This window comes from Panicum virgatum, chromosome 9K, assembly GCF_016808335.1.
Source record: "Panicum virgatum strain AP13 chromosome 9K, P.virgatum_v5, whole genome shotgun sequence".
Taxonomy (NCBI): domain Eukaryota; kingdom Viridiplantae; phylum Streptophyta; class Magnoliopsida; order Poales; family Poaceae; genus Panicum; species Panicum virgatum.
In genome coordinates, this window is record NC_053144.1 from 13,800,184 (window position 1) to 13,870,863 (window position 70,680).

At 49.1% G+C, this 70,680-nt stretch overlaps 5 protein-coding genes across 7 annotated transcripts; 2 read left to right on the plus strand and 3 right to left on the minus strand.

Annotated features, from left to right (window-relative positions):
- Positions 1-318: 318 nt before the first annotated feature.
- On the minus strand, positions 319-5,087 carry LOC120650221 (myosin-binding protein 7-like). The gene is made up of 3 exons (XM_039927260.1): positions 3,588-5,087; positions 894-940; positions 319-798 (listed from the first exon to the last, which is right to left on the minus strand). Exons 1-3 carry the CDS (start codon positions 4,941-4,943, stop codon positions 705-707), a joined length of 1,497 nt encoding a protein of 498 aa, XP_039783194.1. The 5' UTR covers positions 4,944-5,087; the 3' UTR covers positions 319-704.
- A 7,031-nt stretch (positions 5,088-12,118) lies between these two features.
- On the minus strand, positions 12,119-15,572 carry LOC120650223 (elongation factor-like GTPase 1). Its single transcript, XM_039927261.1, has one exon. The coding sequence runs from the start codon at positions 15,473-15,475 to the stop codon at positions 12,350-12,352; it is 3,126 nt and encodes a 1,041-aa protein (XP_039783195.1). The 5' UTR covers positions 15,476-15,572; the 3' UTR covers positions 12,119-12,349.
- Positions 15,573-16,322: 750 nt separating this feature from the next.
- On the minus strand, positions 16,323-23,751 carry LOC120650224 (protein AMEIOTIC 1-like). 3 transcript variants are annotated; one of them, XM_039927264.1, is made up of 11 exons: positions 23,274-23,751; positions 22,293-22,367; positions 20,612-20,759; positions 20,419-20,495; positions 19,261-20,309; positions 19,056-19,122; positions 18,383-18,445; positions 18,098-18,160; positions 17,845-17,928; positions 17,120-17,740; positions 16,323-16,947 (listed from the first exon to the last, which is right to left on the minus strand). In XM_039927264.1, the coding sequence occupies exons 2-11, from the start codon at positions 22,335-22,337 to the stop codon at positions 16,813-16,815; spliced, it is 2,352 nt and encodes a 783-aa protein (XP_039783198.1). In that variant the 5' UTR covers positions 22,338-22,367; positions 23,274-23,751; the 3' UTR covers positions 16,323-16,812. The 3 variants fall into 3 exon arrangements, with proteins under 3 accessions (XP_039783198.1, XP_039783197.1, XP_039783196.1); XM_039927263.1 differs by having other exon boundaries at positions 20,612-20,765; XM_039927262.1 differs by having other exon boundaries at positions 20,612-20,768.
- Positions 23,752-42,454: 18,703 nt separating this feature from the next.
- Positions 42,455-43,874, plus strand: LOC120650225 (putative cyclin-dependent kinase F-2). Its single transcript, XM_039927266.1, has one exon. The coding sequence runs from the start codon at positions 42,488-42,490 to the stop codon at positions 43,694-43,696; it is 1,209 nt and encodes a 402-aa protein (XP_039783200.1). The 5' UTR covers positions 42,455-42,487; the 3' UTR covers positions 43,697-43,874.
- Positions 43,875-45,901: 2,027 nt separating this feature from the next.
- Positions 45,902-46,959, plus strand: LOC120648530. Its single transcript, XM_039925284.1, has one exon. The coding sequence runs from the start codon at positions 46,050-46,052 to the stop codon at positions 46,659-46,661; it is 612 nt and encodes a 203-aa protein (XP_039781218.1). The 5' UTR covers positions 45,902-46,049; the 3' UTR covers positions 46,662-46,959.
- The last annotated feature ends 23,721 nt before the right edge of the window (positions 46,960-70,680 follow it).

Here is a 70,680-nt window from a genome sequence, read left to right on the forward strand (position 1 = left end):
CAGGAATTTCACAAAAACTTCAACAAACAGAAAGGTCAGTTCAGTTCAGTTCAGTTCAGTTCACTGTAATAACAACAGATGCGCGTATACTCGACGAATTCAGATAGGTTGTTTCGGATATTTCAGTTGCGAACACCAGCTACCTTGCAAGCTGCGTACCTGTATCTGTATCGGTTTACACCTGCCATTTCAGTTATGAATGTTTCTAAGGGGCAGTCATTCAGACTAGGAACTTTTACACAAATCCAATTAACAGATCTCTCAGTCCATGCCAATAGCAACAAATATGTGCATGCAACCATAAACACACTTAGTATGTGCAGCAAGAACATTTTTCGCACAAGTTGGGACACAAATGTAAGCTAAAGTTCATCAGTGACAAAGAAGCGATCTCATCAATCTGGAAGCAAGCAACGCAACTAACCAACCACCACGGTGTATTTCAAGCGCACTATACAATCATTAAGCTTTTGCTGGTGACAAAGAAGCAAAAGCGTTTGTTTCGTGACCTGAAAATTGCAAGATCAACGCATATCCATCCTCATCACCCAAGACGGAAAAAAAATCACCCAATAAAAGAATCAAAACAATACAAGCTCCACCTGCCCTTCACTAAAAATGCAATCTGATGCCAAATTCCCAACCGACAGCTATTTATTTACATTGAACAGCCGCTGATGCACCTTTCAGCAGAATGGCAGATTTTACTTTGTTCTCGTGAGGGTTTTCTGGATCCGCGGGCACTTATCCAAGAGTAGGAGCAAGCCAACATTGTTACTTGATAAGCCAAAAGTATACCTATCAACCAAGTAGGAGGGCAGTCAATATCATCATGCTTTACAAATAAAACAAGCATACATATTATGAACTGTATTCCCGTTGAAGTCTCCTACCTGCTTTGTGGTAGCTTCTTTTTCTTGCCCAATAAAGTAAGGACCCACTGCAAAAAATGAAAAGAAATACTTAAGTTTGCAAATAGACTACTTAGGTGTTGTTTGGCTCCGGGACTTTTTTCAAAAGTCCCTATCACATCAAAAGGAATCTTACTATTTTATAGTATTAAATAAAATCTGTTTATAAATGTTTTTTGACAGCTGAGTGCTTTTTCGCGAGACGAATCTAATGAGCCTAATTAATCGATGATTGGCTACAGTGATGCTACAGTAACCATTCGCTAATCATAGATTAAGATACCTCATTAGATTCGTCTCGCAGTTTAGCCCCAGAGTTCTGCAGTTAGTTTTATAATTAACATTTATTTAATACTTCTAAATACTAAAAAGTTCCAGGGACTTAAAAAAAGTCCCTGGAACCAAACAACACCTTAGTTATCCTTTTGAACAGTAAAATCAGAGCAAGCATAAGGGAATGTCGGAATGATCACATCTACGTAGATTATAGATGTACAAAATAGCAATAAAATTAAGAACGTGGAACAGTACTACTTACAAGTAGCCAGTTTTTTTAGTATAATTCGGACTTTGCTGCCACTAGATTTGTTGGAGATTCATGTGTTAATTTATTGGATGGCAGTCACTTGGTTACATGTGACATGCTTAAGAAAACATAAGTAGCCCTTAAATATACCCCTTAGATATAGAAAGCAATCACAACAGGCCAACAGGGGTACCTACAGTCATGAGTAATACAACCATACATGGAAAGAACACTAAGGTACCCCGTACCCCCAGTACCCAACACACATGCACACTCTAAATTTCTCTTGCATTTTGGCATCCCAAAACATGAAGTGTTAGATATTTTTCTAACAGATGTTCAAGAGTGAACAGAATGGGGTCAATTACTTAAAGCCGAAAATCTGAATGTGTTATTATTTGGATAATCCCTAGACAAAAATTATGCTGCTACAATTTTCAATCACGCAAGCCCTGGTCAACAGGAGCTGCAGAAAGATATTCAAATTTATTTCTTGCTTGACCCAGTAATAGATGAACATCTACAGATGATCCACATTAAATATAGCACAAAACCACCCAAGCTTCAATTTCATGAGTTTTCTACAATTCAAATTTAACAAATAATGGTTCCCTCCTATTTGAACTCTTAGTGTCTCAAAACTTGGAAAACAGTTGCATGTAGCTAATCAGACCAAGCACACTTAATTAGTTACTAAAACAGAAACATTACCATCTTTATGGCTGACTATCACAATCATTAAGAACTAGGAAAGACTTATTACAGAGCATAAAAGATCCACTATATACTGCAACAGCTGCATTCTACAACAATCTTTTTTGATAATATACGCTTCATAGATATTACATAGCTGAAACCCTACTTGATCAAATGGATGAATCTACAAAAGATCAATAGACCCAATCAGCACAAAACAACCATAATTAAGATGTCAAACTATACCCTACATATAATCTACTTGATGAAGATACGTGGTACGGTTTGTCCTATCAGCAGTAAAGCGCATCATAAGGAGTGGCTTCGAGCCGTTTATTATCTGACAACATCCAGTAGACAAACAGAACAGGTAACCATGGCCATGAGCCCCACAAACATCCATAGGAACTAGGAAGAACGACAATGAACAACACCCAACCCACACACCCGCCAACCACAACACAACAAATTTCTCTTGTGCTGAATACCTTGTAACAGATGTTCAAAAGCGAGCAGAAATTCTATGGGCTTATTTAACAAAAACATCAAGATGCAAATTATGTGCAGCAATTATTTCAACAAAGTAAACCAGTCAGGCAGATAATCCAAATTTATCTCTTGATTGACCTACTAAAGAATGAATGAGCGAAGATGTTCCGCATCTCATATAGCACAACACTGCTACAACTTCAAGTCCATAAGTTTCCTACCACTTAAATTTAAGAGGTGAAAACCATATACAGGACATAATGGTTCTCTCCTATATTTGTTCCTATTAATAGAAACTAGGAAAACAGTTGCAAATGGACAAATCATGATGTACATAGTTAATTTGTTACTAAAACAGAAATGTTACTATATTTAGGGCCAGCTAGCAAAATCATTTAGATTTAAATGTTGGTCAGACCATTAGACAGAACCACTATATGCTGCATTGCAGCAGCAGCAGCAACAACATTAAACATAGTCAGATCTGATTTAATTCGCTTGAACCTCTTCTAGAAAATGCACATTGGTATTACATAGTGGCACCCTACTGGATGAAATTAACGAATCTAAAAATAATATGTTCACCAAATCAGCACAAAACCACCATAACTTAGATCTTACTCCCTCCATTTCATTATTTTTGTCCATGGCACACCATGCATACTAGCTACTAACCCAGAAAGTACGAGTCCCATGAAAAAAATCAATGTAAAATGACCATTCATACTGCTATTAAATAATATGATAGCCACCTCTTCTCAAGCATTTAATTAGGTGTGCATTGTGAAACGTATTCTCCTGACGCTGTGGACAAACATAGTGAAACGGAGGGAATAGTAGGCTATATACTATGTCTATGTGCAATCTAATTGATAAGACAAGGTCCTCCAGCAAAAGGCTGCTACATTTGTATGCAATTCACCACCATTCTACCAGTATCCCATCAACAGAAACAGGTATCGTACCTTAAATAAAGCAACCATGGAGAATGTCTTGACGAGTGTCGCCTTCTTATCCTCCGTGAACCTCCTTTCTACTATCCCCACCTTGCATTTTCCAGGCGACTGGTGTACACCTCGCCCCACACCAGCTCCTGATCCAGCTGGAGCTCCATCCTTGGCAAGCTGCTGTGCGATCTCACGGAGAAGCACAAGCTGCGCCTTCTCAGTGCGCATAGCCACAAGGGCCTGCCTCATTGATTCCCGGTCAGCCTCCAGTGCTTCCAGCCTCATATAAAGCTTCTTAATGTCTGGTTCCACCACCTCATCCTGGTAATTCTCCGGGACTCTGGCTATAGGCGCAGACACACCTTGATGTACCTTGTCAATCGTGTACACCCTATCGCTGCCGCTTGCACTGCCAACACCATCAGTCTCACTCGTTTCCTCCCCACCACCAAATCCAGCAGTTGGAGAGTCCGGCAGCTCCTCATCCTCATTGTAGAGTTGGCTCCTTTCTTCCACAGCATCTTCAGGTAACATCTCGTTAGCATAAAAACCACCCTGCTCTAGCCCAGCCAACTCCGGCAAGGCATCATCTGTGTAAAGCTGGGTGCCTTCCTCCTCCTCCAGGACCGATTCAACCAGGTGAGTTTCCTGATCGTGCTCAAGGCGGCAGATCCGGCGCTCCAGATCAAGGGCAACGGCGCCCTCTCCCCCCTGCCCGTCCTCGTAGTAGTACACCCCGTCGTGGCAGCGGAGCTCGGGGTAATAGCCCCCGTAGCCGTCCTCGCCCTCGAGCAGTAGGAGGTCCTCTTCCTCCTCCTCGGCGTTCTGGGCGACGAGTTCCTCGCCCTCCGGTAGCGGGATGCCCAGGTGGAGGAACTGGAGGCGGTACTCGCGGAGCCTGGCGCGCAGCCTCACCAGCCGGCGCGCGCGCTGGGCCAGGAGCGCGCGGAGCTGGTCAATCTCGGCGGCGTCGAGCGCCATCTTCTCGTCGGCGAAGCGTCGGAACTGGCGGAGCTCCATCTGGACCTCGGCCTTCTCGCGCTGCAGGCGGAGCATCATGGCCATGGTCTCGCTGGCGGCGCTGGCCGCGGCGAGTCGCTCCTCCTCGACCTCGGCCCGCAGCGCCGACGCCGTGGACTGCGCGGCCGCCACCGCCTCCCGCAACGCCGCGCACTCCTCCGCCGCGTCGACCCGCGCCGCCGCGGACTCCCCCTCGCCGCCCTCGCCCCCGCCCTCCCCCTTCTCCGCGCCCAGCTTCCGCTTCACGGACCGCCGCCACGGCACGGCCGGCGCGGCGGGGGAGGAGCAGCACGGGCAGCGCCCCCCGGCGGCCGGCGACGGCGGGTCGGGGTCCTGGTCGTGGTCGTCGTCCATGGCGGCGGCCGGTGGCGACGGGGAGCCAAGGGTTCGGGGGGTCAATCAGAGCGCGGCGCGGCGGAGACGGCGAGCTTTGTTTGGATTTGGGGGGAGGGAGTTGGAAGGAATTGGTGCGCCGGGGCGAGTTGGGGGGTGGTGATTTGTTGGGCGGTTCGTCCACCTCTTTTCCCCTTCACAAGGTGAGGCCCCACCAGCTGCAAAGTGGGGTCGAGAGGAGACAACAAAGCGTGCGGCTCCCGGCTCCATAGGCGGATTAGATATTTCGCTCTCATAATTTTGCTCACTTTTATCCATTGCTGTACCAGAATTTTTTTTCTCGATTCTAAGAGATCGAAGTACTGAGCTTAACCTAAGATTTGGCAAAAAATATTATAATTATTGAGCTAAAAATTACGAGATTTTTAAAAAAAAATCTAAGTTGAGTTGTTGCTACTTCTAGTTCTGTGGACGGATGGATGATGTGCGTGACTGTTATTTTTTCCCTCTACACGCGGTGGTGTTCTTGAGATTTTTTTGGAATTCCAAAGGCTAGCCGCAGTCCATCCACCTTGCGTCCGCAGTTCAGGACAATCTTTGAAAGCGTTCTTGAGGTATTCTGCGAGCAAGGAGCTGCGGCTTTTGAAAGTCCAAGTTTCGCCCTGCCTTTGGTTTAGCGGCAAACAACGTGGACTTGTTCTAATAAGCCGATTGGGGCTGAGTCAAGAAACGGATGTTCCATGTGGACAAAGGATTTGATTTATTTCTCGCAAAAAGAATAATTTGATTTATTCCTCGCTGGGATGAAAGTGATATATTCGCGATACGTTTCGAAAAAACAGCCTTGTAAAAAAAGAAAAAGAAGAAGAAGAAGGTTTCGAAAGAAAAGAAGGGATGGCTAATTAACAAGTACTGATTCCTTTCTATTTTCACACCAACTAAAGAGCAAAGAATTTATACAAATCGCATCTTTTGTTAAAAATCTGTACAAATACTCGTACCCAACAAATTTTACCCGCAAAATAGGCTACCGTTTCAACATGGATTCCGAATCGAATAAATGAAATCATTAACTGTAGCAATCAACCAGCGTCAATGCCTCAACGGGGATGTTCGTGTTCCAGTGAGTAACGATTGTACGAAGCGACGGGGCAAATCAGCAGCTCAGCTGTCAGGTTTTGAATTCTCCGCAGCGGCAACCGTTGAGCCCAGCACGTTTACGGTGAGGATGGAATGGGATGGGAGAGAATCACGAGCCGGTCGCGACGTGTCCTCTCAGCTTCTTTTCCGTTTCCGTACTCGTTCCCCTTCCTGCGGCATCTTCTCCTTCCAAGCTGTGTGGGTCAGTCGTGCAGGTGCAGCACGTACACTCTAGACAGTTTTAGGTTGTTTGGTTTGAGGGGCTAAATTTTAGTCCATATCAAATAAAAAAATCTTAATATTTAGAAGTATTAAATAAAAATTAATTATAAAATTAACTGTAGAATCCTAGGGCTAAACTGCGAGACGAATCTAATGAGGTATATTAATTCATGATTAGTGAAAGGTTACTGTAGCATCATTATAATAAATTATGAATTAATTAGACTCATTAGATTCGTCTCGCGAATTAGCACTCAGCTGTTAAAAAATTATAAATAAATTTTATTTGATACTCCAAAATAGTAAAATTCTTTTTAATGTGATATAGACTTAAAAAAGTTCCTAGAAACAAACAATGCCTTAGCTCCACGGAACGGTTAGTCACATCCTCGATCCTCATCCCCTTCTCTGATCCAACAGGGGCATGGTCTGACTTGGACGGCGTCATCTGGAGTCAGGACACTTGCTTGACAGTTGGCTGATTATAATCCAACACTTGCAGGTCCGCGACCATGGAATGGGAAGAACTGACGAAGAGAAGCACGCGATCTTGTCAGCTAGCTGTCTGTGCCTGATCTGAGGCCCTGGGATGGGAAGATGCTGCTGGCTTGGGGCAAAGGAGTCTCAAACCGTGACGCTCCCAAAAGGCAAATATTCAAGCGTGCCGTGGTCTTCGTCATCATCAGCATCATGGCCTGTTGAGGTTGCATTTTGTTTTGTTCGGTGTCGTTTACATTCCTCGTGCTTGTAACATTTCGCTCATGAAATAGCTCGTTCAGGCCTAGACAAGGACCGGATCGGCCAATCATATGGTTTGATCCCCCTCCCACACTTTGCAACACGTCTCGTGGGTCGCGATTCCGCTGTCCCAATGGGTGAATAAAGAATGAGCAGAGCATGAGTCAAAAAAAAAAAAAAAAAGATCAGCACATTACTTACAAGTGGACGCGGACACGCAGTAGCTTGTGGCGAGGCGGCAACGACCCGGTCCGTGTACCCGCGTGGCACAGCGAGCCACGACCACGAGTCCGCGACGTCGCAAGATTCGCTTCCAGTCTTCTGATCCTCTCAACTAAAACGGACAAAGGGATCGCGCAGGTGCAGCCATGCAGGCAGCCATCATCGATCCAGCAGCGATAGGCTAATGGAAAACTCATCTCCTTGTCCCGGCTCAAAAACGAGAGAAATAAAGAAAGAAAAAACTCCTCCGCTTCCTCCTCGCCGAAAAATCGATCGGGATTCTGGACCAAACTCCTTCGGTCGCCATTGCCCAGAAACGACCCAGTCGAGAAGGATGGAAAAGACCACCGCTGGTCCAAGCTGTTGGGCCACGTGCTGCCTGAATAAGAACATGAACGTGCTGCTAGTGCTGCGGCTGCTAGCTGCTGGAGCGAGAGGGAAACGACCCATGCTGCATTGCTGCTGCCTTTTCTGCCCTGTTTGAACGGGTCCGTTAAACTTTAGTACATCGTTGTACTCATATACATACTAAAATTTTTAAATCTCAACTGAAGTGTTGTCCATCACATTAGCACTTACGTTTATAAAAACTAGTATTAGCGAAAGGGCGTGTAGTCTAGTTTAGTAGTTACAAGAGCCTCGGTAGCATCTCAGGTCCTGATTTCGACTCCTCATGTGAGCGAATATTCTAAAATTTAACAGCGTTGTGCATTTAGTGGTCGACGACGTTCCCGTCGATAGCGAGATGTCTGTGGTGACTTAGTCAATCTTGAGAATTTATCGACTCAGTCTTCGAAAAATGCACATATGATAGGATTTGTGTACGTGTATTCATAAGGATGTGAGTGTACATGTATTGTGAATGTCTGTGTTGTACTGTATAATCTAAAAATAAAATATATTAGTATAAAAAATTAACATTTTCATCAATTAGCAGTTGGTTCCAGCATAAATGAAATCAACCAACCAGACCGTGCGCGCCACGGACACCAACCTCCTCAGGTCCGAGAAAGGCACCGGATTCGGAACCCACCGGCGGTTCCGCGTATTCCCGTCGACAGTACTGCTGCTGCATCTGACCTGAGAGAAAAAATCCGGCGCTGCCCGGCCATTCTTCTTCTTGGTGGGGCACGCTGGATCTGCGAGCCTTCCTGCCCAGCCATTGTTGCGTCCCGCGACCCAGCTGATCGCCATGGGCATGGTGCAGAACTGCAGATCGATCGAGTGGACGTCACTAATTACATTCGAACGAGTTCGAAAAGAGATTCGTGCAGACAAACGGCAACGGGGGCGTATCGCGCATTGGCCCGTAGCGCGCGGGACGTGGACGCGCTCGGGGCATTTGGAGGGAGCCAGGAAGACGGCAGCTCCATGCGGACAGAAAGGGCTCGATCCGTTGCTCGCGAGCACATCAAAAATTAAACGATCTCCGCGGCATGCTTCTGACGAACAGCGACGCGACCGCAACAGGTTAAACGGGCAGCAGCAACTCACCACCCCCCGTTTTGCGAAATGTAAGGTGCACGTACCCGTTCTCCCTGCAAATTCCATCCGCAGACGCTCTGTCAGGGGGAAAAAAAACTGTCCGCAGGCTGCCGTTTCGACATCTCTCCCGAATCAACCAAAATTCAAATAATTAATACGGAGTAGGAGCTACTAGTGAATCGTGTTACTAGTATTCGGCTGAATTAAATCTCCTGCGGCTCTGGAGAAAGAAAAGTCCAGCAAGCATAAGCAAGGGGCAGCAGGTGTCAGGGTTTCATATTTCCCCGAAACAGTTGAGGCCTGCACGATCGAGCAGTTACTGTTACGGGGACGGCAGATAGGAGAGATCACGAGGGGTGGACCGTGTCCTTTCCATCTTCTGCTCCGTGCGCCCCCATTTCCTTCCATTCCAAGTCATGTGGATCAGTAGTACTGCACGTACCCTGTTCCGGGTCCACGGAACACGCAATCGCCTGGATCGTCCTCGTCTTCTTTAATCTAATCGTGGACGGTTATTAGTGCCTTGAACACGTGTACTTGCATTGCTTGCTTTGGGCCTTTGGGTACCTGATTAATCACGAGGATGCAAACACGCACAGTTTTGTACTTCTGGTGGCAGTCGAACCCTACTAGCCACCAACATTGACTGATGGTAATTGCTCCCCAGAGGTCCAGGACAAGCAAACAACTATCCACTAAATTACGTGAAAAAAAAGGCAAAAAGCGGCTGAATTATGTCATCGGGTCCTGTTTGGTTCCTAGCACAACTTGTGCCAGGAAACTTTGACTGTTAATTACTGGTACTAAATGAAGACAGTTTGCAAAACTAACACCACAACTCTTGTCCTATGAACCTTGAAGAATTTAATTAGACTTTTGACCGCGTAATTAGAGGATGGTACTGTAGCATCACTGTAGCCAATCATCAATTAATTACTATCATTAGATTCGTCGCGAAAAGTTACACTCATCCCTAAAATTCTTTTGCAAATAGACTTCATTTAATACTCTATGTATGCGATATTCTTTTTCCGAGAAAAGTGCGAACGATCCAAACGCCAAACACAAAGACAGTCGAATCCAAAAACCGATCGGCGCATCCCTGACAAAAGAGGCGCTGATTCAGAGAGGAACCGGACGCCAACTCGGCCCTATTTAGTTCGCGAAAATATTTGGGTTTTGATATTGTAGCACTTTCGTTGTTATTTAATAAATAATGTCTAATCATGAACTAATTAGACTTAAAAAATTCATCTCATGCTAATCAGTTAGACTATGTAATTACTTATTTTTTTAACTGTATTTAATGCTCCATGCATGTATCTGAACATTCGATGTGATGATACTGTAGAAATTTTTTTGGAGCCTGCGATATGTTTCGGGAGACGGGACTGTATGAGCGTGGGGCAGCCATCAGGCGGGCGGGTTCGAAGTCTCTGCAACCGCGACCGTTCAGCGCCTCTGATCTAACCGCGATAACCATGGACGACATCTGATCTGATTTCTGAATTCTGATCCTCTCTGGGCAGGATAGGAGTCAGGACCGGTTAGCACCTTTGTCCGGCACAATGCGCACATGTTTGTTGCTACTACTACTACTTGTTAGGTGTGTCCCAACTCGGGGAAGAAACACATGGGGCATTCGAGGCCCCAGACCCAGATAAAATACTCTCTTCTACTCTAATACTACTCTCTACTAATCTTCAAATCGAGCTCACGTGCTCGCCAACTGATCACAAATCAGTCAACGACACCACGCTCAAAAGTCAAAACGCCCAAAACGGGCGGCAGCTTTTCGGGCCCTCCTTTTCACCCCCATAACGGGAAAGAAAAACGCCGACGCGCATTCGGTGCAACGACTCCCTGATCGATCCCTAGTCGGTCTTTCGGTTCATGCGTGGATGGCAGGATGATGTCTGCGGTTTTTGCGCAAATGTGGCTGACAAAACACATGGTTTTGACCTGCTGGCTACTGGCTAATGCTCCGTTCCAACTTTGAATCTACCGGTTTTTTTTAAAATAAGGATTAACCCGGATATATACAGGATTGACCGGGATGAAGGGGGGGGGGGGGGGGGGGGGGGGTAGTCGAGGCACTACCGATCGAAGAACCGGAGCCATTTCTTTCAAAAAAGAACCGGAGCCATGCTCTCCCGACTTCCGGTATTGGGAGACAAAAAGAGCAGGGCTGTCGCCAAGGTCGGCGACGCACGTCTCGTTGTTGGTCTGCGACTCGGCGTGGCCCAACCCCTGCTGCCGGAACAAGAACATGCTGCTGCTGGAATGCTAAGGTTAGGCAGCAGCCAAACCTGTCAGTCTGATCAACATATTTCAGTACCTGATATGAGACAGTCCAAGTGCAAACTTGATCACGTTTGCTTTTCAAAAACTTGATCACGTTTTATGTGTGTCCTAAACTCATCGAATCACGTATTTATATCGCACATGACTTTCTCAAAGATCACCCAAACCTCTGTATTCCAATTTGGTTTCTGCAAGCATAAACCAGTGAATGCTTCATGTGGCATTTAGTAGCCATGAAAAGTTGTAAAAGGTACCAAACGGCCCTCTTAATAAAAAATGTGCTCAGGTCGCGAAAAAAAGTACCGGCCGGCAGCATGGGAGTCTAGGAGATGGAACAGAACAAGGTTCATACTTCGGAATGGTAGCGAACCTGAGTGGATAACGTACGTTTGGATCCAGCATCGGCTGCTTTCCTGTCATTATCTTTTTCCTGGAATAATTTGATTAGGTGCAACTGATTTCGAGAACTGCAATAACTTGGTACTCCGGTTCTGCACAGACATAACTGATTTCATTTCAACAAGCATACAAAAGATGGATTCCCCAGCCAGTGTTAATATGTATCAAAGCTAAATAAATCCAAGAAGGAAAGCATCGTCAATATTTTTGACTTTCCATAAGAGGTTAATACACCCGTCACTATAAATTTATAATACATGCTAACTGGGAAATTTTGTAACAACGCTCCCTCAAGAACGCAAAATGGTACTGCCAGAAGACAGCTTGCTACTGTGAACATAACCTCTCACTTTCTCAGTGCATACTACATACAGAACAAACAAAGAAGTGTTCTACATAAACATTTTTATGATAAAAGTAATGAGTAAAGTGTAAAGATACTGTTACCATTGCACCAAATACCCACAGTATTCAAGGTTAATGTAGAGATAAATCAATTTCCTCCCATGACAAAAGGCTACGGAGTACACTATAACCTATACTATTCATTGTATTGCAAGATACCTGGGCTAGAAAAAAGTACCTTATCAAAACGAGATATTTTGGTAGATGGTCACTGCTTTCCTTCAAGGAAAGGCGCAAAAATAGCAAACAACACCGTGATGTTTCTAATACGATAGAACAAGTTTTTATGAGACAGATTTCATAATATTTCATAGACAAGAAAGGCGTCATTCAATAAGTAATGGCTAATACTTAAAAAGAAAACACCAATGCCCCACGTGTCTCACTCTCAACTCTCAAACAACAATGCCGAGTAAGGAAAACTATATGACCACATAGAACTTCGATTATATATTTCAGTACAGCAGGACAAAATCTTGGACAGCAACCTATGTGTACCACCAAAAACACAGCTATACTTTTTTAGCAAGGGTCCGCTGTTTTGTGCCATGCTCCACAACTTTCTCTTCGACATGCAGTCCTTTCCTTCGCCTAACAGAATTCATAAGCCTTTTAGCCAAGTTTGGCACAATGCTTGAACCATCTCCATGTTCTTCAAGCTCATCCTGTGTCTTCGGGACAAATAAGGGGTCCTCTGCAATAGTTTCCCAGTGGCTAAGAACAAGCAGAGCACTAGCTGCACCTGCAGTTGAACTCCTAAGTTCATTTGAAAATCCGACGCTCTCAGCAACTGGCAAGTAAGCGTGCACTGTGAACAATGAGGTTCCTTCATGCATCTCATCATTCAGAATCATTGCTCGCCTCTTATTAAGAACTGCATATGATGGATAATTTTGATCTATTGGCGCGGTCAATTCACAGAAGTACAACGCCTCAACAAGCCGTGGCTTGTTCTGAAGAACAGCTGCTCGGCATGCTTCTTTAACTGCAGTGATTACTTGACCGCTGAAAATGTTGTATTGAACAGAGTGATTAGCAGCATCAGAGCCGTCAGCAAATATGTAAGGCTCAACAATAAACGCCAGACCCCACATAGGTTCATCACATAAAGGCCCAGCATTTGCGGCAATCTGGAAACCTGAGACAATGCTGTTCCTTAGTGCCATAGACTCTAGATGCAATGATTCAGGAGTATCTACTGCTGATTCACCGTTGTCAAGATTGCTGTTAGCTTTGGCATCAGATTCCTTCACAAACCCCAATCTCTCGGAGACATGAGATCTACCGTTCACGAGTATACCTTGCCTTCCATCTTGGATGGTTATCACAGCATCACTTGATTTTGCATCAGGCGAGATAAGGAGATTTGGACCAACCTGCCAAGGACCTAGTGACCAGATTCTTTCAAGGTATCCAAGCCATGTCTTTCTATACCTGTCAAGTTTTTCTTTATCCACTTTCCCAGAAATTGCTTCTAAATCACTGTCTATGGCATCGATCATACGCTGCCTAAGCATCGCAGCAGAATCACCATCATCTTGAGAAAGCCTTGGATCCAAGACACCATCTCTTTTTGCTGTTTTCCCCTCAATTATTTGACTAAGCAATTGTTCACTTTCCTCAAGGACCTTAGTTAGAGCATTGGGAAGCCTCAAGACCTGAACTCGCACAGTGCATCTCCCATTTGGAGTAGTCCTCTCAGCAAATTCCTGTGGGGCCTTCAACCTCTCAAATAAACCAACACCTTCTCCTTCAATTGTCTCTTTGAAGGAAACTAGGGGGTCTGAGACCTCCAATTTAACCTTTGCAAATCTTTCCTCCAAATCCTTTATGCACCGCTCTAAATGTATCTCACCTGCGGCAGAAAGGACATGCTCACCCCTCTGTGTAACAGTATACTCCACAAATGGGTCTGCCCGGTTAAGAAGCTTGAGCCCTTTAACAAGAGCTCCCAGATCAGCTGGATTCGAAGGCTCAATTGCAACCTTGAGCATCGGAGAGGCCTGGAACATCATACTTGAGATGGGCCAGCAACTCTTTGTGGATGACAATGTGGCGCTCTTCAATATATGCTGCCCAAGGCCCTGGATTGCGACAACATTCCCAGCACCCACACTGGCAACTGGCTTCAGGCCCTGTCCAAGCATCTCATACAAGTATTGCAGCTCCACCTCCTGCACATGCTTCTGCAATGCCTCCCCTTTCACTGGATCATACAATGGCGATAGCACAAAGACCTTCTGACCAGCACGAAGGATCCCACTGAAGACCCTTGCAAATGCCATAAAGCACTCCTCTGATTCAATGTCACCATGGTGGTTCAACAGTTCCCCATTCACTCCCTTCAGTGGCAACATCTTATATGGCACAGTAAACATTTTTGACACATAAACTACAATCGGCGCATCTATGCTCACATCACAGGCCTCGACACACCTCCGCACCCTCTCTGCCTCTGCAACAACCTCAGGGCAACCAGCAGCATCTTCTGGTGTAACTTCCCTCTTTGGCATAAGACGTGCAACCCTGACCCCTTGAGCAGCAACAGGGTCCGGTGTGCACTCCACCACCATATCCATCACAGCATCTGCCAGCGGCAGCCACCGGCTCATCATGGACTGTAGCACCGCCTTTGGATCTTTGTTCTTCAGCTCCCGTTCAGGAATTTTCAATTGGAAGTTCTCTACCAATTTCTTCACCCCCTTACTCTCGCCACCATCCTTCAGCACCAGCTCATACATCTTCCACAGGGCACTCAACACAAACTCCACGAACATTGGCTGTGGGTCTGCGCTCTTGATGGCTTTCTTACCCACAACCTTCCCCGTCTTCTTATCAAGATATCTCGGGCCCCACAATCCTCTCAGGAAAGCGGACGGGTTGACTCCGACCTTTCTGGCGTAGAGCTCGGCGAACTGTTGGGGGCGGAAGCCCCAGCCATCGAGTGCGCAGGCGAAGACGACATTGCCCTTGAGGGGCTGGAACGCGTCCTCATTGTCATCGTCGTCTTCGAAGTCCTCTGGAAGATCGTCAGTGGAGGAGGAGCTGGTGGAGGGGTTGTCCTCGATGGCGGAGAGGAGGGAGAAGTAGGAGTGCGAGCGCAGCGCTGAGTAGATGGAGTTGACGTCGGAGATGATACGGTGGAGGCGCGCATACGCCTCGTCGGGGGTGAGGCTGAGCTCGGTGATGAGGCGGTCGATCTTGTTGAGCACGAGGCAGGGCTGGAGGCGCTCGATGAAGGCCTGGCGCAGCGCGGCATGCGTCTGGATGTGCACCCCCTCGACGGCGTCGACGAGGATGAGCGCCGAGTCGGAGAGGCGCGCGGCGGAGGAGACCTCGGAGCAGAAGTCGATGTGGCCCGGGGAGTCGATGAGGCTGACGCGGTGCCCAGTCCGGGAGCGGAGCGCGACGGCGGCGGACTTCATGGTGATGGCCCGGCGCTGCTCCTCGTCGAGGTAGTCCATGAAGCGGAGCCGGCCGGCGAGCTTCGGGTGGAGGAGCCCGTCCCCGCAGGACGCCACCAGGTGGTCCGCCAGCGTGGTCTTGCCGTGGTCCACGTGCGCGAGGATGCACGTGTTGCGGATGCGGCGCGGGTCCTCCGCCACCGCCGCCTCGTCGGCCCTCTCCGCCGCCGCCATGGCCGCGGTGGTTAGGGTTTGGGCTTGGGGAGTTTTGGGTGGGGAAGGTAGACGGCGAATGTTCCGGGCGGAGGAGAAATTTTGGAGGAAAAGGCTTGGGCCGGCCGTCCCTTCGAAAATTAGAGAAGGTTTTGGGCCGGCTGGGACCGTCCTTTTGCTTTTCTGTTTTCTCCGTTTCGCTGCGTAGCGGTCAAGAAAGCTATTTGCACCGTTTGATCCTGCCGTCGAAATAGACGAAGCGAAAACCACGCTGGATTTGTGGCTAGAAAGTCCGGCGCAGAAACTTGGCACCCACGTGTCCTTAACAAAAAAAAAATACAAAACAGAAACTTGGCACCTACGAAAGTCTTTTTAATTACTCCCCCTTCCAAAATATAGATCGTTTTGGTATTTTTAGATTCATAGTATTTATTATGCATCATGATATAACATATGTCTAGGTACATAGCAAAATATATGAATATAAAAAAGTCAAAACGACCTACATTTTGGAACGGAGGGAATAGTTCTCTTGCCAATTTCAGCTCGTTCTCTCAAGTTGAATATGTTTAGTGTTTTTTTTTTTGTGAATTGTGATGAGACAGTAGTAGTGCCTAACTGCCTATGAGAGTCATGACCACTTGGGAAGCTTCATCAATAGCGATATCAGAAGCTACAAACTTAGATATCGGTACCCAAAGTGAACATCAGAATCCATGTAGCTAATTGCATTTTAGTTTTATTTTAGTATAAAATAGCCAAAATCGTTCCCTGAGGAGGCACGAGTTCTGCATAGGGTTCCTGCCAGAGCCCAGAGGCCGTGACCGTATCTGCACTGCACAGATCATAAAAAGGAACACCACCGATATATATGTGCAACACTAAATTACCAAACAGATATGTGGTTCAACGAGGCATGGATTTTATGCCACACAAGAGTAACCGGATAGTCTATATATAAAACTATATAACATGTGCCCTATGGAGCCAGCAAAATTGACACATTCTACTCCAAACGTGTCATGCACCAATGACAGGGCAAACGACTATACGCAGCTGATAGCTAAAGGGATTAATCCAATGCGAGTACTAGCAACCCACCAGAAGAGAATCTTCGACGACACAAAAATTAACTAGGGACTGACCAAACCAGCAAACCTCAGATGGCTATGAACTACGCAACAAAAATTTCTCAAGCGATTTCCTACCCTTCTTCCTCCTCTTTTTTTTTTTTGCTTTTTTTTTTCTGTATTTGCGTGCTGCCTCTTCCTTATCTGTGCACCGAGGACGAGTAAAAGCCGAAGACTGCTTGCGGATGTGGAGGACTAGGGAGGAGATGGAGTTGAGGTAGGAGCAGCTTAGCAGTAGGAGGGAGTAGCCAGGGCCAGTTCGGTGCCCACCACACTGATCCCGCCGGCGTCTGCATTGAACAGGGCCCTCTTCCCCTCCAGCAGGCTGGCGCCGCAGGCCCCGGGCGACGAGGGCGGGGTGTCCTGCACAGGCAATGATCAATTGAACATGGATCAGATCGCAGGTGCCTTGATCTGTTAACTACCAGTGCTTACAGGCAACAATCGAACAGCAAGAACTAACCATCTGTCAGAGAATGATGATGCGGAATGCAGAGTAAGAAGCAGAGGAAGCAGTGCAAGCAAGTGGACTCACCACATGAAGTCGAGTCAAGCCGGAGAAGTGCAGCAGCTTTTGAGGACTGAACCCGGCAGCGGCGGCGGCGGCAGTGCCGAACAGCTTTTGCGGCTGCAGGGGCGACCTCGGGCTGGGCAGGGACAGCTGCAGCTTGGCCGCTGCGGCGGCGGCGTTGGTGGACGACGCAGAGGGCGGCGTGGAGAAGAGGGCGCCGAGCATCAGGTGCTCGTCCCGGCCCGCCCACGCCGTCGCCGCCGCCACCTCAACTGCCGGGGCTCGCGACGACCGCGGGAGCCCCGGCCCGGCGCTACTGGGGCAGCTGGTGCCGCGACGGATCCCTGGGCCGGGCGTGGCGGCGGCCGGGCAGCTGCTGCTGACGCCCCCGCTGATGGTCGTGCCGGACGCCATGCTGGGCCACAGGAACGTGCCCTGTGGCTTGCAGATGCGGAAGCTGCTCTTCCTCGCCGACCTGTCCGGGACGCCTTGGATGACGGTGCCGTCGGCCCGCGGGGTCATCTGGTCACCGGAAGCGAGGTACACTGCTGCTGTGCGGGGAGCAGCTTCTTGATCCTCATCGCAGGGAGCCAGTCCCAGCTGATGAGCTGTTTCTTCCGTCTTCAGCGCCATCACAACGTGATCCTGCACCATCCAGTTGACACTCATGGATCAGGATAATGACAAATATATTTGCACAGGCTTGGCACAATCAACAAACAGAGTACATTGCCGTGCAAAGAAGGTACCTTGAAAGAAAGGAAGGAGCTGGAGAGATAGGTAATCTGCGCCTCTAACTTATCATTCTTGTCAGCTATATGCTCGTACTTGTCCTTAAATTAGACAAAGTGAGTCAGTAACTGTATTAAGAGCGGCACAGAGCTATCAGAGCAGAATGTGCAAAGAACTGGACCTAAAAGCATTCAGGCTTAATTAGAAATAAAAGTGCAATACATGTTACAGGTGAAGAAGATAATGTCATGGCTGAATGCATGAATGTACCTTGAAGGATAACATCTCCTTCTTCAGCTCATCATTCATCTTAACCACATTACCACAGATATCCTGAAATAAAGCAAGATCATTTCTGTAAATGCAGCAAGCAAAGCTAGCAAAGTCACTGCATCCATGAAGTATTCCAGGCATCTATTGAAAGTCCAAAACAGGTTCAAAAATGGGGATCACTAAAGACAATTAGCAGGCATGGTGTCTCAGTTTTAATTTGTTTGAATTAACTGCCAGATTTCTTTTTCAAGCAAAGAAAGTTTGCAGCATGCATGTACTTACCTTCAAAGAGAACATCTGCTTCTCTAGCTTTTCTTTAGCCCTCACAACACTCTGGTACTTCTCCTGACAAACAAATTTAATAACTTCCATCAGTACATTCAAAATGGGCATGCGAAAACAAGTTTTTGTTAGTTCCTCAATAGAACAAGTGCGTGAGTAAAAAAAGAACCAGAGAAAGTGCAGTTTCAAGTTTTCATGCTCTCCAGATCATGGACATCAGTACATCCTGGCTTCAGAGACTGGAAAAGTACTTGATAGCAACCATATCGAAACATCGGAATCTGATTCTGAACCAATACTAGCAATACTTCAAAAAAGAAAAAAGAAAAGAAAACTCCCATTAATGGACGAAAATGTTATCCATGCGAAGTCAGCTTGCAGAACCAAACATACAGAAACTTGGCAAAGCTGTAAATGCTTTTTTTCGCGAACGTGCCTGAGCACATATTTCATTAAGAGGCAAAGCTGTGAATGCTTATGTTCCCTTTTCCAGATGAAGACGAAAATGCATATCCATATAGTTCAGAAACTTGCACATTAATGTAATTAAAATATCCTGCTCAGTTCTAAATCAGAAGAAACAGCAAAATGGCATCTTTTTAGAAAAATAAAGGGGACAACAATACAAGTGAGGATTGATTTGAGAGGATAACCGAGCTGATCTTCTGCATACCTTCAATGAACTGTAAGCTCTTTCTGCATCAAAGTTCCCATCCTTGCCCACTAGCTGCTCCATTTGCCTTCACACACCACCACAAAGTTAAACTTGGCATAAAACGGGGAAGAAATCCCACGCTCTGTAAGAACTTAAACAACAATGGTGTCGCAACGAAAATACAGACTGCAGACAGAGAGAAAAGGTGCAGAAAAGGAGAGACCTTTTTACGCCATTGACCTCCTCGGTGAGCTCCTCAACCTGCCTCTTGACAATTAGGTCGCCGGCAACGAGGGAGACGTCATCACCCGGCTTCCATCCGGGTGGCGGCACCCAGTATGGATCAGACACACCGGCCTGTCGCCGCACCTCAGCAAGCTCGGCCGGCTCGAGCCAGTACTCCATGGCACCGTCCGCGTTGTGACGGCGACGGAATCGGTGAGCGCTGCCTTCTGGCACCCGGCCGGCCATGTGCTTGAGCAAGTGGTCAAGGAGGCCGGTGTCGCCGATGTGCTTACGGGCTTCCTCCCGCAGCACATGCCGCATCACCGGCGCGCCGGAACGAGCACCGCGGGAGCGCATGATGTCGAGCAGGCTCCTCTCTGCTGAGGCGTAGCGCTCGGTTGACCATCGGTCCTTGCCGTGCCGAGGGTCGCCGTCCTTGGACTCCACGGTGCGCTTCTTCGCCTTCTTTGAACTTTTTTTGCTGCCACCCTGAACCTTGCGATTCGTCTTGCCCTCGTCTTTGTACTTCTCCTTGCTGCTTCCTTCTGCCTCCCGTTTCCTCTTACAGTTTCTTTCGCTCCTCGTAACTTCCCGCGTGGCTGGACGCTGCTGCTCCTCTCCGATGCTGAACTCTGTCTCGGAACCATCGATGCCAGCCTCCTTGGGAGCTTCATCACGATGCCGACCAATGTACCTGACACGGCGCCTCATGCCCCACCCGGCGCCATCGCACTTCAAGGTGGTGAGCAGGCAGGAGTCGGCCGCCGGTGGCGCGGGCGGCGGTGGAAGCGGCGCCTCCTGCTGGCACGTGGCGAAGTCGTAGAGAAAGGGCTTGACGAGCCAGAAGCTATCCTGGTGCACCTCGCCCTCGAGCTCCTCCTCGGTCACCCGGCGGCGCAAGATGCGCGCGGCATGGTTGCTGCTCATGACGAAGCGCTCGTCGAGCTCCGGCCCAGCGGCAAACGCCGGGTAGGAGGAGAAGAAGCTTCGCAGCGACTGGAGGGACGGGAATTTCACCGTAACGTCCAGGCTCGTGCACTCGCTCACCTACACGCACAGATATCAGGTGATCAGAAACAAAACCAAATCAAACATGCCAAACTAACAGATCAAGAAATCGAGAACAACAGATGAATCGCAGAAAGAAAAGCCTCACCTTTACCACCCGTATGGATTTCAGATGGATTGGGGATTTAGGGGGCAACTTATCGTGGTCGATCTCGTAAAAGGCTCCTGATGAAACCAGATCAATTCACAAAAGTGTCAGGTCAGTGTGCCCTGAAAAATAATGGGTGGGCTGAGTGTGCAGTGGCACTTGCACCATGTGTCCCCGGGCCGGCCGTGCTCACCAGCGTGGTAGGTGGGGGTATCGTAGAAGGTCAGGCTCTGTTTGCTCAAGGGCGACCCGGGTTGGATCCTGGAGTCGTGGTTGGCACCATCCTTGCCATTTCTGTTGCAGTGACTACTGGTCTTCTTCTTGAAGTAGTACTTGCTGACCTGCGGCTTCTTGTGATGTGCAATGCATGGTCACATATACAACATGTGAGACGTGTATGATTCGTGGGGAGAGAAAATGGAAAACCGAAATGGGCTTTGGGAGCGACAGCAATAATCAACATCTTTAACACTACAGCAGACCACCAGAAATAAAAAGTACTACCCCCCCCCCCCCCCCCCCTCTTTCCATATGTCAACCTGACAAATTGAGTCTACCTTTTTGCATGCAAAGGTTTGTTGGTCCAGTTATATATCTGTACACACACCAAAAAAGAATGTACGTATCTAGAGAATTAGCAAAGTAAACTTGAAATGTTTATGAGCTGGCAAGTGAATTTACTGACACAGTGGCAAATTGTGCAACTATCTGGTAGTTTATTCAGGAACAATGATTATTATGAAATTGTGCTAATTGCATGACTGGATTGAAGCCAACTAATATATAACTCTAATCCATTAAACCATGAAAGTAACTAGTGACAAGATCGAGATCAAGGTCACATACCAATTTATAGCTTTATCTGCTCACGACAGTTGTTCAGAGAATATGCATTGTAATTTCCATTTGTTGGTAATTGTAACAGTGCTGATGTACTTGTAGAATATCAAGTGATCAATTGCACAAAGGACTCGCACAAAAATGCAGATGCATTGCCCATTGACCAACCAGACCATAAGATTGTAAAAAGTACTGTATTGGTCGTTTTGGCAAATCTAAATACATAGATTTTATTATATATCTAAAGTAGTGTATATCTAGGTGCATAGTGAAAACTATGTATTTAAATTTTCCAAAACGACTTAAATTTGGAATGAGCGGTAATATATAAGCCCAACACATCCGTGGTGTTTTAGCACTTTGTAACCATTTAATTTGGCACTTTGTAGCGTACTTATCTGCACGATTTTCTTTTAGTTTTAGCAACTATGTATCCTCATCAGCTACAAAGTGCACGGGCATAATTAAACAAACTACTACTAGTAGGTGTTCCATAGTATAAATCAACATAATTTCTAACTCCCTCACAAAAATACCACGCAGTCCTACGAAGTTAATACATCATACATTAAACCTGCTTCTATAAATGAGCTCACAAGATTTAAAAAGGCTCATGGAGAACCTAGCTGGTTGAGCACTTATTTTGGCAACCTAGAGCATGATTGCACCTCTCTTTAATGAACAAGATCACTCTACCAAGCTGGTTAACCAAGCAACTCTGCAGTTGGGAATTCAGAAAACTACAACTGACGATGACACATTAACACCGTATTATCTACCGCGTACCTTGCAAGAGCATCAAAGCATAAATCAACCGCATCCCAATTACACATCCGGCCAAATCACCCAAAAAGAAAGCTAAAGCAGCACATAGAAACGCACAACATCCTATCAGTGTAAGTGACTGGAGCAGATGATCAGTGGAAAGACAAACAGATCATCAGCATCCAGATAACAGAAGGCAGGCAAAAAGCAATCGGACTGGCAAAAGGCCAAAAACCTCTGAGTACAGCGACCGTACTGGCCCGACGTACCGGAGAGTTCTGCAGATGGGCCGCCTGCACCGTCTCAGCGTCCATCTGCGTCCCCGGCCGTCAGAGCTTCGTTTCCTGCAAAAAGCAAAAGCCAAAACAACCCATCGATCAAATCAGCACACACGAAGCAAGCATTCCAGAACTAGCTGATCATGGCGGACATGAAACCTTGTATTTGATCGAGATCAGAAGAATTGTGCGAAACCGAGAGCACCCCCCCCCCCCCCCCCCCCCCCCCGGCGCATAGAAATTAAATGAACTAACACGCAAACACCGCATTCTACCTTTTCCCTACCAAAACTGGTGGGATCTAGAGGCAGGCAAAAATATCAGAAGACGCTAGGTTTCCGACAGCACATAAAAAAGACAGGCAAAATCAACGAGTTGCCAAACTGAGTTCGAACAGAGAGAGAGAGAGAGAGAGAGAGAGAGAGAGAGAGAGAGAGCGCCTCGTCTAGCAGCAGCGCGTGTGATGCTGGGTAGCTAGTACGAACCTGCAGACTGCATCTGCTGCGACTGCGAGCCGCACCCGCACGGATCAAAAGCAAGCGCGGCGGTCTCGCAAAGCAGCGACAGGAAAGAGATCGGAAAGGAAAAACTAGCTGCTTGCGATCGAACCACCAAGCTTTTAGGCAGTGCTAGGCAATCGCAAAGCGCGGTACGAAGTGGTTCGACTGCGCGGCCGCCTCCTGCCTGCAGCCTCTCTCGGGCAAAAACCAAACGAACACAACCACCACCCAAGAGACGATCAGGTAGCAGAAAAACGGCAAAAGGAATCCCGACGGGTTCGCAGCAACCAGCGCAACCAGCTCGCGCGCCCCGAGATGGAAACGAAACAGATGGGAGAACATGGCCCAGACCAAAACGAAGATCGATGAGATCAGATCAACACGCAGACACACAGCACAGAAACGCGCCGCTAAAAGAGATCGCAGAAGGCAGAACACCATGCATGCGTGCGTGATCAGGCGGGCCACTCACCTGTAGTATTTTCCTTGCTGCTTTTCTGCAGGTGATGCTTAATTAATCAACCCCTTATGCTCGCTGCTGCCTACTACGGGGTCGGGACGGGATCCGAACTAAGCAAATTAGGCCGAAATGTGGCGAGGGATTAGATAAGAGGGAGGAGGAATTAAATCAAATTGGGTGCTAAAATCTTCGGAAACTAGTGCTTTTTCGGATCCATCGGCGAGGGGATCGATCCCAAAAGCAGGGAGCTTTGGGGAGGCGAGCTAGTTCGTCGCTGGGGCTTGGGATTGCGGCGTGGTAGAGATCGGGAGGTGGGGCTAGGGTTTCTCGCTGGTTAGCAGTGGTCGATCGGCGCTCGGCTTCCTCCCCCCGGCCTCACCTCGCCGGTCACCACGCCTCGTCCCGGGATTAAATAGTGGCGTGGGGGAGAATCCTTTCAAGAGAGAGGGGAGTGGGGGGTGGAGGCGTGGAGCAGCAGGCCCCGGCAGCGCGTGTGACGCCGTTGCAGAGGGGAAAATCTAGCACACTTGATATAGGCCATGTTTAGATCTTTACCTGTAAATTCCGTAAATGTAAAAAAAAACATCACATCGAATATTTTGACACATGTATGGAGTAATAAATTAAATTTATTTACAAAACTTTTTGCATAGATGGGCTGTAAATCGCGAGACGAATCTAATGAACCTACTTAATCCATGATTTGCAACAGTGATGCTACTGTAACCATCCGCTAATTATGGATTAATCGTAAATTAATTAGCATCATTAGATTCGTCTCGCGATTTACAATCTATTTGTGCAAAAAATTTTGTAAATAGAATTCATTTAGTTAAATTAGTAAAATTTCATCGCAAAATTTTTTTGCGTTCGAACTAAATACGACAGCAGTGCTCCTGCTGTTTACTTCAAAAAATAAAATCTAGCACACCTGCCGGCCTCTGCCGCAGCAGCAGGCAGCCTGACGTAACGGCCGGCCCGGGCTGGCGCTGACGGGCAGAGGTAGCCTGCCGCGAGTGTGAAAAGCGGATGATAGGTGGGCCGTGGCGGATCTGGGACCCACCCGTCTGGCAGGGAGACCGGGTCGACCGCTCGGTGGCTCGACGCGACGCTCGATGCCGTGCGGCGCGGGCGGGCGGCGGCGCGGCCACCGTGACGGCGCGCTACGTGCGGGGGGGGGGGGGGGGGGGGGGGGGTTTGGCCGGCCCCGGTGGGCGTGCGCCGCGAGAGGGAGGGCGCGCGGGCGAGAGCTCGTGGGCCCGCGCTGTCGGCGCGAGCGGGGAGCGCGCGATGCTGCGATGGGCCGCCCGCGGAACATCTGGGCGGTTTTTTTATTTTTTTATTTTTTATTTTCGTTTTTTACAAAAATATATTTTCGTTTTCAAAATTTACAGAAATATACCCCGACCTGGTCGCTCCGCTACAGGGCGGCAGAGGCTTTTCTGCAAAAATTGTCGCGGAAAATTTGCGCTGAAGTCCCTAAGGACCGGTCGCCCGACAGCGGGGCGGCCGGCCCCCAGGCCGCGCGGCAGCGGGGCGGCAGGCCCCCGGCCCGTAGTCGTATATGGTGCATGTCTCCGTGCACGCGTCATCGTCTGCCTCCGCACCGCATCTATCTCCATCGGTCGCCGTCATCGTCGAGTCATTTTCTCCCTGCATGGCCAGTCGTAAGTGGCCATTTGACGTTGGACCCGGATGACGAGACTATCGGGCCCCGTTGCCCCTTGCTCGGATGGATCGATTTCATCACGTCGCAGACGATGACCCGTGCACGGAGACATGCACTGTAACAATCCTAAAATTAGAATTCAAATAAACAAATTTTCTTACACATGGCCCCCACATGTCAGTCTCTCTCCCTCCTCTCCCATACTTCTCCCTGTGCGCACGTTCGCAGTAATGGCGCCGATGCCTCCCGAAGCCGTTGCGTGGCCGTCGAGGAACGTCGCCGCGTGCTCGGCCGTCGGTGGCGTCGCCAAGTCGACCACGCCCCTCTCCCGAGCTCGCCACCTGCCTCACTTCTCTCTGCGCCTCGCCTCGCTCTCCTTCTCCTTCCTCTGCTCACCATGGACAGCGTCTGAGCAGTTCATGCTCGCCGGCCCGATTCGCGAGCTCCGCTCCACGAATTCCAAATCCATTTCACCCGAAGCTCCTACACCTCTCTAGCGACCTTCCCAACCCCTCCAATCCTAGCCACGACCCCTGCTTCGCCGGAAATCGGAGGTTCCCCGGCCGCCAGCCATTAGAGCCGCTCGGAGCTCTGGTCGCCGTCGAACTCCCTCGTCCGATCATCGTTTTCGTTTCTTGACGGCTCAAATCGACCCTAGGTGAGCCACTGGTGCTCAGGCCCTCCACGTTCCCTCGTGTTCGCTTGATTTCCACGCTCGTTCCATGCCTTGCCGCCGCCGGCCGGGGTGCTTCGCCGCTGCCGTACGCCGCGGGGATCCCTCGCGCCACCACGTGCCATGCTAGCGTGCGCACTGAGGCCGCCTAGCTCCACTGATGCTTGCACTGCCTCGCGCCACCGCCGCTTGGCCCCGCCGCCGCCTGGAACGGCGAGCGCCGCCGTCGCCGCGGGCCCTAGCCCCCTGCGTCGCGCGCCGCGCGCCATGGCACGCGCCTGGCCAGAACCGCCCCCTCCCCTGTTTTGTCCCACTGACCAGTGGGGCCCACTGGTCAGGGGGGAGTTAAGGATTTCTTTTATTTTGTTTATTTATTTCGGCTGTGATTTGTAAAGTCCATATAAATTCAAAGAAAAATGCAAAAAATATGAAATAAATTTTGTTGGATTTGTTAGAGCAAGATCTATAGAGGAAAAATATCCACAGTGGCAAAATGACCTTTTTACCCCTGCAATAATTTAGATTGTGTTTAGTTTTGCTTAATTAATTTCTATAGATCTGTTAATCTAAAAATTATGAAATTTTTGCAGTAGCTTACTTTAAACATGAGTGATCCACCATAAAATTTTCATATTCATAGGACTTAGTTTAGTATATGAATATAATATGTAACCAAACTTAATTATGTGTATAGGTATAATAATATTTATTTTACATATAGATTTTATACAAATTATAAGAGGCAAATAATAATGTCCTTACTAGTCATATTTTATTTTATAGCAAACCATGCTCTAATTGATAATTTGGCCTCTAATTGTTCCTAGCACTTAGGATTAAAGTTATTTATCACCATACTTGCATCCTTTTATGTAAATTGTTAATTTGTTTAATGTTTATCATCTAATGGCAAAGTCATGTTGGCATTTACTCATTGCCTCATATGCATGACATTTACTCATTGTTTCATATGCATGCATATAGAATCCGCGACCGAGGAAGTCGTATACGAGGTGATCGCGGAGCCGCAGGAGCAGACGGAGCCAGCCCCGCAGGCGTTTCGTGACGACCCGGCCCAAGGCCCAGTGGACACTAGCTCTGAGCAGCAGCCTACAGGCAAGCCCCGGTGCACGTCCTTTTATTTCGAATTATCACACCTATGATTATGTTTCAACTACTACCTGTGCATTAGGTTTAGGTTTTGTTGGAACCCTAGTTGCATGATCCATAGGTTTCCTCGGATTATACTAGTATATAGAAGATGATAGAAATGCTACGCTTAATAGAATTCGGTCGAAGTCGAGTGATTTGGGCCACTCGAGAGATGTAGGGGATTTAGTTTTTCTGAATATATGGATTATGGAATTAGGTAAGAAAGGAAAAGTAATTGGAGACCGAACGGGGGAAAGGTTAGCCCCGCCTGTGTCGGTTAAGGACCGTTCGTTGCCTGGCCCTGTGATCGAGTTTGAATTGTACTAACCGCATGCCGGGAGTAGGAGGTAGTCGAAACCGGTAATCCGAGTACTGCCTTGTTTCGAAAGTACAGAACTTCTACCCACCCCTTAGGGCGAGTCGAGTGGCCGCGGAGAAATGGGATGTTTAAGTTTACTTTTGGTGGTCTCTCGTAGGGCTCGGCTGACTATATGCAGGTGGGGCGGTTCTGTAGTTCGAGGTGGGGAGGGGAATGGTTGGCATGTATAGTCCGACGGGGCAAATACATGCCGTGTTGGTTAGGTCCACCTTGCAAGGTTAAATCGGATCGATCCGCCGTACGTCGCATCTCGGATATGAGCACCTTGATCACGGCACCACATCGTAGTGATGCTATATAGATTTTAAGTGATGAGTAGTAGGGTCTACCAGGAATTATTACTCCATGTTGTTATGATTGCTTAGCAGGTGCAAATAATAGTTAATGATTTATGAATATAGAATTTGGAGCTAAAAGAGGGAAAATAAGGACTCGTTTCTAGAGCTTTTTCTGCAAAAATAACCAACAGCCAAAAGCCTTGCATGTCTAGTTATGTGGGCTAAGTTATACCCACTGGTCGGGTAAGTCTTGCGGAGTATTAGTATACTCAGGGTTGTGGCTCAAACTATTTCAGGTCAGTATGAGGTAGACTTCTGCCCTTGTTGTGCTAAGTTCATCCAGCTTGGCACGGATGGTTGGGAGGTGGCCGGACCAGATGCTTAGTCATTGCTAGTTTTCAAATCACACACCCGTGGGCTGAGTGTGTGATTTGTTACAGTGCTTCGTGTATTATAGTCGTCAGGTTTCCTATATCGGACTTTGTTTTAAAATAAAGTTACTCTTGTATATTGTTATGTAATGAAACCAGGTTTGTAGAACTTAATGCACTATACTCGATATTGTAATCCTATTTTTATGTAACCGTCATGTTTGTACTGCCTGCGCTCACCTTCGCGTGGGACTACTAGTGTTTGTTTCGATCGGAATGTCGGTTTCGAAAGGACTGTCAAATTAAACTGTTAAGCCAAATGTGACTGATGTGTTCAAATGATGGCCATTTAGCTTAATTTGAGTTTTAATTTGGCGGTTCTGTCACAGCTGGTATTAGAGCCGAAATACACCAGGGGTGGTATGGATGTGACTATTTTCTAGGTTTTCAAAATTAAAAAGGATTTCTGGGTTATAAAGAAAATCGTTTCAGTCGCGCTTTGCGATTAAATCCGTATTAAGCCCTATATAGTACTTGGTTATTTATAAATAGGTGGCAATATTTATATTCACTAACTTCCAGCACATTCTTTCTGTTAAACCTTAATTTCTTGCACAACCCTTACTTAATATTGTAACGACGCACCTACGCTGAGGTAAGCAAGGTGAGCATTCTTGGTAGTCCTTAGAATAGCCCACGTGTTTCATACGTGCGCGGGTCCCGTATGATGAGCATACGAGGAGGTGATAAGGCTCCATTCAAATGAGCCTGTCGCTATCTGCCGCCTGATATGGAGCGCGGACTTCCCACCGTGTGATTGTGAGCACGACCATTTCGTAAGGCAATGTTACGAGATGTAAATCTGTCATGCGATTGGTTATGACCGTGTACCTTGGGACACGTTTACCCTTGGGCGTCCTGTAAGGCGATTTGTACGGGAAGTGAATACGTTGCCTCGGTAACGTATGCAGCGCTGTCCATGCAGCGTTAAACGCATGGGCGCCATCTCTATAGGGGATGGTGATGTATGTGTGAATATGTGGGCAACTGCATATGCGTTACCCATGTGGCGTAGGACACATGGGGGCCGTTCGTGTGTGCTGGCACGAAGGGTCCAGTCGTGGATATATGCATATATCTGTATATCATGTGATTTCTACAGGTACACTAACAAACGAACTCGTAAGTTAAGGCATGTAGAAGTCGATTATATAATTGAGAGTGTATGTTGCCACCGAAAGACCACGTATATTGCCCTATTATTGTCGGCAAATTTTTGTTGGAAGGGTGACGTAGGACGATCATGCATAATACCATTCATTGCATTATAAGAGTGGGTTAGCGAGTTATACAAAAGTTGTAGAGTATTTTGATAGCCACTCGCTTGCAAAAATTGTGAATTTTTGGACGTATAGTTGGGGGAAGTATTGTCAAATCTATATCGCGAAGATTTGTGATTTTGAGACTTAATTGGGGCCTATTTTGTATTCACTAGATGATGCAAAAAAATTGGTTGTACCTCCTTCATGCATGATCCAGTTATTCCTTTTACAATTGTGGGGCAGAAAAGTGGTGATACAAATATTGAGTTATTTAATCGGTGTTCTAAATTCAGCATTTTTCATGAATTGAATATTAGTTGCTATCATGATTATTTAATTTAATCAGATATTGGAACTAATCGATTCATGATTAATTGCAGAATGCCGAACACTGATAATGATTCCTCTGCGCCCAATGGTGCTAATGCGCTGCCACCGCCTCCCAATTTGGTTGAGGCAATCGCGGCCATGTTGACTGGACGCGATGAACAGACGGAACTGCTCCGTCAGCTCGTTCATCAGGGTGCTGCACCGCGGCATGGAAATCACAATCATCACCAGCCGCCTGGCCCTGGGTATCAGGAGTTCTTGGGCACTCAGCCACCGCTTTTCCATAAGGCGGATGAGCCACTGGAAGCTGACAGTTGGCTCCGGACCATTGAGTCCAAGTTCACTCTATATCAGTATGATGACAATGACAAGGCATCATTTACAGCTCAGCAGCTCAGAGGTCCTGCACGTACGTGGTGGGATAATCACGTAGCTATGTTCCCTGCTGGCACTCGGTTTTCTTGGGATGAGTTCAAGGAAGCTTTCAGGGCACATCATATCCCTGCAGGGGTGATTCGCAGGAAGCTTAATGAGTTCTTGGCTCTGAAACAGGGCAATAATACTGTGACGCAATACGCTCAATCTTTCAACACCTTGTCTCAATATGCTAGATATCATGTGGAAACAGATGAAAAGAAACAAGCATGCTTCAGGCAGGGGCTTAGCAGCAAGCTCCAGGAACGCTTGGTTATGTTCAAATTCAACACTTTTAGTGAGTTGGTCAATGGGGCTATCACTCAAGAGGACGCTCGTATAGCTCACCAAGCAGAGAAAAAGAGGAAGGCACAAATGGGTGGATCTTCTAGTCAGGCTAGTCAGAGGTTTCGTCTGATTCAGGCCGGACCCCCTCGTGCACCTTATCAGCATCGGCCGGTGTACCGACCAGTACAGTATCAGGCCACATATCGGCCTCCACAACAGCAGTCGGGTTATCGGCCAACACAGAACCAGTCGGGATATAGACCACCTCAGTACCCACAACCTCAAGGGGTAGCCAGATCTCCGGTGCCTCAGCAGAATGTGCAGAAGATGGGGTTGCAGCCGCAGGGTGTACGCCCTAATTTTCCTCCCTGTTACAACTGTGGTCAAGTTGGTCATTTTGCACGTGAATGCCCTATGCCACCTAAACAAGTTCAGGGTTCTAATCAGCACAACCAGAAGCCGAGAGTGGCTCATTTCAAGCCAGGACGCGTGCATTATACCACTCAAGAGGATGTTCCTGAGGGAGCTCAAGTGATGGCGGGTATGTTTTCAGTTAACAATCTCCCTGTTACTGTATTATTTGATTCTAGTGCCTCACACACTTTCATTAGCAATGAATGTGCCAGTAGACTTGGGTTGGAAGTGGAAAATATATCAAGGCCGTACAATATTCATTCACCCGGGGGCATTTAATTACCAATCAAATTGTTAGCCAAGTGCCCTTGCTGTTTCAGGGAAAGGTTTTTGCCACACAGCTTATAGTGTTACCAACTCAGAAAATAGATATTATTCTTGGCATGAATTGGATGGGGGTTCATGGAGTCATTCTGGACACTCTTTCTCAGTCTGTGCACATTAATTCTCCTCTGCATGGTTCTATGATTTTGAATCTGATGGACCATATACCTTCGACACCCACAGTGAATCAGGTTGAGGCCAAAAGTCTGGCTGAAATACCAGTGGTGTGTGAATACCCGGATGTTTTTCCGCATGACTTACCAGGCATGCCACCTGACCGTAAGATAGAGTTTGCCATTGAATTGCAACCGGGAACAGCACCAATTGCCAGAAGACCTTATCGTATGCCACCCAATGAGTTAGCAGAATTAAAGAAGCAATTACAGGAGTTGCTTGATAAGGGTTATATCCGTTCTAGCACTTCACCTTGGGGTTGTCCAGCGCTTTTTGTTAAGAAGAAAGATCAAAGCCTCGGGTTGTGTGTGGACTATCGGCCTTTAAATGCTGTCACTATCAAAAACAAATATCCACTCCCCCGAATTGATATTTTGTTTGATCAGTTAGTCGGGGCCAAGGTATTCTCAAAAATTGATCTTCGATCGAGCTATCATCAAATAAAAATTAGGCTCGAAGATATCCCAAAGACAGCTTTCTCCACACGATATGGGCTTTATGAATATCTCGTTATGTCATTTGGATTGACGAATGCCCCGGCTCATTTCATGTATCTCATGAACTCGGTGTTTATGCCCGAGTTAGATAAGTTTGTCGTGGTTTTCATTGACGACATTCTTATATACTCCAAGAATGAAGAAGAACATGCTGAGCATCTTCGCATTGTTCTCCAGCGTCTTCAGGAACACAAGTTGTATGCCAAATTCACCAAGTGTGAGTTTTGGCTAAAGGAGGTTCCATTCCTGGGTCATGTCATATCAGAAGATGGAATTTCTGTTGATCCCAGTAAAATCCAAGATGTTTTGAATTGGGAAGCACCTACATCTGTTCCGGAAATTCGGAGTTTTCTTGGGCTAGCAGGGTATTACCGGCGGTTTGTTCCGGATTTTTCAAAAATTGCTAAGCCCATGACTGAGTTGCTCAAGAAAGGGGTGAAATTTAATTGGAACGATAAATGTGATCAGGCTTTTCTGACCTTGAGGAAACTATTGACATCTGCCCCTGTTTTATCCCAACCTGATATTACTCGACCCTTTGATGTATATTGTGATGCATCGGGTACGGGTTTAGGTTGTGTCCTCATGCAAGACCGTCGAGTAATTGCTTATGCTTCCAGAGCACTCCGGCGACATGAGGAAAATTATGCCACTCATGATTTAGAACTAGCAGCAGTGGTTCATGCTTTGAAGATCTGGCGTCATTATCTTCTGGGCAATCCTGTTCACATATATACGGACCATAAAAGTCTCAAGTATATTTTCACCCAGAATGAGCTAAATCTACGCCAAAGGCGATGGTTGGAATTGATTAAAGATTATGGTTTGGAGATTCACTATCACCCGGGTAAGGCCAATGTGGTTGCAGATGCTTTAAGCCGCAAGGCTCAGTGCAACTGCCTGTCTATTGTGCCTTTCAACGAAACCCTTTGTTATGAACTGGAAAAGTTAAACTTGGGGATCATCACACATGGCAGTCTTAATAATTTGGTCCTTTCACCTACTCTTCGAGATCGGATTATTTCTGCTCAAGAACATAATGTCGGGATGGAAAAGATTCGCCAAAGACTTGCGGAAAATGACCCGGGGGTGAAGTGTTTTCATTTAGATGAGGCTGGAATTCTATGGTTCAAGGATCGTTTGGTGGTACCTAAAGATTTAGAGCTCCGAAAACAAATCCTTGATGAAGCTCATCTCTCTAGGTATTCTATCCACCCGGGCAGCAATAAAATGTATCAAGATTTGAAGCAGCGATTTTGGTGGACAAGAATGAAGCGGGAAATTGCCAAATATGTGTCTGAGTGTGACATTTGTAAAAGAGTTAAAGTGAGCCACTTGAGATCAGCTGGTCTTCTTCAACCGCTGACTATTCCATCAGGAAAATGGGAAGATATTAGTATGGATTTAATTGTTGGACTTCCCAAGACTTCTAAAGGATATGATTCTATTTGGGTTATTGTGGACCGTCTGACGAAGTCAGCTCATTTCCTTCCCGTAAAAACCATCTATAGGGCACAACATTATGCTGAGCTATATATCAGTCGTATCCTGAGTTTGCATGGAGTACCCAAGACTATCATTTCTGACCGTGGTACCCAATTCGTTGCACGTTTTTGGGAACACTTCCATGCAGCCCTTGGTACTCAACTCATTCGCAGTTCGGCTTATCATCCTCAGACCGATGGTCAGACGGAAAGAATAAATCAGATTCTCGAAGATATGCTTAGAGCCTGTGCACTCACCTATAGTCATAAATGGGATGAGTGTCTACCTTTAGCTGAATTTTCATACAATAACAGCTATCAGGAAAGCATCAAAATGGCTCCTTTTGAGGCATTATATGGGCGAAGGTGTAGAACTCCATTGAATTTGTCAGAAGCTGGTGAGAGAAATGTATTCGGCCCTGATATGGTCAGTGAGGCGGAAGAACAAGTCCGGGTTATACAGGAGAACTTGAAAATAGCCCAATCCCGGCAGAAAAGCTATGCGGACAAGAAACGTCAAGCGATTTCGTTCCAAGTGGGAGATCATGTATATTTACGGGTATCTCCAATGAGAGGAGTCCAACGGTTCGGTGTGAAGGGAAAGCTTGCCCCTCGTTTTGTTGGGCCTTTTCCTATCATTGAACAATGTGGGCCAGTAGCATATCGCCTGGAACTTCCTGCCCAATTATCCGCAGTTCATAATATATTCCATGTCTCCCAGCTCAGGAAATGCCTCCGTGTTCCAAACAAAATAATGGACATAGAGAAGTTACAAGTGGAGCCCGATCTTGTCTATCCAGAGCATCCAGTTAAAATTGTTGATCACAAGACTCGGGTCACTCGAAATCAAACCAGCAATTTCTATAAGGTACAATGGAGTAATCACTCAGAGCGAGAAGCTACCTGGGAAACGGAGGAATTTGTTCAATCCAAATGTCCTGAGTTGCTCCAATTATGCCAAGGTATATGATTTTCCGACTTCCTTTCAATTCGGCACTTTTCTCCTAAATCTCGGGACGAGATTTCTTTTAGGGGGAAGGATTGTAACAATCCTAAAATTAGAATTCAAATAAACAAATTTTCTTACACGTGGCCCCCACATGTCAGTCTCTCTCCCTCCTCTCCCATACTTCTCCCTGTGCGCACGTTCGCAGTAATGGCGCCGATGCCTCCCGAAGCCGTTGCGTGGCCGTCGAGGAACGTCGCCGCGTGCTCGGCCGTCGGTGGCGTCGCCAAGTCGACCACGCCCCTCTCCCGAGCTCGCCACCAGCCTCACTTCTCTCTGCGCCTCGCCTCGCTCTCCTTCTCCTTCCTCTGCTCACCATGGACAGCGTCTGAGCAGTTCATGCTCGCCGGCCCGATTCGCGAGCTCCGCTCCACGAATTCCAAATCCATTTCACCCGAAGCTCCTACACCTCTCTAGCGACCTTCCCAACCCCTCCAATACTAGCCACGACCCCTGCTTCGCCGGAAATCGGAGGTTCCCCGGCCGCCAGCCATTAAAGCCGCTCGAAGCTCTGGTCGCCGTCGAACTCCCTCGTCCGATCATCGTTTTCGTTGCTTGATGGCTCAAATCGACCCTAGGTGAGCCACTGGTGCTCAGGCCCTCCACGTTCCCTCGTGTTCGCTTGATTTCCACGCTCGTTCCATGCCTTGCCGCCGCCGGCCGGGGTGCTTCGCCGCTGCCGTACGCCACGGGGATCCCTCGCGCCACCACGTGCCATGCTAGCGTGCGCACTGAGGCCGCCTAGCTCCACTGATGCTTGCACTGCCTCGCGCCGCCGCCGCTTGGCCCCGCCGCCGCCTGGAACGGCGAGCGCCGCCGTCGCCGCGGGCCCTAGCCCCCTGCGTCGCGCGCCGCGCGCCATGGCACGCGCCTGGCCAGAACCGCCCCCTCCCCTGTTTTGTCCCACTGACCAGTGGGGCCCACTGGTCAGGGGGGGAGTTAAGGATTTCTTTTATTTTGTTTATTTATTTCGGCTGTGATTTGTAAAGTCCATATAAATTAAAAGAAAAATGCAAAAAATAGGAAATAAATTTTGTTGGATTTGTTAGAGCAAGATCTATAGAGGAAAAATATCCACAGTGGCAAAATGACCTTTTTACCCCTGCAATAATTTAGATTGTGTTTAGTTTTGCTTAATTAATTTCTATAGATCTGTTAATCTAAAAATTATGAAATTTTTGTAGTAGCTTACTTTAAACATGAGTGATCCACCATAAAATTTTCATATTCATAGGACTTAGTTTAGTATACGAATATAATATGTAACCAAACTTAATTATGTGTATAGGTATAATAATATTTATTTTACATATAGATTTTATACAAATTATAAGAGGCAAATAATAATGTCCTTACTAGTCATATTTTATTTTATAGCAAACCATGCTCTAATTGATAATTTGGCCTCTAATTGTTCCTAGCACTTAGGATTAAAGTTATTTATCACCATACTTGCATCCTTTTATGTAAATTGTTAATTTGTTTAATGTTTATCATCTAATGGCAAAGTCATGTTGGCATTTACTCATTGCCTCATATGCATGACATTTACTCATTGTTTCATATGCATGCATATAGAATCCGCGACCGAGGAAGTCGTATACGAGGTGATCGCGGAGCCGCAGGAGCAGACGGAGCCAGCCCCGCAGGCGTTTCGTGACGACCCGGCCCAAGGCCCAGTGGACACTAGCTCTGAGCAGCAGCCCACAGGCATGCCCCGGTGCACGTCCTTTCATTTCGAATTATCACACCTATGATTATGTTTCAACTACTACCTGTGCATTAGGTTTAGGTTTTGTTGGAACCCTAGTTGCATGATCCATAGGTTTCCTCGGATTATACTAGTATATAGAAGACGATAGAAATGCTACGCTTAATAGAATTCGGTCGAAGTCGAGTGATTTGGGTCACTCGATAGATGTAGGGGATTAGTTTTTCTGAATATATGGATTATGGAATTAGGTAAGAAAGGAAAAGTAATTGGAGACCGGACGGGGGAAAGGTTAGCCCCGCCTGTGTCGGTTAAGGACCGTTCGTTGCCTGGCCCTGTGATCGAGTTTGAATTGTACTAACCGCATGCCGGGAGTAGGAGGTAGTCGAAACCGGTAATCCGAGTACTGCCTTGTTTCGAAAGTACAGAACTTCTACCCACCCCTTAGGGCGAGTCGAGTGGCCGCGGAGAAATGGGATGTTTAAGTTTACTTTTGGTGGTCTCTCGTAGGGCTCGGCTGACTATATGCAGGTGGGGCGGTTCTATAGTTCGAGGTGGGGAGGGGAATGGTTGGCATGTATAGTCCGACGGGGCAAATACGTGCCGTGTTGGTTAGGTCCACCTTGCAAGGTTAAATCGGATCGATCCGCCGTACGTTGCATCTCGGATATGAGCACCTTGATCACGGCACCACATCGTAGTGATGCTATATAGATTTTAAGTGATGAGTAGTAGGGTCTACCATGAATTATTACTCCATGTTGTTATGATTGCTTAGCAGGTGCAAATAATAGTTAATGATTTATGAATATAGAATTTGGAGCTAAAAGAGGGAAAATAATGACTCGTTTCTAGAGCTTTTTCTGCAAAAATAACCAACAGCCAAAAGCCTTGCATGTCTAGTTATGTGGGCTAAGTTATACCCACTGGTCGGGTAAGCCTTGCGGAGTATTAGTATACTCAGGGTTGTGGCTCAAACTATTTCAGGTCAGTATGAGGTAGACTTCTGCCCTTGTTGTGCTAAGTTCATCCAGCTTGGCGCGGATGGTTGGGAGGTGGCCGGACCAGATGCTTAGTCATTGCTAGCTTTCAAATCACACACCCGTGGGCTGAGTGTGTGATTTGTTACAGTGCTTCGTGTATTATAGTCGTCAGGTTTCCTATATCGGACTTTGTTTTAAAATAAAGTTACTCTTGTATATTGTTATGTAATGAAACCAGGTTTGTAGAACTTAATGCACTATACTCGATATTGTAATCCTATTTTTTTGTAACCGTCATGTTAGTACTGCCTGCGCTCACCTTCGCGTGGGACTACTGGTGTTTGTTTCGATCGGAATGTCGGTTTCGAAAGGACTGTCAAATTAAACTGTTAAGCCAAATGTGCCTGATGTGTTCAAATGATGGCCATTTAGCTTAATTTGAGTTTTAATTTGGTGGTTCTGTCACATGCACTATATACGCCTACGGGCCCGGGGAGGCGGCCGGGGGCCTGCCGCCCCACTGCCGAGCCGGTCCTTGGGCTGGCCGCCCCGCTGTCGGGCGACCGGTCCTCCAGGGACTTCAGCGTAAATTTTTTGCGATAATTTTTATAAAAAAACTTCTGTCGCCTCGCAGCGGGGCGACCAGATCCCAACGGCCGGAGTATATTTCTGTAAATTTCAAAAACGAAAATATATTTTTATAAAAAACGAAAATAAAAAACAAAAAAAACCGCGAACATCTGGCGATGGCGCACACGCGGATGACAGAGGGAGGGAGGGAGGTGTGCCGAGTGTGATGATGAGGCGAGGAGAGCCATAAATGCGATGGTACTGGCTCTGCTGCGTTGACATGCTCGCATCTCGGGCCCTGTTTGGTTCCGGTAGCATGAGTAGCGCGCTAAGAAAAGAATTTTATATATATGGAGTACTAAATAAAATTTATTTGTAAAACTTTTTCACGGATGGGTGTAAATTTTCACGACGAATCTAATGACAGTAATTAATCGGTGATTGGCTACAGTGATGCTACAGTAATCATCTTCTAATCGTGCGGTCAAAGACTTCATTAGATTCGTCTCGCGAAGTAGTACAGCATTGTAGAATTAGTTTTGTAAATTACCTTTATTTAGTACCCTAATTATTAGTCAAAAAATTTGTGCTACTTGTACGCTGGTGTGCCGCACGCATGCCCCGTCCGGTGAAACAAGTTGCTGGCCAGGGGCGCCTGGGGTATCACCACAATTTTTTACCGCAAAATCACAGCGTGGTAGTTACCGCTATCTTGTTTTGGTTCTGTTTGTGTCATCTAGAATTAAATACTGAACTTGAGATTACTAAATTTTACTCTATACCTGTTTATATCGATGAATTAAATTTTATGTGCAAAATCATTTAAAACACATAAATAGGTGAAAGCAGATTTTCGTCCGAATTAGATGTTCTATGGACTAAAATTTAGTCCACACTTAGGTCTAAGATTTAGTTCATAAATCCAAGCAGGACTTTAATATACGCTCGCCCCAACCATGGTTAGCCACCACCAGAATCTTGCTCGTTTTGACATCGCATCAATTTCACTGTCAAAACCAGTCAATAGTACTCCCTAGGTAGCCCGTAGCCGCTTGATTTTTACTTTTACTTGTTTTCGCCCGCACGGAGTCAGCGGTCCCGCGGCTTGATCAGCAGTTCAGCACGTACGCTGCGCAGGCACGGGCACGCCCAGGATGGAGCCGAGCTGGCAGGGACGCCCACGCGCGCAGGCAAGGTGGGCTCTCGGTTCAGTCTGTTACGCGGCGTGGTCCCCATACCAGACTGGCGCTCCCGCCCCGCTAGCTAGATTTCGGTTCCGGGCGAGACTCTGATAGCACCCTCGGATGATCCGCAGGACGCCAGGAGGATCACGCGGCATGCCATGGTGCCGCCGGCCGGGCTGCCTTGCCACTTCGCCGGGCGGCGCGGCGTGGCCTCCAGCCTTCCAACCGAGCCGGGCCTTATTGGCTCTAGCTCGCACGCGCGTACGGTATGTGTCGTAGTCGACTAGTAGTAGTACGTAGCATCAGAGTATCAGACCGTGCGGCGAGAGATTGTATGGGTCCCTGTGCTCCCAGCCCATCGGGTGCTCCCGGGCACGGTGCACGTGAGCTGCAACCGTCGGATGCACCGTGGACAGCTTGCGTAGGTGTAGCATAAACATCCACGTAGGGACTGCGTTCAATTCACAAAAAAAATCCAGGGGATAATGGCAAAATTTGCATCCAGTAGAAATCACGATCAATCTTCACCGTCCATGTTGCATCTGATAGCTGCACTTTACACTTGCTTGGGTGCACCCGACGGGACTGGGAGCACGTGAATCTTTCGCCGTGTGCCCGTGTTGTCTGTGGACGGCCGCCGCTCGTGTCTGACGTCAACATAGACCGAAACCAAGTGTTGGGCATAATAAAATAACAAAGGGGACAGCTGGACGGCTCACAGTGGGTTATTTGATAGAATTGCATTATGAAAGCCGTTGCTGCCGTGCACAAATTTAGCTTGGGCTTTTCATTCCTAGTGTTAGAGCATCTCCAAGAGTTGTTGTATTATTTTAGGTAATTTTGGAGATTATACCCTTTTGCAAAAATAGAAAATCATCTAATTCTATAGGATAGTCCAAGAGACTAGGTATAATATATTTGCTATATTCAAAACTGGTTCGACGTCATCCTAATCCGTCTCGTCCGATCGTTTCCTATCCCACACTCATCGCTGCACCCATCGCGACGCCGCAACCGTGACCACTCTTGTACGCCATGAAGGCACCATCGCATGTCGCCGCCGGCGCCTTGACGTTGAAGCTGCGACTGTCATCCGTTGCGTCCTCTTCGTCCCCGCCGCTTTCCCCTTCGCCTCCGCTTGCCGGGGCTGCAGGAGGAGCTAGGCGCCATGAGCCGGGGCTGCGGCATCAGCAAGCAACTCGAACACTTGCACAGCTTCACGGTGTGCTCGAGCGAGCCACCTCCCCGGGGATGCCGCCTTCGGCTACGCGTCCTTCGCCGGGGAGCCAGGGTTCTGTGTCGCAGCGGTGGGCAGCCGAGGCCGCTGCGGCGGCGCACCCGACGGGCGTGCCGCGGAGCCTGAGCGCGGCCATGGAGCGGATCGACAAGGATGGGCCGGCACTCCTCTTCCTCGGATGCGGCGAGCGACGAGGACCCGCGGGAGCTCATCCGCTCCGCGTCGGAGCGGAGGGTGGCCGAGGCCGCCGCGGCGGCGCACCCGTCGGCCGTGCCGCGGAGCTAGAGCGCAACCGAGGCGCGGATCGACAAGGACGGGGCCCAGCGGAAGAGGACGCAGTGGAGGTAGGAGGCACCGGCGGAGGACGGGATGGGCCCACGGTGCGGGAGGGCCGGGATGGAGACCGCGATGGCTAGGCAAAGATGCAATGTGAGAGGGCCGGGATACAAAACGACGATAGAAGATGAGGTGGATGCCGTTTCTGTTGGATGGGGTGTTTTTACCTTTCTTTTCTTTTTTTTAGATAACTTACTCAAGATACAAGATCTCTTGGAGATGCTCTTACTCCTCTAATTTTTTGCAAACATCTCTGAATTACTAGACTGAGAGTAATGAAGGCACCACACGAATCAAACCCTCGAAAAGTAACAAGAGTAACAGGCGGTGGAGAGTAATAGGTATCCGTGATCAACGAGATCACGATTAAGGTAGGTGGACAAGGTTCTCGCCGGGATTCTCGAGCTACTGCTCGCCGCCGCCTAGCCGGGAGTTCCTGATCAGTTTGCTCCCCACGGTACGGAAGAGAATATATACTTACAGGCCGGGCTCTCAACCGCACAGCCGCCCGTTACATGTGCTGAAGTTCACTTTGTAGCCCACTCCGGCCCAGTGAGACGGACGTTTGTCTTCTTGACTCGTTCTTGCCTCTGGTTGCTTGGCGTAGTGGCTTCTCCCTCACCAGCAGCTGCCTTCTTGTTCGTGACACTACTACTACTAGTAGTGCGTAGCATCAGACCGTGCGGCGAGAGATCGTATGGGTTCCTGTGCTCCCAGCCCATCGGGTGCTCCCGTGCACGGTGCACGTGAGCTGCAACCGTCGGTTGCAACGTGGACAGCGTAGGTGTAGCATAAACATCCACGTATGGACTGGGCTCAGCTAGTTAGAGCGCGCGCGCTAGGAGGGATACTAGCGCTCGATCGGACAGTGGGTGATTTTTCCTTTTAAGGAAAGTTTCTCCCTCCACAATTTTCTACTTTCAGTAAGTCGCTTAAAACATATGTATGTATAACTGATAAGTTTGCAGCATAATTTTTATGATACATATAACTTTTACGCATAAATTTTTCTAACCAACTTTTTATAGGATAATATTTTAACACGACACGTATAAATTTTACGCATAACTTTTTAACCTCCTTACTAAATGATAACTTTGAACATAACTTCCACAAAAACTTATCAGACAACTACAATTTTGCGTCATACAGCTTGTAAACGTATAACTTATTGGGATAAGTTTTCAACACGATTTCTATGAAAATGTAATCAGGAAGACTTCTCGGACAACTTTTTACTAAGTTCATCATACAACTTCTAAGCACAATGTTTGATATAATTTTTTAGTAGAATATTTCTAAAATCTTTTTCAAGAGAATTTCTCTAGAGAAACATAGTAGAAAGTGAAAGGAAAAAACTGAAAAGAAAAGAAACTAGAAAAGAGAAAAAGAAAACAAATCAATAGTGGTGGGTGGGGGGTCACGGACGCGGACAAACCGTGGTGTTACGGTCAGCCACGTCAGTGGCTGCAGCGTCGCGCGCGACGAAGCGCTACAGCGTGCGATCGCTGTTTTGGATTTCCGGTATGGACTGCGTTCAATTCACAAAAAAAAAATCCAGGGGTTAATGGCAAAAATTTGCATCAAATAGAAATCACGATCAATCTTCACCATCCATGTTGCATCTGATAGCTGCACTTTACACTTGCTTGGGTGCACCCGACGGGACTGGGAGCACATGAATCTTTCGCCGTGTGCCCGTGTTGTCTGTGGACGGCCGCCGCTCGTGTCTGACGTCAACATAGACTGAAATCAAGTGTTGGGCATAAACTAGCAAAGGGCGCAGCTGGATGGCTCACGGCCTGGGCTATGTGACAGAATTCAATTATGGAAGCCGTTGCTGCCGTGCACAAATTTCGCTTGGGCTTTTTATTCTTTGTGTTACTCCTCTGATTTTCTGCAAGCATGTTATCAACATGTGCAGCCGCAAAACATCTCTGAATTTTGATAAGCTACAATCAAGTAACACTTAAATGTTGATCTCGCGGACCTGCTAGATTCTAGGACCAAAAGACCTCGTGGCATATATATGATCGATGGAAACATGTGTTGCAATGCGCAACATGATGATAGATTTCAGCTAGGACAAGAAGTGCGTCGAAGGATCAGAGACCGTGAGGAACACGAACAAATTTGCAACGACCTTGTTTAGCATTTGTGGGAAACTCTATGGACAATACATTTCTTCATGTTTTTATTTGGAATGCTGTTTTATGTTTGAACTTGGTCAAGCAGACCCCCCCCCCCCCCCCCCCCCCGACAAAAAAAAAAAAAAACAGAGCAGCAGAGAAATCGGAGCCGGTTCGTTACGGTTCAGCCGCGTTTCTCGCGATTTCGTTGCCGCCAAGCAATAAAATCTCCACTCCCCCGTCTTTCGCCGCCCAAGACATCCCGCAATCCCCCTTCCGCCGATCCAATCTACTACAAGCAATGGAGATAGAGCGCCGGCGCCCTGCGGCTGCGGGCTCCGTCTTCCACGACCCCGACGCGCCCCCGCTCCCGCGCCCTTCACCGGCCACGGAGACCGCGGGATCTGCCAGTTCTCCACCCCGCTGCGACGCGCCAGCCGCGGGAACGCGTGGTCCGGGCAGCGCCGCCGCCGCAGGGGCGGCGACCCGCAAGAGGAGTCGCGTCGAGGCCTTCGGCAGCACCGAGGAGTACGAGGAGACCTGCAGCCTCGGCGAGGGCGGCTTCGGCGCCGTCGTCAAGGCGCGCCACCGCGTCACCGGCGAGACCGTTGCCATCAAGCGTCTCACAGACCCCGAAGACGGCGGCAGCGAGGAGCTGCTGCGGGAGGCTCGCTTCCACGAGGCCTGCTCCGCCCACCCGTTCATCGTCGACTTCCTCGGCGTGGTGCGCGATCCGGCCACCGCGGAGCTCCGCCTCGTCATGGAGTGCGTCGGCGGGCCAAGCATCGACAGGTTCGTGCGCGACCAGCGGCGGCGCGGCCGCCTGCCGCTCCCGGAGGCCACGGTGCGCGCCGTCATGTGGCAGGTGCTGAAGGGCGCTAAGAAGATGCACGATCAGCGCATCGTCCATCGGGACATCAAGCCCGAGAACATCCTCGTCAGCGACGATGGCAGGGCCGTCAAGATCTGCGACTTCGGGCTGGCCATGTCCTTGTCCGAGGCGCCGCCGTACGAGCCGGACGCCGGCTCGCTGTGGTACATGGCTCCCGAGCTGCTGCTGGAGAAGCCCGACTACGACGAGCGCGTCGACACCTGGTCCCTCGGCTGCGTCATGGCGCACCTCATCAACGGGAACGTGCTGTTCGGGGACGGCCGGAACGAGGAAGGACAGCTCCGCGAGATCTTCGACGTGCTGGGCTACCCGGACGAGAGGACGTGGCCGTGGTTCTCGTCCACGCCGTTCGCCATCGAAGTGCTGCCGTTACTGGAGGTGCATCATCGCAACCACTTGCGCAAGCTGTTCCCCAAGGCAGTGCTATCCCAGCGAGGATTCGAGGTCCTGAACGGCCTTCTCACCTGCAACCCCGACAAGCGGCTCACGGCGGCCGCTGCGCTCGATCATCCATGGTTTGCCAAGGTCGGTGCGCTGGAACTGGGGAGGACACAAGAGGTGTCATCGGCATTGCCCAAGACGGAGTTGCTCAAGGTTTCTACGGTTCCTTTCGTGTGACTTTTTGAGTGTCCGTAATTTGACTACTTGAGGATGTCCCTGCAGTATCCGTAATTTGATTGCTGCATGAATGTAAAGATCTGTATATTCTTCCGAACTGGTCATGAATGGTTTTCTGTAAATGTTGCGAGTGCTGTGATGCAAAACTGCATTACTGATGAATCCGTTTTCGATAAGAACTTTGGTACAGTCGAATCGATGAAACATGTACATGCTGATCTCTTGTGCATCTAGTACTACCAGATTGCTACCAAGCTAATCTGGCAATATGAACAGTGGATTCAGACACCTGAATATAGTTGCTTGGTTTAAAACATGCACTCTGAACTCAAATTGTGCTCTACAGATTTCTGAGCCTCCCTGTGATGATGCAAGAAGTTGTTTACTTTCAAACAAAGAAAATGCAAGAAGTTACTGAATTGGCTTGAAGAATTTCAGTTGCATGTGTTACAGAAAAAAAGTCAGTATTAATATTAAGCGCCTCTGTAACTTGGGCAGCGATTTGCAAGACATAGCTTCAGTTTAGCCATTCTTCTTAAATTGGCTTGGAACGCTCATGACTCATGAGCATCGATATTTGGTAAAAAGAAAAGATTATTGCGCTTTACAGGAAATGTGAATGTATGTTCTACAGATTTCTAGCGCTTCTGCAGTTTTTATTATGCATCAAGTTGCTGGACTATCTTTTTAGATGCATGGGATCCAGAAAGAGCTCAGTACCAAATGAATTGACTCTGGAATCACCAGCAGTGTGCAGGCAGCGAGTTGCGTTGACATCATGTGGTGTCTAACTGCTTCATCTTCTGATGGAAAAATACCAAGAAGATGAAAAAAAAAAACCAACAACACTGCCTGGTGAGTCCAAACAGCAGTGTGCCGTTTAGTAGTCAGTCTATATTCCTGCCTGAACCCGAATCGTTTCAGACACATGACACAATGAACACATGGGGCTGGGAATTGGCTAATCCTTGTGTTCATTGTGTCATGTGTCTGAATTCTGGAGCTGGGCGAACTCTTGGCATTCTTGGCCTGGAAACTGGAAAGGGTACTGGGTCTGGGAGCTACGTGGCCTGCTGATCAGTGATCAGATCAATCAAGCAGCCGGTCGGAGTGTCCAGGGCCATTGCCACGAGGCTTTTTATCCAAGCACGCGTCCAGAGACAACGAGACTTTGCTCGCAGTTGCTGAAAGAGCCCCGTGGTGGCGCGGGGGTTCCGGCGTGTCGATGCCGTCGGGACGGCGAGCCGGCGAGTCGGCCCGAGCCGCCGTGATCTGTAGCCTGTAGGTAGTTGACTAGCTGTTGCCGTTGTCGACGAGGGACTCCCCGAAGATGAAGGAGCGGGTCGCGTGGGGCGTGCCGGCTTGGGCGGTCGGCAGCGTTCCCTGGAAGAGCACGGGGACGAGGACGGCGACGACCCACGGCCACGAGGAGGCCATTGCAGCTGAACTTGTTCAAGTATATGTTCGAACAAGGAGGCCACTGCAGCTGCACTTGTTCAAGTATATGTTCGAACAAAAAAAAAGGTACAATGTAACATGCACACTATATGTTCGATGCTTTAGCTATAAAGAAAGCACTGATGAGCAATGCCGACTTGTTATTGGGACAAATACTTGGTTCGTATTCCACAACCAAACGCATGCATTCTAGCAGTTTGAAACGAATGAAATTCATGCAGATTGGTCCATTCACGTTGTGTTTCCTGTTTGGTTGCAAATTCTGTGTTCTCATGACTTTTCAACGAGAGAAATTATGGCGCTCCACTATGCTCTCCAAACTTCTTACCAATTGGTCAACATTCTGCCAGAAGTGGAAAACACATGGTGAAAGTTAGTTAGGAAGCAAACCGTTGGTGCAGCAACCGTCCGGCTCAATTCACCGAAGTTACCAATCCACAGTTTAAACTATGGGCAGTTCCATGCCTTGGCAACGATGCAGCTGCACTTGTCAGTGGCATGCTCTTGATTTGGTGCGATGCCGCCAACGATTCCTCGCAGTTTGGCACGGTGGATTCTTCTTTCAGCCAGGAGACGGCCGGCAGGTAGCGCAGGAGCGCAGCTGCGGCTGATGTGCGTTGCAGCATTCTTGGCTCTGACCGAGAGCGAAACGCGCGTGCAACGCATCCGTGGCTGGTGCGTGCCCGCTCATCTGCCATGGATGCTGCTGCGCACGCACGGTGCCCGGGCCGGCCAAAAATGGGGAGCGGCCTGCCGGTTTCGCCGCCGGGGAGAGCGCCGAGCCCCCTCAGCCAATTTAAGCCGCCCGCTCTGTTCCTCCCACGCGCTTCCTCCTGCGGCCTCCCATCCATCTTGGGCGGGCGCCGCGCGGGGTTGGGGCCCAGCAGAGCTTGCCATGGCGGCCGTCAAGTCCACCAGGCCCCACCACCACCGCCGCGCCGATGCGTCGTCCCCGGCGACCTCCCTGGCCGTGGCGGCGGCGCGGGCCCAGGACGCCCCGTGCCACCGCCCGCGGGCGCCGGTGCAGGTCCGGGAGCGGCTGGACGGCGGGCAGCAGCAGCAGCAGCTGCGGCGGTCCGCGGCGGTGCGGCGCCCGCCCAAGCGCTGCGACAGCGACCTCAACATCCGGGAGCACCGCAGCTGCAGCGAGGTGGCGGGCGGCACGGCGGCGGGGTGCGCCGCCGTGTGCTGCTGCTTCCCCTGCGTCATGGTGGAGGTCGTGGTGCTCGCCACGGTGCGCGCGCCCGCGGCGCTGTGCCGCAGGGCCGCCCGCGTGCGCAAGGGCCGGCGGCGCTCGGCCTCCGCTGGGCAGGCGACGGAGATCTACGAGCTTCTCGTGGACGACGGCGGCATCGTCGAGGTGGACGCCAACGCCGCCGAGGCGGTGGCGCTGCCCGTGAAGCCCGCGCTGGAGGAGACGGGGGAGCTGGAGAAGGAGGTGTGGGCGAGGTTCTACGGCACCGGCTTCTGGAGGAGCCCGTCGAGCCTCGGCGAAGAGGACAGTTGATCGGAGCAGCAGGCCCGCGAGCGACCCAGCTCCGGCGACGCGTGCTTGGTCGGGTTTCCTCCGTTTTCCGCGGGAAGAAGAGAAGACCGAGGAAAAAAGTAGAGGAACTTTTTTTTTTTTGAGAAACACAGTACATAAACACAGACACTCACAAACATACACGCAAACTCATCTCTATGAATACACACATAACCCTACCTCTATGAACATCTCCGAGAACTAAGCCGGCAAATTTTCAAGATTGACGAAGTCACCACAGGCGCTCCGCTGTCGACGGGAACGTCGCCTACCACTGAAAGCACAAACGCCGTTAAATCCTAGAAAATTCGCTTCCACGGAGAGTCGAACTCAGGATCTCAGGTACTAGTACTGAGGCTTTTGTAACCACTAGACTACAGGCCCTTTCGCAAAGTAGAGGAAACTTGAATCGTCCGTTGGACGCTACGTTCTTCGTTTCTCCATTTTTTTCGTTTGGTTCTTTGGAAGGGAAAATAATTCCCTTCAACGATGCCGCCGTGTGTAATTAATTAAGTGTATATATTGAAAAACGACATGATTGAGAAAAAAAATGCATGAGAAGAGGCGTTAAGTTCTTTTTTTTGTGATTATCTATACTATAAAAGTTGAAATAATTGAAAACTTTTCTCACCAAGATTCGGCCCACCATACCCCTCACAGAGGTCTCACCTGTCAGGCCAAAATGTTTGACGAAAAAGGGTGGAGTCCCATTTTTTGATACAAGTAAAATGTTTCCATCCAAAAGGCTTGTTTTTTTCACCAAAAGTTTTACCCTCAACTCATCCATCTGTTCTACGCGCAGCTAATCTTTTACACATGTGCACATGACCGGAACAAGCATGGCCCGTGCACGTCCGCAACACGCATGGCGCTAATATGGGGCTTGATTTGTTTTCTTTCCAATATTATGCACACGCACATGGAAGGAATAGTTTGACGCAACATGCATGGCTCTAATAACGGGGTTGATTTGTTTGCTTCCTTATGCACACGCTAATGAGCGCATGCATGCATGCCGCCGCCTCCTGTGGCGTTGTACGCATAGTTTTTTGGAAGGCATTCGCACAGTTTTTTGGAATGTAAAAGAGAGAGGGTCGACGTCGACGTCGCGGCCGCCGCCTCGGATCCGTCCCGTTCCTCCACTGCTTTCGTCACGGCTAGGGCCTCGCCTGCTCGGCGCGCTCCATCCGCCCCACATTGCCGCGCCCTGTCTGCCCGTCTGCTCGGCGCGTGGGGTTAGACTGCTTCGTCGCGGCCGCGGCCTCGCCTGCTCGGCGCCGTCCGTTCGCCCCACGTGCGGCGCGCTGGCGCGTTCCTAACTGCCCGCCTGCTTGGCACCTGGTGTTCGGCTGCTTCGTCGCGATCGTGGCCTCGCCTGCTCGGCGCGCTCCCTTCGGCCGCGTGGGGTTTGGTTGCTTCGTCGTGCCCTAGAGGTTGCTGGTCGGCGCCACCAGCGGCCCTTCGTTCCCATCCAGCAGGCCTGCTCACCGAGAAGGAAGCGCTAGGTGGAAGAGTTTCTGTTGGTAAACGATCCCCCCACCCACCACCACCAAGTTTGCTCACATTACTGATTCTAACCACCATAGAGAGTGATTTTTTTTTGTCACCATGTTCATCATTATAATTGTTCTTATGAATCATTAATTTTTTTTGTCGTGAATATTTTGATCAGTGGAAGCAATGGATGGCCGTGGACCATTTGGAGATATGACAAATACCTTGAATCGTCGTAAGCGACAATCACATGATCATCATGATAACCAAGCTGTGGAAAATGGTAAATTAATCTATTCGTGTGATCTTGTTATAACTGCTTCATTTCAGTTTTGCACACAATTTATAAACCATAACATTTGGATTTCCAGTTGATTGCACCGAGCAAAGGGAAGTTAAGAGGCAAAGGGCTAGGGAGAAATATGCAAGCATGCCAGCTGATAAAAAAGCCGAGTTGAATGCTAAGAGGCGGGAAAGTTATCATCGGAAAAGGCCGAAAGAGAAGCTGCTCGGAATGATACAGAGAATCTCAGTATAATTTTTATAACTAGAGACATCAGTATGTGAGTCTGCTAATTCAAAATGCATTAACCATATGTAGGTGTTGCCCCTGTGATTGATGAAACAAATACATCCAATGACGTTGTTGAGCAGCCATCTTCTGAGTTAGACAGGACAACCACAACGGGTATATTTAAAAAAAAAACCATACCCATCAGCGTGTGAGTCTGCTAATTCAAATGCATTTACCTTACATAGGTGTTGCCCATGTGATTAATGAAACAAATACGTCCAATGGCGTTGTTGAGCATCCAACTTCTGAGTTAAACGAGAGAACTACAGATGAATTTGATGATTCATGGTTGCATCAGGATGATACTTTCCAAACAATTCCAGTTGAAGGTACCAGCACTCTATATAGAGCATATGTCATTGTTAATTATTCATATTAAAGATAGATCATATGCATAGTATCAATTCACTAATGTTCTTATTACATTTTTCGAACCATGTGATAGTTCTTCCAGAATTGTCTCTGGTTGAGCGGCGGAGGGCGAAAGACAGAGAAAGGTGGAGCAAAAGGACCCTAATATGACAGATGATCAGAAGGCTAAGAAAAATGCCAACAAGCGATCAACTAGGACTATCAATTATTTTGATGTCATGGACAGTGTTGCAGCCAACAAAGGTTTTCACATATTATGAAGCATCATTATTTCTAATTACAGCATATATGGTTTATTTCTTAATCTGTTATGTTTATATTATGTATTATGTTTATGAGTGTAGAAAGAACGGAGGGTGCCTCTGTCACGCCATTTCGTACTGGCACATCAGGTGTTGAAGATGAGGTTACTCCGAAGGAGCTGAAAAAGGAGTATGATAGGAGAAGATATCTTAAAATGGCAGATTTAGCAAAGCATGAGAAGATATTGAAAGCTAATGAATGCCGAAAACAAAAAAAAATATGCCCAATCAAAGTATTATGATCTATAATCCATTGTGAAAATAATTGTCAAATTATTTATGTTATGTACCATGTACCATAATATTTGGCCTACAATTCCAGGTGAACATATTGATACACATGTTGCTGGGACCTTACCATCTGCATTGACGCAACAACAGTCTGGTCGATTAACTAGGGCGCGTACTAGAAATATTGATCGAGAAGATCAGTTTGACTCGGGTTTGTGGGAACTAGATGATCCGATGCATGGAGTTGAAGGTATGATTATTGCTTCAGCATGCCTATATATACTTATTTGATAATTAATGAGTAATGAACTGATTTGCTATTGTATTTAATAGAAAATGATTTAGATCAACTGAACCCAGAGGATTATGGACCTGCTGATATAGAGGACGATGAAGCACGCGTGTTTCATCACCAAGGTTAGTTACTAATCCAAATGAACTAACTAATATTAATAAATATTTGTTGATAAAGAAATAATTCTCTTATTTTATTATACACGCAGATTTCCAATACGAGTATGCTGTGGATGCTGATATTGGATATAGATGTTCGGATCCGTATGATGCAATGTACAAGGATCTTCCGAAGAAACACCATGTTCTGAAAAAAGTAAAAAACTGTCAATTCTGTCATGCAAAGAGTTTCCCAGGTGAAGGGTCTGCCTTCTGCTGCAGGAAAGGGAAGGTTAATATATTTATTCTAGAGGTACCGGCTGAGCTCCGCCGCTTGTTCGCCAGTCAGACTGATAGTGATGCAAAATATTTTCGGAAGCACATTCGGTATTTTAACAGTCACTTCTCATTCACAAGCTTTGGAGTTTCCGTTGATCATAATCTCGCATCTGCAAGAGGTACTGGTGTCTATTGTTTTAAAGCACACGGTCAGATTTATCATAGGTTGGATCAACTTGTTCCTGGTGGGAGAGGGCCACATCATATGCAGCTATATTTTTATGACACTGATGAGACCATTGCGCATAGGGTGAAGAGGTATCCTAAACTTGATACTTCAATGATCCGATTGATTTTGAGGATTCTACAGGACAACCCATATGTGCTTCTATTCAAGAATCTCGGTTCGGTGCCTAATATTGTAGAATACAACATTGAACTTAATACAAGCATATATGTAGATCAGAGAAGATATAACGCACCTGAGATGGATCAAGTCGCTGCTATATGGATGGATGGTAATGACCCTCAGTAGCGGTTTTCTCGTAGCATAATAATATATGGCAGTGAGAATCGACCTCACTATATTAGGGTGTTCCATGGTTGCTACGACCCATTAGCCTACCCTTTGTTGTTGCCTGGTGGTGAGACTGGATGGGAGGATAAAAAGATTGAATATCAAGATCCACCTCCTGCTAAGCCGAAGAGAAAGTATACGAAGCGTGAGAATCAAGGTTTGTTTTGTATTTTCTAATTTCTAATTGTCTTCAGATTCAGATAAAATATGGCAGATAGCAGTATTATTTATTTATTACTACTTTTGAGAGTAAACATAAACATCTATTATCTCATTTTGTCGGGTACCACGATTAGGGTCATCCTAATCGGGGTACTGAAGTCACCCTAAAAACACAAACACATGTTAGGCGACTGAGCCCACGAAGGCCCACGGCCTTCTTCCAATCTGGAAGAAAGGAAAGGACTCAAAGAAGCCCAGCATGCGACCCATCCGCACCCTCCTAGGACTCGTGGGGTGATCTCCGTCTCGCTCGAGGGCTCCCATCGAGACCCTCGACTACGCCCCGCGTCTCCGCCTCGCTCGAGGGTAGCGAGCCTACCCTCGAGTGGGCAAAATATCTCCGCCTCGCTCGAGGGTAGCGAATCGACCCTCGAGCAGGGAGAATCATCTCCGCCTCGCTCGAGACCACCCTTCGACGCAAGGGACAAACGGCCCTGCCGCTCACCCGCCCGTCGTACGAAGGCATTAAATGCCAACCACTCCTCCACAGAGCCCAGGACAGACGGCGTCAGGCCGCCATTCCCCACAGTGGCTGTGACCGGAGTCCCGTCCGCCAACTCCGTCACTGCTCCGCCATCCCGGACGCTGTGGCGGCACTGTGGGAGCCTGCGACGTGGGATGAGACGTGCTCGGCACCGCTCCCATTACTATTCTGCCAACTCCGGCTGTCCGGACTCCACCTCACCACACGCATGGCCCCGGACCCGCCCCCTGCTCGGGAAGGGGTCCGGCGTCGCCACGTGTCCCTCAAGGAGGGACGCTCAACACTAGCAGCCGGAGGCCCGGACCTCCCCCCTCGAGGGGTCCGGGATCTCCATGTGACTCCCGGACCTCCTTAGTGCACACGCCAGCACTCCGTCCAGGGGGGTCCGGGACCACCGCGTGCCCCGCTACCGCTGGTGCACGTATATATGCAAGATCCTGACCTGCATGGGCCACCACGCCACATCTGGAATACTGTACACCCTACAGCGACGACCACACCACCTGCTGGGGCTGGTAGGACGCCGGCGCGATCTCCGCAAGACCAAGGACGATACCCAGGACAACTACAACGCCTGACGCCATGCCCCACAGTGTTCGACCACTGCACCCCCGCGATTCGGGGGAAAGACGACGACTTCCACGATCCCCTGTACATTGTACACCGTCCCTCCTTATGACTATAAAAGGAGGAGGCGGGCTTCCTTTCAAGGGGGACATCTTTAACATCGCGCAATCAGACCACTCGATAGAACGCAACGCTCAGCTCCACTGGGCACCCGATATTGGCACTCACCTCAATTAGCTTCTCCTCTAGCAGAGACCTGGGAGCTTCCCTCCCTCTCTCGCCTCGCCTGTACCCCCTACTACAGGCACCTCTGGTGCAAGATAATAAAGTGCCCTTGCACACCCCCTTGCTGGATGTACGGCCCCGCGGCCGGAACTAGGATAAACCCGTGCGTTACTGTGTTTCCTCTTGCATCAACATCTGAGACGAGGAAACACGCAGCATTACTAGTTGGGGTCTGGACCGCCAGGTCAGGACACCGACAGTTGGCGCGCCAGGTAGGGCTGTTGCGTGACATTTTCTCTTTTGTTCCCATTTGATCTCCAGGGATGGCGGGCAGATCCAACCCATTCCCCATGGGCGTCTCGGATCCGCTCCCAGCAGGGTACGTGATCTGGTTCGGGAGTCTCGAGTTCAGAGCAACCGGCAACGGTTACCTCATGGAGCTCCTCTCGCCCAGACGCAACCCGGACATTCCGGCTTCACCAGCCCAGCGAAACAGGCGCTCGGGCCAGCACTCGCGACACGCGCGCGCAGAGCGGCGCCGGGCGGCACACCTCAGCTCCCCCACGTGGGTTGAGGTTGCCATGTCGCAGCTCAGTGTCGCGGCCGACGGGGCCACCGCATCATCATCTCGTGCCTCGGCGTCAGCAATGCCGGCACCGTCATTGACTGCAGCCCTAGTACCTCCTAGGGGGGTGCGATTGTGGCGTCGCCCTTCCCCATCGGGATGCGCAATGCTGCGTCCTTCGCTTCTTTGTCCAGCACCAACTTTGCCGAGTATGAGGATCTGCCGGGTCATCACCTCCTGTCGATCCGCAACCTCATCGCGTCGTCTCCTAACGACTCCTACCCCGAGACGGCGAGCTCGATCGCCGACGATATCAACTTCTTCATGGACAACTTCACGGCCGAGGAGGCCGAGGACTACTCAGGGGGATTACGATCCCGCCCGGGAGTGCTTCATGGTCCAGCTTGCGGACGGGTAACAGGACAACGCTCCGGGTGATGACGGGAATGGCGGGGCAGACGCTCAGGCGAACCAACCGGTGGTGCCGCCTGCGGCCCCTTCTTCTTCATCAAGCTCGGCGGCGTGACAGGTACAGCTGGCGCAGCTCAAGGAGCTTCAAGCCAAGCTTGACGAGCAGCGTCAGCAGACCCAGGAGCTGCGCCCTGCACTCGAGCAACAACGCACCGTGCGTGGCGCACATGCCCAGGCGGCGGCACGCGTTGCCTGGGAGCGGATCCTAGCCGATGACAACGTCGACAAACCTCCGGGGAACTGAAAACAGCCGGCGAAAAACTCATCGCTGCGGCCTACCTACTCCAAGCGATGCCCGAGCCATCAACAACTTCGGGACGCAACCTGCGCCGTGAGGCACAGGCGCTCATCGAGCAAGCTGCTGTGCAGCAGGCCGAGAGCTCTGCGTCTCGCGTGCGCTCGATAGTCCGGAAGCAGCCCGATGGGACTGCACGCCAGGACCTCGAGGCTTCAGTGCACACTCCGCCAGGGGGGAAGGGAAAGGCAGCCGCAGCGCATGACGCGAAGGCACCCTCGGTGCACGACCGCATCGGAAAGGCTCCCGCGAGGGAGCGACTCCACGACATGCGTGGGCTTGCTGGCGATGGCGACGCCGTTACATCATCGACGACAGGAAGTACACCCCTCGACGGGGTGGACGCTTCGACCCCGAGCACGACATGGGTGAGTCACTGGAGCCTTCGGTCACCCGTGTGTTCAGCCGAGAGATTCGTACCGCTCCTTTTCCCCCACGCTTTCGACAGCCCACCACCCTCGTCAAGTACTCGGGCGAGACCGATCCTGCAGTCTGGCTCAACGACTTCCGCCTAGCGTGCTAGCTGGGCGGTGCGACGGAAGACGCGGTTATCATCCGCAACCTTCCCCTTCACCTTGCTGATGTCACACGAACGTGGCTCCAGCACTTTCCCGCGGACCAGATCCACAACTGGGCCGACTTATTCTAGATCTTTGTGGGCAACTTCCAGGGCACCTACGTGCGCCCTGGGAACTCCTGGGACCTCAAAGGGTGTCGGCAGAAGCCCTATGAGTCCCTGCGCGACTATGTGCGGCGCTTCTCCAAGCAATGCACCAAGCTCCCCAGCGTCACCCACGTCGAGGTCATCAACGCCTTCCTCGAGGGCACGACGTGCTGGAACCTGGTGCACGAGCTTGCGCGAAGCCGTCCCGCCAACACCAATGAGTTGTTCGATGCTGCCACCAATTACGCCGCCGGCGAAGAGGCAGTTGGTGCCATTTTCGACGACAAGCCGAACAAGCGCAAAGAAGAGGCGCCCGCAGAGGCGGCAACCTTAAGACCCACGCCCCCGCCAAGAAACAAAAGTGGGGAGGAAAGGAAAGAAGCAGGCCCCACCAATCTAGCGTGGGCCGGGGCAGGCGGAAGACTCCTACGAGGCCTTCGCCGCCGCCCCGGACCGCAAAGGACCTCGGGGCCGCCCTCGAGGGGGAGGCGGCCTATTCGATGACATGCTCAAGAAACTGTGCCCTTACCACAAGGGCTCGGTCAACCACAACCTTGAGCAATGCAAAATGCTCAAGAAGTAATACAACAGCGTCGCGCATCGCGACGAGGATAAGAAGAAGGATGCTGGCGACAAAGGTGGAGATGACGAGTTCCCCCCGGTGGAGAACGCCTTCTTCATCTTTAGATGACCAACGACGAACATGACACCTCGGCAGCGCAAGCGCGAGCGCCGGGAGGTCTTCTCCGTCACCAAAGCCACGCCATCCTACCTCAATTGGTCGAAGGACACCATTTCCTTTGGCCGCGAAGACCACCCCGACTACGTCCCGCACCCGGGACGGTACTCGCTTGTTGTCGACCCCATCATTGGCAACACCCGCTTCTCCAAGGTGCTCATGGATGGAGGCAGCAGCCTCAACATTATGTATGCCCACACTTTGGAGCTCATGGGGATTGGATTGAGCCAGCTTCGCCCCAGCAAGTCGCCATTTCATGGTGTGGCGCCGGGGAGGCGAGTCCAACCCCTCGGCCAGATTGATCTACCCGTCTGCTTCGGCACGGCAGCAAACTTCCGCAAGGAAGTGCTAACCTTTGAGGTGGTGGGGTTTCGGGGATCCTATCATGCCATTCTTGGTCGTCCATGTTACGCCAAGTTCATGGACATCCCCAACTACACCTACCTCAAGCTGAAGATGCCGGGTCCGAAGGGCGTCATCACCGTCGGCTCTTCGTTCGAGCATGCCTACGAGTGCGATGTCGAGTGCGTTGAGCACGCGGAGGCTCAAGCGGAGGACGAGGCACTCGCAGCCACCCTTGACAAAATGGCAAGCGAGGCCTTGGACTCCACGCACCGACACGCGGGAAGCTTCGAACCCGTCGAGGGTATCAAGAGGGTGCCCCCCGACCCGAATCGCTCCGACGACAAGGCGTTGCAAGTCAGCGCCACCCTCGACAGCAAATAGGAAGTGGTGCTCATCGAGTTTCTCTGCGCCAACGCAGACATCTTCACGTGGAGCCCCTCGGACATGCCTGGCATACCGAGGGAGGTCGCCGAGCACTCCCTTGATATCCGACCCAACTCCAAGCCGGTGAAGCAGCGCCTGCGACGCTTCGACGAGCTCAAGCGCCGGGCGATTGGCGAGGAGCTGCAGAAACTCCTGGCGGCCGTATTCATCAAGGAAGTATTCCATCCCGAGTGGCTAGCTAATCCTGTATTAGTGATGAAAAAGAATGGGAGTTGGCGGATGTGCGTAGACTACACTAGTATAAATATGGCATGTCCGAAGGTTCCCTTTCCTTTGCCGCGCATTGATCAAATCATAGATTCAACTGCGGGATGTGAACTTTTATCCTTTCTTGATGCTTACTCCGGTTACCACCAAATTAAGATGAGAGAGTCCAACCAGCTCGCGGCCTCTTTTATCACGCCTTTCGGCATGTACTGCTACGTCCCGATGCCCTTTGGCCTCAGAAACGCCGGAGCTACATATCAGCGGTGTATGCTCCATGTTTTTGGGGACCATCTCGGGCGGAACGTAGAGGCATATGTCGACGATATCGTTGTAAAATCCAGGAAGGCGGACGACCTGGTTGCTGATCTCAGGATCACATTCGATTGCCTAAGGGCCAAAGGGGTAAAACTCAACCCCGAGAAGTGCGTGTTCGGAGTCCCTCGAGGCATGCTCTTGGGCTTCATTGTCTCCCAGCGGGGCATCGAACCCAACTCTGAGAAAGTCTTGGCCATCACTCGGATGGGACCGATCCGAGACCTAAACGGGGTACAGAGGGTCAAGGGATGCCTAGCGTCCCTCAGCCGAATCATCTCGCGTCTCGGCGAGAAAGGCTTACCCCTGTATCGACTCCTGAGGAAAACCGAGCGCTTCACATGGACCCCCGAAGCTCAAGAAGCCCTCGACAGGCTGAAGGCATCGCTCACTCACGCCCCCATTCTCACGCCACCCGCGGATGGCGAGCCCCTCTATCTGTACGTATCCGCGAAGACTCAAGTGGTCAGCGCGGTGGTCGTTGTCGAAAGACATGAGGAGGGCCATGCTCTGCCCGTCCAACGGCCGGTGTACTACATCAGCGAAGTGTTGTCTGAAACTAAGACACACTATCCACAGATTCAAAAGCTGCTATACGCAGTGGTTTTGGCACGGCGCAAGCTGCGCCACTACTTCGAGGCCCATCCCGTCACCGTGGTCTCATCTTTCCCTTTGGGAGAAATAGTCCGCAACAGGGAAGCCGAGGGTAGAATCGCCAAATGGTATGTGGAGCTGATGTGAGAAACTCTCACCTACGCCCCCCGCAAAGCGATCAAGTCCCAAGTCTTGGCTGACTTCGTGGCTGAGTGGACGGACATTTAGCTACCCCCACCACAAATCCAGGCTGAGTGTTGGACCATGTACTTCGACGGGTCGGTGATGAAAACCGGCGCCGGCGCCGGCCTCCTCTTCATCTCACCCCTCGGAGACTACATGCGGAACGTGATACGCTTGCACTTTCCTGCGTCTAACAATATGGTGGAGTACGCGGCCCTCCTCAGCGGCCTCCACATCGCCATCGAGCTTGGCGTCAAACGCCTCGACGTGCGCAGTGACTCTCAACTCGTCATCGACCAAGTGATGAAGGAGTCTAGCTGCCACGACCTGAAGATGGAGGCCTATTGCAAAGCAGTACGCCGCCTCGAAGACAAGTTCGATGGCCTAGAACTCAATCATGTCCCACGCAAGTACAACGAGGATGCCTGTTGGCGCTCCTTAAGTATCTATTTTATCCCCTATTTAACTTTGATAATGGCATGAATTTAATATCAAAATCACTAACCATCCTAACCTCGGCCCAATTATTGGTCGTTTTCACGTTTGCACATATATTTTGGAGGTACTTCGTTTTTTGCAGGTTTTTGACCAATTTTGGAGCATGAAATGGCGAGGCCCACGATCACGCGATGACACGAAGAATGACGAAGGCCAAAGCCCGAACAAAGGATCGAAGGCCATGATGATTAGAGGCCCATTCATGCACATCCACCCTCCAATGATGCCCAAAAGACAAAGCCCACAAGATAGGATTGAGATGCTTCGGGGCTAAGCAAAGCAAAGAGATATTTAAGGAAGGATTTTCCATCCTATCCTTCTTCTCGAAGAAATCTCGAAGATAACGACGTCTAAAGGGGTGCAATCGTGAAAGACATAAATTCTATAAGATTCCAGGAGACTTGGGGAGAAAGTTGAGCACCAGCCGGCCTAGGCTCATTGGGCCGGCCGGCCCAGCCTGTTATTAGGTCGGTTCGACCTCCCCTTTGACCGAGGGTTCCCTGAGGCTATTTAAAGACCCCTTCCCAAGGTTCACGGGGAGAGCAATTCGGGAGACGATGCCAAGGAGCAGAGAAGATAGAGGGACACCTCTCGGAGAGCCGAGGGTCGTGCTAGTTGTCTAGGGTTTGCCCTAGCCGACGTGGGAACCTTGCAAGGAAGACCACGTCGGAGTTCTGGAGCTAGGATCATCAAGATCAAGGTAGGGCCCCGGTTGTGATCTTGTGATGTACTATCATTCATGGTGAAGTTATTTGTTTTTCCGAATGTTTAGCGACCATGTTCTCCTCTTTCGATTTCGTTCATTTCTTTGGGTTCGCTTCATCTTAGATCTATTATCGAGATAGATCACTTAGCATGATCTTGTAGTCATGGTGGCTAGAGGTTCATGGCGGAACTACCAAAGTGAGTTCGACTTGCTTCAGGGTATCCCGTTGAAAAGGGGGGCGTCGTGACAGGCCGTCTCCACAGAGTAGGTTGGGTATCGAGGGATCGGATTGGAGATTTTGGGTTTAAAGAGGCTTTTTATTGAGATTCACATCTATCTTACTTCACTTTATCTAGCTGGAAGTACAACATATGCATGATCTAGGTGATCTAGATTGGTTATCTCTAACTTTCTCTTGCTACCTTCGGTGTTTGTCGTGTTTTTAGTAGATTAGATTCGTTTTCACCATCTCACATAAAGGAATCTCTATGCTAGTAGATTGTTTCTTGTCTCTTTGGTTCCGTGGATTGATAAACCTTGGGGGAATACTCTGAGGGAAAAGCTACACGAAACCATGCGCTTGCGGTATATAAATCGGGGGCGCTAAGGAGCATCAACAAGCTTTTCTGGCGCCGTTGCCGGGGAACCATCGATTTAAGATCCAATCTTACTTGCATTCGTAAATATTTCTTGATTTTTCTTTTTGATTTTTTTAGATCTCTTATTTTTTCTAAGCTAACTAAAAAAACGGATCTATTTCACGAAAATCAATCTAATCTAGAGTTTTCTTTATTTTGATTTATTTTTCTTTTATGTTCTAGATCTTGTATATTCATCTTGTAGATCTTGTATATATTTTTCTTTTTTCACTAACCCCTAACAGGAGATGGACGGGAGCCTCTCCAACAAACCCGAAAATTTTGTGGATGATCCAGAAAAAATTTACAGGCAAAGGAGACGAGAAGCACGATCAAAGAAGCCGGAACTAGTAGATCCAAAAGTTGAAGCCGGCGATTCATCGTCTTCACCTCAAGCAACTCCACCAACAAGTCCAAAGGAGGCGTCACTTCACCAAGGGATGGCGCAACTGGAGCCGGAGCGTACGATCGGAGAGCTATGCACTCCGGACGTTCGGGACTTGCCGATCCAAAATCTCGACAACATCGGAGTTCCGTTCGAGATCAAGACTTCAATTATAAGGATGGTGCAAAGCTCGCCCTTCACTGGAAAAGAAGACGCTAATCTACATCTTCAAGTGTTCCTCCAACTATGCCGCACCTTCGACATGCAAGGGATGACTCAAGATCAAATAAGAGCGAGGCTCTTTCCATTCTCTCTACTTGGGAGAGCGCTGCAATGGTTTCATTCTCTACCACTGCACACGGTGCAAAATTGGGAGTCCTTGATGAAAGAGTTCATGACGGAGTTCTACTCGCCGGGCAAGACCCAGATTCTGCGCAACAAGATTGCAACATTCGCGCAAGCCCCCACAGAGACTATTGCCGAAGCCTATGAGCGCTTCAACGACTACATCTGCGCCGTACCTCATCACAAGTTCTCAAGGGAGGATGTGGTCCAGAAGTTCTATCAAGGCCTCATTACTGCATCAAGGGGGATCATTGACGCAGCGGCCGGAGGCTCTATCATTGAACTCACGCCTACTCAAGTTTTCAAACTATTCAAGAAGGTGGCGGACAATGACGCATGGGCATCATCGGGGCGCCTGCAACCACTCCAAGCCGTGGGCGCCGCGAAGAGTGTATTACAAGTGGAACGCGAAGAAGTGCTAGAAGGGAAGATCGACTCGCTCATGAGAAGGTTGGAGAAGATGGAAGTGGAAAAGAGAGAAGCCCAAGCTATCGATTTGAAGGCGGCCGAAGCAAGGTCTACATGTGAAGAATGTGGAGAGTACGGCCATGTACAAAAGAATTGCCCGGAGGAAGCCAAGATGCTCGACTACATGAAAAAGGGAGAATGGATTCCGCCGACCAATTTCCGCTACGGGCAAGGTAGACCCCAATTTAATGCAAGCTCTTCCATTCAAAACTCGGTGCCTCTTCGTATACAATTGAAGGAGTTTATGGAGGAGCAAGACAAGATCAACAAGGACACCGTCACCAAGTTCAAGGCTATGGACAAGATCTTGGAGAACATTGATGGCAAGGTGACGGAGGTCGGGAGCTCTAATCTTCAAGTACTCAACATGATGAAGATGCTAGAAGCACAAGTAGCCCAGCTCGCCGGACACCTATCTAGCAACGAAGGAAAATTGCCCGGGCAACCTCAAAGTCCGGAGACGGCTAAGGCAATTCAAACTCGCTCGGGAAAGGAGACCGAAGAACCCGAACATGCAGCGGGAGCAAGGAAGCCTAAGCCAAGAGTTGAAGTGGAGACCATCATGAAGGAGAAGGCACCTACTCCTATGCCAGAGATAGTCACCGAAGAGCCGGAGTTTGAGCTAGATGATATAGACACCAAGATTCTACCGCCAAGGCCACGATACCGCAAAGGTAAACACGAAGATGAGCAATTCAACAAATTTGTTGAGATGGTACGCAGGTTGAGCATCAATATGCCGCTCTTGGACGCTCTACAAGTTCTGACGTATTCTCGCTACTTCAAAGATATCATGGGAAACAAGCGCGAGATACCGCCAAGCACTGTCAAGCTAACTGAGGAATGCAGCGCGGCAATCGCTAATGAAGCTCCAGAAAAGAAGAGGGACCCCGGATGTCCTACCATCCCGTGTTCCATTGGATCTCTTATGTTCGAAAGAGCACTTTGTGATCTCGGTGCAAGTGTGAGTGTCATGCCAAAGAATGTGTTCGAGAAGCTATGCTTACCGGAGCTGGAACCCACCGCCATGTGCCTAGAGTTAGCGGACAATTCCGTTCGCTATCCTTTGGGAATCGCCGAAGACGTGCCCGTGAAGATTGGAGAACACTTAATCCCCGTTGACTTTGTGATTCTCGATATGGGAGAAGGGAGCAAGGCGCCTCTCATACTTGGGAGGCCTTTCCTCAAGACCGCAAGGGCAAACATCGACGTTGGCAAGGGGGAGATAAAGTTCGACATCAATGGCACCACAAGCGAATTCAAGTTTCGTCCACGCCTCGAGGTATGCAACATGATCAATGTTAAATATGTTCCGCCTCACCGCCATGTCACAGAGGAGAAGCCAAAGAAAGAAGAGGAGCCGAACAAGAAGGAAGCACAGAAGGAGATAGAAGTCGTCGCGTCCATCGCGACAAAGAAGATCGTTGCACCCGTCAAGAAGAAAGCTAAAAGCCCGCCTGTGAAGACCAAAAAGACGACTAACGTAGAAGACAAACCCGCACCAAGGATTGTGCGGAAGTGGGTACCCAAGACTGCAGCGCCATCATCGAGTGTTGGTCCGAAGTGAAGAAGAAGAAAGTCTAGCTATAGACTATAAACGAAGCGCTTTGCGGGAGGCAACCCATTCGTCGAGTCAAGAATAAAGCAGCCGGGAGTTCAACCCGTTCGTCGAGTCAAGAATATGCTGCCGTGAGGACAACCCGTGAAAAGTTTAGGTAAGTGAGTCGAGAATTTTGCTACGCAAGGACATGATATACTTTTGAACAATTGGTCGTTCGGTCGAACAATTCAATTTGGATTTTATTCGCTCGGTCATTCCAATGTTATTTCTTATTTTAAACTAATGACATGAGCCATCCTAAGATTTATTTGCCTCTTCTTGAGAAAGCCACATCCAAAATTCCATACCTATTTTTGGCGACCGTCCTCTCCATGACGGCCGGACCAAGTTGAGTTAAAACACACGAGTAGAGCCGCGCTATGTTACTTAAATTTTTGATGCGTAGGTTCACACAAACATAGAGAGAATTTTCAGTTTCAATACCATAGGACTAGAATTTTCCTAACCTTAATTATTCTCTTTTTCAAAATTCTCCCTCTCACTTTGGCAAAAATTAGAACCTAAACCCAAGACCCACGGTTGAATTCGAGATTGTTCGCTATCGATTCATGAAAGTGAACGGTTCCGGGGCAACCAAAATTAATGTAGTCGGGAAATATTTTTCGACTTACAAATGTAAAGATGTTTCAATTCCCCTCTAATTATTCATTTAAACTCATTGCATGCTTTGAGTCAATTCTGAAATTTCGAAGTTAGAGGAGGATTAAACATCTAAGCATCATTTGGAAAGGGTTTATGTGTTTGATTAACATCCATTGATCAAAATGAGTTCACGGGAAAGAGTTGTGCTCTCTACCTACCACCACATGCAAATGATTCAAAGGAGGGGGCAGCCATGCATGGGAAGGATAAGTGATTTTCAGCAAAGATGGCACCATGTGATGAATGATTAAGCATGGGACAAGGTGAATGACACAAAGTGGAGAAATAATGTTGCAAGTGGACATCAAAGGCAAAGAAGGAGTGGTTCACATGATTTGGGTGGGGCAAAGCATACAAGATGTACTGGACAGAAGCAAATAATTGCACCAGGAATCCACCAGAGAAAATTGAAGTGGAGAAGAGGGAAAAACACCCTAGGCCGGCCGGCCCCAAGGCCCTAGGCCGGCCGGCCTGGCCCCTATTTATGCCCTCTGGTGCTCCCCTTTGGCAGGTATGCTCCTCACTCATTTCCTTGCTTATGTTCTTCAAGTTCTTTGCCCAGAAATATCAGTTAGAGCCCAGAAAAATTCGTCCACCAAAATCTACTCCAAAAATCTCAGAAAATTCACCACAATTCCTAGTTTGTTCCACTCTTCGATATATTGTTCTCCCGCCGGCAAGAAACCCCCGGTGTGTTTGTTTTTGAGTGTGTGCAGTAAGGAGTCACCATGAGTGGCCTCATGAAGTTCATCGCCGGGAGGAGAAGGATGCGTTCATCAACATCCGACGCATCGGCAAGTTCTTCGCGGAGGCACTCGGTCTCCGAGTCTCCGCGGAGCATGGAGGAAGACAACCCCGCACCGAGGAGCGACATGTTGCTCCTTGGTGGGATGAGAGACCCGAGAAGCTCCTCCATGAGATTCACCGAAGGGATGCCACCTCCTCCACGGCGTTCGACAAGGTCATCCGCACCACCACCATACAAGCCCAAGAATTCAGAATATGAGTTTATTATCTTGTCGAAGGAAGAAGAAGAAAGGCTCAAGTTCATGAAGGGAAGACTACGAGCAAATTATGATTTTGATGATGAAGCATTGGTGAAGCTGGGATTTCATCATGACATCTATGAGCTATTGGAGAACATCGGTTGGAAGTTATTTTCCGATGGTGTCACGGTTGATATGCAAGAAGAAGTGGCTCTTGAGATGTTCATGACATTAGAAAAAATCAACAGAAATGGTGGATGGTGAAGAAGTTTCATGTCTAAAATTTAGGCTCAAGAATGAAGAGAAAGTAATCACCTATGGTGAAATAGGAAGCTTGCTCGGATTCAAAAATAATGCATATGAAATGGTGCAAGTTGAAGATGGAGAGCTTGATGAATTTTGGACAAAAATAGCAAAAGATGTCAACCGCCAAAGAAAGAATATAAGTAATGTTACCCTCCAAATATTCCACTCTTGGTTGAGCAAAAGAATTCTCGGGAGGATGAGAGAATCAAAGGTCACCGACCAGGAATTAAGTTGGATGTATGCTGCATTGGTGAAGAAGCAAGTAATTGATCCCACCAACATCATGGTTGAAAGGTGGCTTTGTGAAGCATCATCCGGTACGGGAGAAGTTGGTTCGGGATGTTATCTCACAATGATAGCCCGAGCAATGAATCCGAGGTTACGAGTGATCCAAAAATTTTATGTCCTGGGAAGAGATATTGGGATTGATCATTTGAGGCAAGGCCATTATATCGGAGGAGATGAAAAGAAGGGATTTACTATTTCTGAGATGGATATTTCCCTCCCCGATCAAAGGCTGAAATTATTTGCAAGAGGGAGGACTGATTGGCGAGTTGAAAATATTGGAAAAAAGGTGAATAAATCAAAAAGAGGAAGGTTAATTGAAGGGACATCGGCATCGGCACATCAAGAAGACTTGGAAGTAAATCTTCCACCGCCAAGTTCTGCTTATTGGAGAAATGAATTTCAAGGTGCATCAAGTGGACAGGGATACCCGCAAGGATGGACGAGTCAATGGGAAGGAAGCCAAGAACAAGCATGGGGGCACGCTGCGGCGGCACCCCCACCATTTAGCAACTACGGATGCCCACCCTCGTCATATCAAGGAGAGATGCCCGACCCGTCATTTGGAGCACAATATTTTGACCTCCCTCAACCAGAACAAGGAATGAGAATTATGGGTGCTTATGCGAGAAGAAATATGGAAGATATAGATGCCATCCGGAGGCATACAACCCAACTAGAAGATGGAACTGCAGGAATTGCATATCAAATGGGACTTCTAGGTCTGGCGCCACCGGAACAATTTAATAGAGGAACATTTTAGCAGTATTATGATCAAGGATACAACGCAAGAGCCAATCAAGGAGATTGATCGACGGCATGACCATGAACAAAATGCTCGCACGTGTGGTTTGGATTTTCTATTTCTTTTCATTCATTTTCAGCATGTGTGCAAGCTTGTGTGTGCGTAGCAATTTTCTGTTTTATTTATTTCAGCATGTGTGCAATTTGTTTTCTTTTGTCTTCATCACCATGATAAATAAATGCATCACCCACGCTTTAATGTTATGGTTAGTAATGATGATAGAAAGTTTGTGCCATGTTAAAATATGATGATTGTTGCCGCTTTGTCTACTTCCTTGTGCTTGGTCTATGCATAATTAAACTAATGCTCTCTTTAACATGATCTGAAAATTAATTAAATGTCGGCTAATTCAATTGTGGAGGTTATGATAAATTAGGACCCATATCTTTTACTCTTGCTCTCTTACTTAAGCTTGTCAAGGAAAATTTAATTTGGATTTAATTTTGAGCTAACCTTGTCAATGATACCTTTTGCATTTGCTCTACCCTTCTACAAGCTTAAACGATATATCATAACAAACCATAGAGCAAGAATTATTTTCAAGTGAATTAATTCAGGATTTATCTTCTTTGGTACGAGACTAAGAAGTTGACCATTCCGTATTTTTGCATACCAAATTAAGATGAGAGAGTCTGACCAGCTCGCGACCTCTTTTATCACGCCTTTCGGCATGTACTGCTACGTCACCATGCCCTTTGGCCTCAGAAACGCCGGAGCTACATATCAGCGGTGTATGCTCCACGTTTTCGGGGACCATCTCGGGCGGAACGTAGAGGCATATGTCGACGATATCGTTGTAAAATCCAGGAAGGCGGACGACCTGGTTGCTGATCTCAGGATCGCATTCGATTGCCTAAGGGCCAAAGGGGTAAAACTCAACCCCGAGAAGTGCGTGTTCGGAGTCCCTCGAGGCATGCTCTTGGGCTTCATTGTCTCCCAGTGGGGCATCGAACCCAACTCTGAGAAAGTCTCGGCCATCACTCGGATGGGACCGATCCGAGACCTAAACGGGGTACAGAGGGTTATGGGATGCCTAGCGTCCCTCAGCCGATTCATCTCGCGTCTCGGCGAGAAAGGCTTACCCCTGTATCGACTCCTGAGGAAAACCGAGCGCTTCACATGGACCCCCGAAGCTCAAGAAGCCCTCGACATGCTGAAGGCATCGCTCACTCACGCCCCCATTCTCACGCCACCCGCGGATGGCGAGCCCCTCTATCTGTACGTATCCGCGAAGACTCAAGTGGTCAGCGCGGTGGTCGTTGTCGAAAGACATGAGGAGGGCCATGCTCTGCCCGTCCAACGGCCGGTGTACTACATCAGCGAAGTGTTGTCTGAAACTAAGACACACTATCCACAGATTCAAAAGCTGCTATACGCAGTGGTTTTGGCACGGCGCAAGCTGCGCCACTACTTCGAGGCCCATCCCGTCACCGTGGTCTCATCTTTCCCTTTGGGAGAAATAGTCCGCAACAGGGAAGCCGAGGGTAGAATCGCCAAATGGTATGTGGAGCTGATGTGAGAAACTCTCACCTACGCCCCCCGCAAAGCGATCAAGTCCCAAGTCTTGGCTGACTTCGTGGCTGAGTGGACGGACATTTAGCTACCCCCACCACAAATCCAGGCTGAGTGTTGGACCATGTACTTCGACGGGTCGGTGATGAAAACCGGCGCCGGCGCCGGCCTCCTCTTCATCTCACCCCTCGGAGACTACATGCGGAACGTGATACGCTTGCACTTTCCTGCGTCTAACAATATGGTGGAGTACGAGGCCCTCCTCAGCGGCCTCCACATCGCCATCGAGCTTGGCGTCAAACACCTCGACGTGTGCAGTGACTCTCAACTCGTCATCGACCAAGTGATGAAGGAGTCTAGCTGCCACGACCTGAAGATGGAGGCCTACTGCAAAGCAGTACGCCGCCTCGAAGACAAGTTCGATGGCCTAGAACTCAATCATGTCCCACGCAAGTACAATGAGGATGCCTGTTGGCGCTCCTTAAATATCCATTTTATCCCCTGTTTAACTTTGATAATGACATGAATTTAATATCAAAATCACTAACCATCCTAACCTCGGCCCAATTATTGGTCGTTTTCACGTTTGCACATATATTTTGGAGGTACTTCGTTTTTTGCAGGTTTTTGACCAATTTTGGAGCATGAAATGGCGAGGCCCACGATCACGCGATGACACGAAGAATGACGAAGGCCAAAGCCCGAACAAAGGATCGAAGGCCATGATGATTAGAGGCCCATTCATGCACATCCACCCTCCAATGAAGCCCAAAAGACAAAGCCCACAAGATAAGATTGAGATGCTTCGGGGCTAAGCAAAGCAAAGAGATATTTAAGGAAGGATTTTCCATCCTATCCTTCTTCTCGAAGAAATCTCGAAGATAACGACGTCTAAAGGGGTGCAATCGTGAAAGACATAAATTCTAGAAGATTCCAGGAGACTTGGGGAGAAAGTTGAGCACCAGCCGGCAAAGGAAAGACCCAGGCCGGCCGGCCTAGGCTCATTGGTCCGGCCGGCCCAGCCTATTTTTAGGTCGGTTCGACCTCCCCTTTGACCGAGGGTTCCCTGAGGCTATTTAAAGACCCCTTCCCAAGGTTCACGGGGAGAGCAATTCGGGAGACGACGCCAAGGAGCAGAGAAGATAGAGGGACACCTCTCGGAGAGCCGAGGGTCGTGCTAGTTGTCTAGGGTTTGCCCTAGCCGACGTGGGAACCTTGCAAGGAAGACCACGTCGGAGTTCTGGAGCTAGGATCATCAAGATCAAGGTAGGGCCCCGGTTGTGATCTTGTGATGTACTATCATTCATGGTGAAGTTATTTGTGTTTCCGAATGTTTAGCGACCATGTTCTCCTCTTTTGATTTCGTTCTTTTCTTTGGGTTCGCTTCATCTTAGATCTATTATCGAGATAGATCACTTAGCATGATCTTGTAGTCATGGTGGCTAGAGGTTCATGGCGGAACTACCAAAGTGAGTTCGACTTGCTTCAGGGTATCCCGTTGAAAAGGGGGGCGTCGTGACAGGCCGTCTCCACAGAGTAGGTTGGGTATCGAGGGATCGGATTGGAGATTTTGGGTTTAAAGAGGCTTTTCATTGAGACTCACATCTATCTTACTTCACTTTATCTAGCTGGAACTACAACATATGCATGATCTAGGTGATCTAGATTGGTTATCTCTAACTTTCTCTTGCTACCTTCGGTGTTTGTCGTGTTTTTAGTAGATTAGATTCGTTTTCACCATCTCACATAAAGGAATCTCTATGCTAGTAGATTGTTTCTTGTCTCTTTGGTTCCGTGGATTGATAAACCTTGGGAGAATACTCTGAGGGAAAAGCTACACGAAACCGTGCGCATGCGGTATATAAATCGCGGGCGCTAAGGAGCGTCAACAATGTCGACGAACTAGCCAAGATCGCGTCGGGGCGGACCACCGTTCCCCCGAACACCTTTGCTCGCGACGTCACCAAGCCCTTCGTCGAATTCAAGGATCCGGCGGAACCAGGCCCCTCGGACGCCGGGCCCTCCGGCGGGAACCCCCCGGCGGACGAGGCCAACCCCATGGACGTTGACTTCGGGACCACCTCCACGGATGAGGCCGAAGCAATGGAAGTCGACGAGGCCCCCACTTCGCAAGATTGGCGCGCCCAGTACCTCAACTAGATGATTCGAGGGATCCTACCCTCGAACCGTGCTCAGGCGTGGTGCCTCGCTCGGCGGGCCAAGTCCTTCGTCCTAATCGACCATGAGCTGTATAAGCGTAGTCCCTCGGGCGTCTTGCAGTGTTGCATCCCCATCCCCGAGGGCAAGGAGCTGATCCGTGACATCCACACTGGCATCTGCGGTCACCATGCCGCGCCGCGCACCCTCGTGGGTAACGTGTTTCGGCAAGGTTTTTACTGGCCCACCGCGGTCGCCGACGCCACCGACGTCGTGCGAACCTGCGAGGGTTGCAAGTTCTACGCTCGAAAGACACACCTCCCGGCCCATGCTCTGCAGACCATCCCCATCACGTGGCCGTTTGCAGTGTGGGGATTGGACCTCATCAGCCCGCTGCAGAAGGCGCCTGGGGGCTTCACCCACTTGCTGGTGGCAGTCGACAAATTCTCCAAGTGGATTGAGGCTCGACCCATCGGCAAGATTAAATCCGAGCAAGCCGTTCTGTTCTTTACCGACATCGTCTTCAGGTTTGGGGTCCCGAACTCGATCATCACCGACAACGGCACCCAGTTCACAAGCAAGAAGTTCTTGGCGTTCTGCGACAGCTTCCACATACGTGTGGACTGGTCGGCTGTGGCGCACCCACAGACGAACGGGCAAGTGGAACGTGCCAATGGCATGATCCTCCAAGGACTGAAACCAAGGATCTTCAACAAGCTGAACAAGTTTGGCCGGCGGTGGCTCATAGAGTTACCCTCGGTTATTTGGAGCCTGAGGACGACCCCAAGCAGAGCCACGGGCTTTACCCCGTTCTTCCTCGTCTATGGCGCCGAGGCCATACTCCCCACGGACCTAGAGTATGGGTCACCAAGGCTCAAAGCCTATCAAGAGCAGCAGAACCAGCGAGCCCGCGAGGACTCGCTGGATCAAGTGGATGAGGCTCGAGACGTGGCACTCCTACACTCTGCCCGCTACCAGCAGTCTTTGCGAAGATATCAAGCACAGAGAGTCCGGCGCCGAGACCTCAACAAAGAGGACTTGGTGCTGAGGCTTCGACAGGACAGCAGGGGCCGCCACAAGCTCTCACCACCGTGGGAAGGCCCATACAGCATCGCCGAGGTGCTCAAGCCCGGCACGTACAAGCTGGCGAATGAAAACGGCGAAGTCTTCACCAATGCTTGGAACATACAGCAGCTACGTCGCTTCTATCCAGAGTTCCGAGCTATTTGTACATCGTTTGTACTCGCATTTTCGATTTCCCGAAATAATAAAGAAGTACGCATTACTTGTTTTTTGTGGGAACCTTCTGGACCCTCGAGGGCTCGGATGTGCATGAACACTGAGGTACGCCTGGCTTTACCCTCGGCAAAACCAAGCCTCCCTCGGGGGCTACTACGGGGGGGAACCCCCGAACGTCCCCAAAAATCGCCAACGTTTGTTCGAAAAATTTCCGTCTCTAAGCTTCTCGTACACTTGGAAAAAATGGATGCGAGGCATAAGCAACTACGGTACGGGGCCGGCCGAGTCGTGGGGCCGCCTACGCCTCCGGGATACGGCACCCCCCTCACCACCCCACGCCTAAGTCGCTTATGAACGCGAAATTCCTCGCAGAAGTTTACCAAAGTCGCATACGAGAACACGTAAGTAGAGTAAAAAAACGAGGGCTCGAATGCACAAGGCCTCGATGGGCCACACTGTCGATTTAACAATAACGAATTTCTTAATTCTTAGATACAATTACAATGTACAATCATGACAAGTACTAATTCATTACACGGGCTCTGAGGCCTAGTTTCCCTACAGGTTATCATCCCCCCTCTGTGGATCTGCAACAGCGTCGAACTCGGCTATTGGGGGGATGTCAGCTTCGAGCTTCCCGGCAAAAGCAGTGGCGAACTCCTCGGCGGCTGCATCGGCGTCGTCCATGATAGCTGACACGGCGTCCGCATCGGCGTCGTTGGGAACGACGTACCCCGACGACACCCTCTGGAGATCCATGATGTAGTGCGTCGAGGCCACGACGAGGGCTCGCCGGACACCGATCCAGAAGGTGCTCTTGGTATGCTCGGCAATCCGGCCACCTAGCACTCGTAGGTGGCTGATCACCG

What these genes read in the sequence shown, in the direction of transcription:
- LOC120650221 (XM_039927260.1), bottom strand. Translation starts at nt 4,943, where the DNA reads ATGGACGACGACCACGACCAGGACCCCGACCCGCCGTCGCCGGCCGCC. An exon ending in CCATGGTTGCTTTATTTAAG is followed by an intron (nt 941 to 3,587) that starts GTACGATACCTG and finishes CATTTTTTGCAG; the next exon opens with TGGGTCCTTACTTTATTGGG. An exon ending in AAGAAGCTACCACAAAGCAG is followed by an intron (nt 799 to 893) that starts GTAGGAGACTTC and finishes CTTGGTTGATAG; the next exon opens with GTATACTTTTGGCTTATCAA.
- LOC120650223 (XM_039927261.1), bottom strand. Translation starts at nt 15,475, where the DNA reads ATGGCGGCGGCGGAGAGGGCCGACGAGGCGGCGGTGGCGGAGGACCCG.
- LOC120650224 (XM_039927262.1), bottom strand. Translation starts at nt 22,337, where the DNA reads ATGGACGCTGAGACGGTGCAGGCGGCCCATCTGCAGAACTCTCCG. An exon ending in AGGAGATGTTATCCTTCAAG is followed by an intron (nt 17,929 to 18,097) that starts GTACATTCATGC and finishes GTCTAATTTAAG; the next exon opens with GACAAGTACGAGCATATAGC. An exon ending in GCTTGACTCGACTTCATGTG is followed by an intron (nt 16,948 to 17,119) that starts GTGAGTCCACTT and finishes TTGCCTGTGCAG; the next exon opens with GACACCCCGCCCTCGTCGCC.
- LOC120650225 (XM_039927266.1), top strand. Translation starts at nt 42,488, where the DNA reads ATGGAGATAGAGCGCCGGCGCCCTGCGGCTGCGGGCTCCGTCTTCCAC.
- LOC120648530 (XM_039925284.1), top strand. Translation starts at nt 46,050, where the DNA reads ATGGCGGCCGTCAAGTCCACCAGGCCCCACCACCACCGCCGCGCCGAT.